This window comes from Nanorana parkeri, unplaced genomic scaffold (assembly GCF_000935625.1).
Source record: "Nanorana parkeri isolate BGI_ZX_2015 unplaced genomic scaffold, ASM93562v1 scaffold290, whole genome shotgun sequence".
In the NCBI taxonomy this organism is placed as follows: Eukaryota; Metazoa; Chordata; class Amphibia; order Anura; family Dicroglossidae; genus Nanorana; species Nanorana parkeri.
In genome coordinates this window covers 896,569-968,657 of record NW_017306558.1, presented here as the reverse complement: position 1 = coordinate 968,657, position 72,089 = coordinate 896,569, and the positions used below count along the sequence as shown (strand labels likewise).

Sequence of the window (72,089 nt, the reverse complement as noted above, 5' to 3'; positions counted from 1 at the left end):
GGTGAATGAGGTCCTACGTAAAGGGGCTACAGGACGCCTAGGGGTGAATGAGGTCCTACGTAAAGGGGCTACAGGACGCCTAGGGGTGAATGAGGTCCTACGTAAAGGGGCTACAGGACGCCTAGGGGTGAATGAGGTCCTACGTAAAGGGGCTACAGGTCACCTAAGTGCGAAAGAGGTCCTAGGGAAAGGGGTTACAGGAGGCCTTAGTGAAAGGGGCTACAGGTCACCAAGGTGTGAAAGAGGTCCCAGGGAAAGGGGTTACAGGTCGCCTAGGGGTGAATGAGGTCCTACGTAAAGGGGCTACAGGACAACTAGGGGTGAATGAGGTCCTACGTAAAGGGGCTACAGGACGCCTAGGGGTGAATGAGGTCCTACGTAAAGGGACTACAGGACGCCTAGGGGTGAATGAGGTCCTAGGTAAAGGGGCTACAGGTCACCTAGGTGCGAAAGAGGTCCTAGGTAAAGGGGCTACAGGACGCCTAGGGGTGAATGAGGTCCTAGGTAAAGGGGCTACAGGATGCCTACGGGTGAATGAGGTCCTAGGGAAAGGGGTTACAGGTTGCCTAGGGGTGAATGAGGTCCTACTTAAAGGGGCTACAGGACGCCTAGGGGTGAATGAGGTCCTAGGGAAAAGGGACTACAGGACGCCTAGGGGGGAATGAGGTCCTAGGGAAAGGGGTTACAGGTCGCCTAGGGGTGAATGAGGTCCTAGGGAAAGGGTTACAGGACGCCTAGGGGTGAATGAGGTCCTAGGGAAGGGGGCTACAGGACGCCTAGGGGTGAATGAGGTCCTACGTAAAGGGGCTACAGGACGCCTAGGTGTGAATACGGCCTTAACTGCTTCTCGGCCGGCCGTTGTACATATACAGCCGGCCGGGAGCTTCCTGGATGTAACAGGCCGTGTATACACGGCCTGTTAGCCCCGCACACTCGGGCACGCTGTGCTGCGCGCACGAGCGGGAAACGCCATCAATTTAAAAACAGGCAGCGATGCCTGTTAACATACAATTCGGTACACGATCTCCCTCCAGTCCCCTCTCCGCTGTCAGAATGCAGACGTGATGTAGGTTACATCACTTCCGCATTCTTGTGTCACTCTCCAGCTTCAGATGCTGGAAAGAAGCTGATGGAGCAGATCTGTGCTTCATCAGCTTCTTTTGGGGGGTCCTAGGTGACATTAGGGGTCTTGGAGACCCCTGATGTCTCCATAAAGAGGACCTGTCACATCTTTTGCTGTCACATAGAGGGGTTTCTCAGCCCCCTCTGTGATAGCAATAAAGTTAAGTGGGAAAAAAAAATAGGAAAAAAAAAATGTAAGTTTACCCCAAAACATTTAAAGTCGCACATAAAAAAGAATTAAAAAAACAAAAATGTTTTTTAAAGTTCCCACCCATACATACACACATGCAAACATGAGTCAGGGGTGCATGCCTGCGAAAGTGACGATTGCGCCCATTACGCCGCACATGTTACATATCGCCATCAACGCCGCAGTGAGAGCAATAAGTCTAGGGCAATCAATCACTGATAACACTAAACTGATGAGCTGTAAAAGCTTTCAAAGCTTTGCCTATGGTCAATTTTGAGTATGGTAGTTTTTTGCGATTTCACGGGTGCGCGCAATTTTTAAGCATGACATGTTTGCTGTCTGTTTACCCGACGTGACCCTGTCTTTTATATTTTACCAAAATAATTGGGTAATAATAAATGTTTCCTAACATAATGTAAAAAAAAACCTTTTTTTTCAAAATTTTCAGGAATTTTCCCGAAATATAGTAAAAAATAATAGTGGTGAATAAATACCACCAAAAGAAAGCTCTATCTGTCCCCCAAAAATGGTATAAAATTCATTTCAGTACAGCGTTGCATGACGGAATAGACGTCAGTCAAAGTACCGCAGTGCTGAACACTGAAAAATGGCGTGGCCGGGAAGGGGGGCCAAACACCTGGTCAGGAAGTGGTTAAGGAAAGGGGATACAAGACTGCTCGGTGTGAATGAGACCTTAATGCCATTCAGTTTGGGTTTTATGTAGTTTTGCATTCGTTCAAAAATAATAATATTGAAGTAGTAGCAATAAAAAATGGATGCCTAGAAGAAATGTGCAGAAGAACCTCTGAAGTGAACAAACACGTCATCCGAGAGTCACAAGATTCCCCAGCCTCCAGGAGGAATGAGTCAAGCCGGTTTCTCAATGTAGACTTGTGTTAAATGTCTATAATTATATGACTGGAGGCTAAAACTGTGCAGCCGTCCTCCTACTGAAATCCTCATCCAGGGAGAGGAACATGTCCGAGCATCATATCCATACTGATGAGCCTCGTCTCTGCAGATCACCAGACCTCTCATCAACTTGACTCTTTCCTGTCTGGGAGTGATGCAATAACATGAAACCAGCAGCATCCCTTCCAGTGACTTCACAAGCCTCCGGACTGTCTACTGCTCCTTGTCTGTACACAAAACACTGTCCTCACCGCTCAAATAGATCTCCTTATACATTAAAATGCTTGTTGACAGAGCTGATGAAATAGTGAACCAATTCTGCACCTTGAAGGTCATGATATGAAGTCACCACACAGGAAGCCAGAGCTGAGCATTAAGAAAACAAGACGCAGGAACCTGTGCTTCCCCAACAGCTCAGGAGGCAACATTAGAGTCTCTAGAGACAAGTTACTGCTGTGCTGGTGCAACCAAACTTCCCCAAGACAATGCTGGCTGATGAAGCAACGCAGACCTAACTAAAGTGAGCTACAGTCCATATCAGGGGTGGGTTACATCACTTCCGCATTCTTGTGTCACTCTCCAGCTTCAGAAGCTGGAAAGAAGCTGATGGAGCAGATCTGTGCTTCATCAGCTTCTTTTGGGGGGTCCTAGGTGACATTAGGGGTCTTGGAGACCCCTGATGTCTCCATAAAGAGGACCTGTCACATCTTTTGCTGTCACATAGAGGGGTTTCTCAGCCCCCTCTGTGATAGCAATAAAGTTAAGTGGGAAAAAAAAATAGGAAAAAAAAAATGTAAGTTTACCCCAAAACATTTAAAGTCGCACATAAAAAAGAATTAAAAAAACAAAAATGTTTTTTAAAGTTCCCACCCATACATACACACATGCAAACATGAGTCAGGGGTGCATGCCTGCGAAAGTGACGATTGCGCCCATTACGCCGCACATGTTACATATCGCCATCAACGCCGCAGTGAGAGCAATAAGTCTAGGGCAATCAATCACTGATAACACTAAACTGATGAGCTGTAAAAGCTTTCAAAGCTTTGCCTATGGTCAATTTTGAGTATGGTAGTTTTTTGCGATTTCACGGGTGCGCGCAATTTTTAAGCATGACATGTTTGCTGTCTGTTTACCCGACGTGACCCTGTCTTTTATATTTTACCAAAATAATTGGGTAATAATAAATGTTTCCTAACATAATGTAAAAAAAAACCTTTTTTTTCAAAATTTTCAGGAATTTTCCCGAAATATAGTAAAAAATAATAGTGGTGAATAAATACCACCAAAAGAAAGCTCTATCTGTCCCCCAAAAATGGTATAAAATTCATTTCAGTACAGCGTTGCATGACGGAATAGACGTCAGTCAAAGTACCGCAGTGCTGAACACTGAAAAATGGCGTGGCCGGGAAGGGGGGCCAAACACCTGGTCAGGAAGTGGTTAAGGAAAGGGGATACAAGACGGCTCGGTGTGAATGAGACCTTAATGCCATTCAGTTTGGGTTTTATCTAGTTTTGCATTCGTTCAAAAATAATAATATTGAAGTAGTAGCAATAAAAAATGGATGCCTAGAAGAAATGTGCAGAAGAACCTCTGAAGTGAACAAACACGTCATCCGAGAGTCACAAGATTCCCCAGCCTCCAGGAGGAATGAGTCAAGCCGGTTTCTCAATGTAGACTTGTGTTAAATGTCTATAATTATATGACTGGAGGCTAAAACTGTGCAGCCGTCCTCCTACTGAAATCCTCATCCAGGGAGAGGAACATGTCCGAGCATCATATCCATACTGATGAGCCTCGTCTCTGCAGATCACCAGACCTCTCATCAACTTGACTCTTTCCTGTCTGGGAGTGATGCAATAACATGAAACCAGCAGCATCCCTTCCAGTGACTTCACAAGCCTCCGGACTGTCTACTGCTCCTTGTCTGTACACAAAACACTGTCCTCACCGCTCAAATAGATCTCCTTATACATTAAAATGCTTGTTGACAGAGCTGATGAAATAGTGAACCAATTCTGCACCTTGAAGGTCATGATATGAAGTCACCACACAGGAAGCCAGAGCTGAGCATTAAGAAAACAAGACGCAGGAACCTGTGCTTCCCCAACAGCTCAGGAGGCAACATTAGAGTCTCTAGAGACAAGTTACTGCTGTGCTGGTGCAACCAAACTTCCCCAAGACAATGCTGGCTGATGAAGCAACGCAGACCTAACTAAAGTGAGCTACAGTCCATATCAGGGGTGGGCAACCTCGACACATCAGCTGTTGTGGAACTACAAGTCCCATGAGGCATTGCAAGACTGACGTTTACAGGCATGACTCCCAGAGGTGTCATGGGACAGCTGAAGTGCCAAGGTTGCCTGCCCCTGCTCTATACCGTTGTATTTTGTAAAGAGACCCTGCGGCCATGCCTATTTAGGGCAAAGTGACAAGAAAAGCTTACCTCAGACCACCTTATACTAACCTGGCTAGTGCTACTCCGCTGCTCATACCTCCGTTGCAGCTGCCATAAAATATCCGGTATTGGCTGGTATCAGAGGTGGGCAACTGAGGACCCCCAGCTATTGTGAAACTACAAGTCCCATGAGGCATTGCAAGACTGACGTTTACAGGCATGACTCTCAGAGGCATGATGGGATTTGCATTTAAAGCACAACTGGAGGGTGGGAGTTGCTCCCCCTGGGTTAGAAGGAGAATGTTGTCACCTCTTCTGTCATCTGACAGTGCATGGGCCTACCTTTGCATGGAAGGAGGAAGTCCAGGTATGTTGTGGAGGCAGCCATAGAAGTAGCAGGGGAGCCCTGTGCAGGTAAATACAAGGTGGTCAGGGGGATATCCATCTCTCCTTACAATGGGCCTAACCCCAAAAACACAAAATATGATGTATTGCAGCTTACTAGTCCTTAGATGTAGCGGCTGGATTTGTTTTCTTTTTTCAAGCTATTGTCCTTTATTTTCAGCCGGTGATCCAGCCGGATAGATGCCATTGGCCCAATATGACCGTACTCAAAACCCAAGCTCACCCCCAGTGGAGGGATTTCTCATCACCTCCAAGGTCTGCAGGAAGTGAAGGGAAATCTCCCCAGCACAGATGGTAAACACAATAAAAAACCTGACAGAGGTTCTATCCCCTCCCCACTGTGTCCAAAACTAAAGAAAGGTTTAGGTGAGAGTCGGAACTTATCGTTTATTATGGATGATCTTAACTCCATCCAACATGCAGAAAAGACTGGCAACCAATTAGCTTCCAGCTTCAGGCTGTTCAATTAAAAAGTGACATTAAAGTCAAATCCCCCCCCCCCCCCATGCTGCTTTAAGGACTTACCTTAAATGATGCCTCTTGATCCGATCATCATCTTCTTTCCAGTAGTTTTCAGGGGTCCTTCCAGCGCTGGTGCCAGTCTCTGATCCAGCGCTGACTGCTGTCTTTTGTGTCCCACGGAGCCTGTGCGGGTGCACGCTGCCTGCATTGACTTACCCTGTGTCTCTCCTCTTCTCCCAGCTGAAGATCTGAACTGGGCACGCGCCCGCCCCATAATCCTTTGAGGCTCCCCAAGAATCTTCAGACGGCAGCACGCGGAGACACAGGTAAGTTTAAACCTATTTGGTTCATTTTGTTGTTGCATGTATCTACTGCTTGCTAGCACGCAAAACACACGAGGCTGTAATGATCCTTTAAGCTTAAACATGAAAGAAGCTGATTTGGTTACTATTGGCAACTGCCCTATATTCTGTCTGCTCTAGTTTCAAGAAATGTAAAGGAAAACTGTCTGGGAGAACTATGTAAGCTTCCATGTCTGATCTCCTTCTAAGGATGCTAGATGCCAGGCTGTCACCTCCTTCATTATTTTCTGCATCACTCAGCATAAACAAGCATGCAGCCAGTGAAGTCACACCACTCAAGAGTTCAACCCACTAAATCAGTCAGTAAAATGCGGTCAGCAATGGCACCCGGCCGATGGCTCAGTACAGGTGTGATAATCTGTGAAAAGCCAGGATGTTGCCACCATTTTCAGGAGTCCCTGTACCCGGAGATTGGGGCTGGGATACAGCTGTTGGTGAACTCTATGTGGTCAGATGACTTGGTGACATGCATTAGATAACAGTGCCCGGGAACCTCCCCCTCGCCACAGAGCCCCCTTACACCCCCGTATACCACCACAGCTATTTACCGCTGTCAGGCAGACAGGCCCTGGGGACCCCCAGGCCTCGTGTTTACATATGCCGGGATCCCGTCCTTCGCTCGGTGTCACCTCCAATCCCCCAGCCAGTGACGTCTGTACAAAAACAACTGCGCTGACACCCGGTCCACAGGCAGCTGACAGGCGAGGTGTTCCTTAGGCCGCGACGGATGCCGGGAATTGTAGTTCAGCCCCGCCTACCGAGCTCGTGCTGTCAACAAAGAGGCGGGACCAACGGTTGCTATGGGGACAGCAGCACACACAGCACGGAGCCAGAGGTACGAGGTGGACCCGGAGCACGGCGTAACAGGTGAGCCGGGGGATACATAGCAATACAGGCGGTGCCACTGCTGAGGTCAGCGCCATTCTTCTAATACAATTCTCACAGCGACTCCATGCATTGGCTGGTGTTATGGGCATAAGTTGTACCTTTTAATATGGTGTACGGCTGCACCCTGTCACTATGTTAAAGTAAATTGTGTGTGTGTGTATATATATACATATATACTGTAATGAGATGGTTGCCTTAGGCAGCATCTCACTGGGTCAAGCGGGAGGTCACGGAAGGGGGGGGGGCAGCTGAGAGCTCTTAGCAACCTGAGACGTCACTGGTTGCCAGGAGCTGAACCGGATTTCTGTGGCTGGTGTCCACCCCATCTCCTGGCAACCAGTGACGTCAGTGAGCTGGGTGGGAAGCCGCACAGAGCCATCGGACCCAGAGGTAACCAGCATCCAATGGTAGAACACCAACCCCCTCCTGGTAACGTGCATCCACCGCCAGAACCCCACGCACCAACCCCCCTCCCCCAAGAATGACCATGCACCCCCAACGGTCACAATGAAAGCTAGGGGCTAACAGCTCTTAACCCTTGATTGTCACCGCCACTGTCCAATTGGGGGCCAGCAGACTGAAGATCACACCCCTGCTATAAGACAAAGGTGAAGATTAAGGCCCCATTCACACTGAGCGATTTTTGCAGCGATATCGCTCATATTTCCACGCGATATCGCTCTATGTAGCTTCTCCAATCCATTTCAATGGAGCTGTTCACATCTCGTCGCTCAATATCGCTTGTAGCTCCTACATGACCCTTTTTTCAAGCGATTTTGCTGCTGATTGCATACAGCCCAATAGGAAAAAGTCGCACGACAAGACGCTCAATATCGCTCATCTAAAATCGCGCGATTTTCATGTCGCTCAGTGTGAATGGGGCCTTATACAAACTTTATTTTTATAATGATTACCAACACAACTGAGAAATGTTCAATGCAAGAAACAGAAACCGCCCGAGATTTACAAATGTCTTTTATTGTAAGTCACAGTTGGATTAGTACTGGATACATTCATTATAAAACCCCCTCCATGGAAGATCATAAAACCTGAACACATGCTATCTGCTCAACCTACCTGGTACCACTCAGTCTTCCTTCCAATTTCTTCCCAGCTGGACACTGAGCTCACAGAGAATGTGTGGCCACACCAAGTCATGACCCATCAACAGGCACAGGATCTGGCTTTCCAATGAAGTCAATGGAGTTTGGGCTTCATTTGTGTTGTGTGCACAGACCAGCTGGGAAGATGGTGTAAGAAAAGCTGAGCGACGTTAGGTAGACCAGGCACAGAAGGTTCCCTGAGAGAAGTACTACAGGTAGGTATTTAAACATGCTAAGTGTGAGTGTGATAACTAACAGGGTTATTCACAAAAGGGTGAAGAGTTTGGAGAAGGGAACAATCTAGGACTGGGGTGCCCACAATTTTTCGTCTGGAGATCTACTTTTCAAATGACGAGCTCAATGAGATCTACCAACGAAAAAACTCCTGCATTCAGGGGCGGGAGGGGGCGTGGTGGTGCATTGAAGTCAATGGCACAGCAGTCAGGCCCCTCAACCACAGTGCGATCGCCTGCACCTGGAACCCAGGCACATTAGTGCCTGCGTTCTGGTCCAGTGCGATCCGCAAAAATGCTGCAAGCACTATTTTTGCAGATTGCACTGGACCGGAATGCAGGCGATCGCACTGTGGGCGGGGGGCATGGCTGCAGCGCCATTGACTTCAATACAACTCCACACCCCCTCCCGCCCCTGAACGCAGGGAGTCGACCGACTTGCATTCCAGTGCGTCCTAGAGGCCCCAGCATTCTGTCCTCCCGCGGTGCTCGTGTGGCCGAATGTGGTCAACGTTGCACATGGGGGAGAGGTGTCCTGCCCCTTTCTGTCTGCAGCGCCTGACACATTCAGCCGCACGAGCACCGCGGGAGCATAGCAGTAGCCAGCTCCTTTTGTGACCGAGGCAAAAAAAACTGTGCTTTAAGCTCAGGACAAATCCCAGTGGTGTGAACTACACTCAGAAAAAACATTGAAATCTACAGGGATGTGTTTGTGGACCAGACAGAAAACATTCTGGTTTGGAGACGATGTGAAGAAGCCCTCAGGAAGATCTTACCTAACCGCCCATCATCCCTCCCCCCCCGTAGTTCGGTGTGTATCTCACCTCCCCAACTCACTCTTAACCCCCCTCCAGGTTGTGTGCTGGATAAAACTTACTTTTACCCTCCAGCAGCTGTGCTCCGCTTCTGGCATGTTACAGAAAGCTACGCCGTCTGAAAAGGAAAAAAAAAACCTTCCTGCACACATGTGGTCAGGAAGGTACCAAGTGCACAGGGGGGCCCGGGACCTCAATAATTACACTGCATATATTAAACTATAATAAGAAAATCTTGCTTGGAGCCCGGGCTCCTCACACAAGTACTGTGCGTGCCCCGCCTGTCGCGACCCACAGTTTAAGATGCCCTGATCTAGGACAACATAGCTGAACTGGAAAGTGAGCCGAATTGGAAGATTTTTCGAGTTCAGCTATGTTGTCCTAGATTGTCCTGCCTTCTCCAAACTCTTCACCCTTTAGTGAATAACCCTGCAAGTATTTATTCACAAGGTGTAGCATGGCCACCCTAATATTGAATGAAATGATTGATCAGCTACTTATTCGTTGTATTTTACAGATAAAAAAAAACATGTCTTCCCTTGAGGGCCAAACCCCAGCTTCACCAAGTGATAAAGAGCAGAGCAAGGCAACTTGTGCAAGTCTTGGTAATCCTGTATTCTCCTGTACATCAAATCCAAAGACGTCTCCCAGCAATTTGTTCCAGGCCAAACCAGTGAGCATCCTATTCAGAACGACCTCTGGTGAATATGGTGCCCTGCGTCCTACCTATGAGATGGCTCCATGTTATCACTACCCTGTGTCTCAGACGTTTTCTGAACACCTAGGTACTTGTGGAATGTACCGGAATCACTCATTAAACACGGCTGTGGATAGGAGCAGAGTAATAGACTGTATAAACCTGCACAACACGCTATAGCCGTGTGTTATAGAACGTTAATAAGATCTGTGATTGTCAACTTAAATACCATAAAATATGGAATGTAAAACCCAAAGTATGACTTCTCTAATAAAACTACTTCATATACCTTACTTTATTTTTAATTTTGGATAGAGTAGGGAATGGTTAAAACTCCTGTCAGATTTTTTTTTTTCTATCTGTGTATAGAGATTTCCCTCGACTTCCTGTTCTGTAGAAACAGCAGGAAGTGAGAAGAAATCCCCCTCTGGTACAGTTGTCACAGGAATAAATGTCCCCATTGTAAAATAAACCTTCTGTTCCGGTGACAACTCTAAATTCTGATGATAATAGACACCAGGAAAAATAGAGAGGGGAAATCTCCATAAACGTGAATGATCTGAGAAATAAGATTGAAATGTGACATTTTTGAATTGGTGTTTATGATGTCAGCAGGATAACTGTTCTGTGCTCTGGAGTCTTCTCTAGGGAAGGGATAGTGTTCTACTGTAGCCTGTTAGGAAGATCACACCAGGGGCGTGGCCAACTGGCGTGCAAGATGGCAGCTTAGACCCGGAGCTCCGTCCATCCACAGACCCGGGCTAAAGTTACAGCGACGAGCAGGCACATCACCGGTCCTCACACCAGCAGCTGGTACTTAGACTCACCCCCGGTCATGTCCCGCAGACGCAGGAACGGCTCCAGATCCTGCAATGTGATGGACTTCTTCCATCAGTCTCAACCTCGGGCCGCGCAAGATGGCGGTGGCAGCGCTGCACCTCCCTCCATGTCTCCCTCTCAGGGCTCGGCGTGGTCCTCGCGCTCTTCACAGGGCGGTGGGAAAGAGAGCATCCAGAGACGCTCCTCTTCGGTGCAACAGCGGACGTCTGCCTCCTCTTCCATGCGGAGCCCTGCAAAAGCGAGGCCCCGGCTTTCGGGCCTAGTGGAGGAGGTGAGCCCTTCTGACCGCACTTTGGATGACACAAGGGAACTATTTGCGCCTATTGAAAATTACCCTACAGCCAACCAGCCCCAATCAGATACCACCCTTAAAGATATGCTGGTGTGCCTGAGGAGTTCGCTTAACACAGATATGCAAGCTCTAGTGCAACAGTTCAAATCTGACCTACATGAGGTGGGAGATAGGGTCACTCATATGGAGGATAAAATGAGGGACTTTGCTGACACTTTCAACGAATTGGTGGATGCCCAAACCGAAAGGGAAAATGACATAACCTGGCTGCAAACAAAGGTGGCGGACCTAGAAGACAGGTCACGCAGCAATAACATCAAAATAAGGAAGATTACACCAGCCTGCAGAAAGCAGCCAAATCAATTATCTCCTAGCTTCTTCCTTCACCAGCCAGGATGCCCAGCGTTTATAAGAGGATAGTCTATGTTGGGACTTTACAATTTCTTTAATATGAACACATGCTAGAGTTGTTTTTGATAATGAAATCAAAGCTTACTTGAAAAAATCCCTTTTATGTGGTGAGTTCTGCCTTCTGTCTGCCCATCACTTTTACCAACTTCCTGGATTCCCAGTGTGCTTCGTACTCTTTCCCTGCTGCTTGATGTGATGTCATCTCAATTTCTCAAGACTACATAGCTCATCAGGCATTGCTTCCAGCAAGCAATGAAAATGTTGCATTGTTCAGACATTAATTTGTAGTTCAGAAGGCAGTGGAATAGAACTTATGGAAATCCATATTTATTATTAGTTTTTTACCCTTTAATAAAGCCTATCGCTGCCCTGCTCTCAGTGGCCTCAGGATTCCTTCACTAAACCTAGAAATCCAGGGACACATGCGGATCATCTGGGAGCTGGTGGCAGTGGACAAGAAGTATAGGTAAGTGTTTGGGGCTGGAGGGCATGGAAAAGGTAGCGGGACATTTTTTTACCCTAATGCAGTAAGGTAAAAAACGAATAGCCGCTAGTACCATTTAGAGGTCCTTTCTTGTATTCATCATCTGCACTTGGCTGCCCTGCTTGTTCATCCCCATAGTAGCCAGTCATCTTTTTGCACTGCAGGCCTCGTAGGGTTGCCACCTTTTCTTCAAGCCAAACCCGAACACTGTTACGGCACACAGCAATTTTTTTGGTGAGGTATATACAGGAGAGAGATCGAGGAGAGATAGCCAGGAGAGGGGGTCAATCTGATTGAATGTCTTTAGCAATGTTGAAGAAGGTCGCTTCTAATTTTCCCGGTGGTGCCCCTTCTAATCATGGGGGAGAGACTTTCATTAAGGGATTTCAAGCCTCACTTCCATGATGGATCAAGAGGGGCACCACCACCCAAAATAAGAAGCCACAGAAGCGGGCCTAAAGGCACTTGAAATCGCTCCATCCAAGCCTATCGTCTGTGGCTCAGCTAGGTCTCTCTGAATGCCGCAGCAATACATTATACAGCAATGCAGAATACCACCAGCTAATGAGGACTACAAATCTCAGCAATACATTATACAGCAATGCAGAATACCACCAGCTATAGAGGAGTACAAATCCCAGCAATACATTATACAGCGCAATGCAGAATACCGCCAGCTATAGAGGACTACAAATCCCAGCAATAATACATTATACAGCAATGCAGAATACCATCAGCTATAGAGTACAAATCCAAGCAATACATTATACAGCGCAATGCAGAATACCACCAGCTATAGAGGACTACAAATCCCAGCAATAGTAAATTATACAGCGCAATGCAGAATACCACCAGCTATAGAAGACTACAAATCTCAGCAATAATACATTATACAGCAATGCAGAATACCACCAGCTATAGAGGACTACAAATCCCAGCAATAATACATTATACAGCAATGCAGAATACCACCAGCTAATGAGGACTACAAATCTCAGCAATATGTAATGCAGAATACCACCAGCTACAGGGACTCCCTGTATGAGTCTTTACCCTCTCCAGACACTTCAGGATCCCCTGTACCAGGCCTCGCCCTCTCCGGGCCTCCTTGTACCAATCTTTAGACTCCAGGCACCCTGGAATCCAAAGGGATCACTGCAAATAAATCGCCCATCTGACTTCAACCTAACAGCTGATGCCAATAACACAGCAGAAGCCAATTTGCCAGCTAACCAGTGCAATGGATCCACGCAGTTGGTCTATTACCATATATTGCTAGCAATTTAATCTGCAGATGAGCCAGAGGCACAGTGAGCCTCATGCCACCTATGTTGACTGCCTTGTATGAGAATTCTATGCAGTGTGTTACTTACCTCTTTATCCCATTCCGTAATCCCACTTGTAGAGCTCATCAACTCTCAATATAAGAGCAATCTCCCATACAGAGCGATGTACTAAGTTCTGCAGACCATTCCAACTACAGATAGTTGTGAAAAGTGCAATCTGGGGTACTGCTCATGTCAATTACGCCAAAGGAGTGGTGAGTGGGATGGGGGGGTGACAGGGTGCAGGAGAGCTCTATATACGTGACAGCTCGCCGTTGCTCGAGGTCCCTGGAGTTCGTGTTCATGGCTGAGAGTCCAGATGGTCCCTTTGCTCACTCCTCAGCCGCTCTCTGCTGGTGACACCGCTGTGCTCCACTGTCTCTCTCTGACCAGTGACCTCCGACAATCTTCTCCCCGGTGCCCTCAGGTGGCTGCCTATGCTAGCACCAGCCCTGGCAGTGCCACAGAGTGGGGGTGGAGGGAGGGAGCAGCAATATTTAAAACATTTCTCATTTAAGTGGTAGTGATGATGTCTCTTTTTTTTTGTATACTTATATTACAATAAAATACTAAAAGTAGCAATTGTCATACTGCTGTTTTATAAATGACATAGGAGTGCTGTTAGGTAGGTATGTATGTATTGATGACATAACTTGTCACAGTGTAAATTGATCAGCGCACACAGCCAGCAGCATTGATGTGTCAGAGGTCTCACCTGCCTGGCACCCCAGCACAGCCCCACTGATAAGGTACCTGGCCAAAGAAGAGTCCAGTCAGTGCTCGGCCCCGTGCATCGCCGGCCAATCAGCAGGTGGGTATAGAGGAGGGGGAAGCAGCTGCAGCTCTCTTTGAGCGATCCGCGGACAGTGGCAGAGACTCAGCTCTGTCCCTGTGTGACAAGACCCGTTATAGCTGTTCCGTGAATAGCAGGGCCCCTGAGCTTTCTTGTCCATTGCCTGTCCGCCTCTGTGCTGAAAGTCCGTCGCAGGTTGCCAGCGGTCGGGATGACATTCTGTGTCCGGGTCTAAGGTAGCCTGGAACCCATACACAGGATGATAGACTATTTAAATATCGGACTGTCCGGGTGAATCCCAGATGGGGGGCAACCCTAAGGCCTCAGTGTTTAATGGTTCAAGCAGTGCCCTTTTTTCAGGGCTAGTTCACACCGAGCAGAGCAGATACAGAATGGATCAAAACTGCGCCCAATGTATTCCAATGGTATTTTGGGCTCTAGTTCACACCATGCCCTATTTTGTTTCTGCTCCGGAATACATCAAAATTGCATGTAAACGCCCCAGAACACACACTGAAATCCCATTTTAGGCTTTTAGAAACGGCACAGATCGCGGCAAAACACACTGCACTGCATGTGCAGAAACTGATGCAGATCTGGTCTACATTTGTTGTGAACAAGCCCTAAGCCTTACTCACACATACTGAAGCATTAGGTGGGATTGTAAGTCATGTAAGAAGATGATAATTCTGAAGCACAAAGCCAAGTAATCTGGATGGATAGTATTGGATCTGTATTTTATGACTTTACAGCTGCAGTGTTTCCTGGATTGAATTAGCAATTCACTAATTTAATTTAAATTTGGAGTTGCTCCTAAAAGTATAATCTGCTTTTTATGGAATACTGTACTATACTTTTATTTTCAGAACTGACTAAAAGAATGGAAGTTACATTCACAATAAAAGCAGAAGGTCATACATGTTCTGTACATTTTGAAAGTGGGGATTTGGGGGAAATCTCAAATGGATTTCAGTTATATACGCAGACCCAAAGTAAAATACCTTCCAATCAGCTTCCTTCTCCATTGGCAGGGGAACGTAGAAAAGTTGTTGTTAACACAATGATATCAAAGGGATGGAAAGAGCGGGGAGAGAAAATAAAATCACCATGTTTGCTAAAGTCATCCATTTAGAAAATAACTTCAGCCCATATTTCTCTACCATGCCTAATGGAAACCTTAAACAAGTTTGCTTCTCTATAAAAACCTAAAAGGTATTTAAAGTTCATCTTTATGGACGAGTGACACTTCATTAAAGGTGAATTATGGGGTGAGTGAAAAACATGTCCCCATAATTGAAGCCGACCTGTGACACTGTAGCTGTCACAGGTTGGCTCTATTGAACAGGAAGTCATCGAACACATACCACTAAATCGCTGACTTCTTGACCCTCTCCCTGCAGAGAGCAGTGACTGTCAGTCATCGTTTCCTGCAGGGATTCCCCCCTCCCCTGTCCATTCCCCCAGTGCTGACTGGAGGAATGGACAGGGGAGGGGGCGGGCACAGCTGACTCTGAAACTTTCCTCATTACAACAAAGAATGTCCACCAGCTGATTATAATGAACCCAGACCCTCCCATTCAGGAATCAGGAATTGGAAACAGCTTTTTCTTCAGAACAGAAACAGGTAGGAATCTGCAACAAAGTTTGTTGAAGTTCTTGCAATGTACATTGATCACCCAAAAGGAGATTGTTTTTTTTCTCAAGAAAAGTAGAGTTTCCCCTTTAAAAATTGCAGGTAAACACAGAAAAATAGGGTACTTTTTTCTTCTATTGCAATGTGCCTACATCAGAAGAATCAATATCCGGGTATAGCCCTCTCCCTCCTTACATGTCGTAGTCCTCTCCTCTTATGGCAGTGTCTAATTTAATTCCAACACTTCTTGGATTGTCAAATTCCTGTATCTTCTGCAGAACTCTGTGGTTCAATCCACCAGCAAACACATCAATCCTGTAGGAGCCAGGGGATGGAAGTACAGCTCGCAGCAGAGGACCAAGCATCCAACACACCTGAAAGTGTGCCAGATGCGAACAATCTTTTATTACAAGTAACGTTTTATTTCACTTTTTTTTTTAAAAGGTGGCAAAGTCTCCTTAAGCTACATGCAGTTCTTTCTTTCTGCTGTGCTGCTTAGCCTATAATCATCATTTGCCACACGTATGATGGGCTGTTGGCAACTTTTAGTTGTAAATTAAGCTGGTCATAGACATTGCGGAACAGTCAGACATAGAAGTGCAATCCAGCTAGTTCATGATGTCTGGGAGGACAATTTCTTCTTTCAAAAGAAATACATTGGTCATAGAAAAGTGTTCAAGGTTAGGGCAATACAGTAGAGTGGAGGGGGAATACACACAAACAGTCTGTGTCTGTTAAAGTACAATTAAATCTTCGAGTTTTTTTGCATATATTTAATCCTAGCAAGCAGTAGATGTATGAAAAAACCTTTTAAAAAAATGAAAACGTTACCATAAACGTTATTACTTACCTCTGTCTCCACCGCTCGCTCCCGTCCGAAGATTCTCAAGCGGCCGAGCAGGATCATGGGGCAGGGGCATGCGCAGTACAGATCTTAGGCGGGCAGGAAAGTGAACAAGTGAATGCCCGCAGCCGGGAGTGTGCATGTCGGACAGACATCTTGGGGCAGGAAGAGACAGGAGTCTGCGGTGGATCAAAGACCGTCGCCAGCGCTGGAGAGACTCCTGAATACAAGTGGAAAGAAGATGATCAGATCAAGAGGCATAATTGAAGGTAAGTGCTTAAAGCAGGATGGGGGGTGGGGATATTTGTGACTTTAATGTCATTTTAAGCATACAATAGCTATTAAGCAATGTTTTTTTTTATCACACCTAATTGCTTTGTCCCTCAAAACCCATTCTGTTGTGTTCTGTCCCATAGACCCTGGGCAAAAAGAGACGGATTGGAAGACAGTCATCTGATGCCTATGGGTAATATAAGCCTACAATTTGTAAAAAATATCATAAAGTGAAATTGAAAGATTTTCAGCTGTTTATATTTTTTTTGTACGAGTTAACAGCGAGAACAAAATGTACAAAACAACTGGAGGTTTTATTACAAATTAGACATAAAAACACAATTATAATGCAACCAACAATTACAAAAAAAAAAAAAGCTTAAGCGATACAAATGTTTCATCATTCTTGATCTGAACTGGAGCCTTGGATAATGTGTCGAATCTTCTGAGCGTCACATTTCAGTGTAGGGTTGGCAGGGTCAATCTTAAGGGCAGCTTCATAGTCTTGTAGACCTGTTAGATACAAAAGGACAGTTAATTCAACTTCTTATATTGTATACATCAATCCACACTAACACAGCAGCAAGAGATGTGCCCAATATGTACCCTGAAGAGACTAGGCAGATTCAGTTAGCTATCAGAGTTCAAGTTCAAACAGCTAAATTCCTCCATGTATAGACACAGATTGTGGGGGCGTGGCTGTGGTGCCATTGACTTCAATGTACCATCACACTCCCTCCCGCACCAGAATGCAGGTACAGTGCGTTCCAGAAGCTAACCGCACTGGAATGCACTGTATATGGTGTGAACAAGTCCTAACTCAGGTTCTCTGGGTAATGATTTTTAATGAATTTATCTTTTACCAAGAAAGTTAACTTTACAGCAGCAAACCCAAGTACTGTATGCTGCGTCTTTAACAGATTATCACGACGCACAGCTGATGGTTGAACAAAAACATATATTTCTAATAAAATGTTTTCCCATCAAATGGTGTCATTCAATAATGTATCAGGACTAACAGAAAAAAACCTAAATCGATTTATAATTATTTCTTATTGTCCTTTAGTAATTAACACATGTCTGATTCGTTTATTTGTCACCGAGCTCTTATGAAAGCTTTTCAGACTGCTGAGCTGTCATTGTTCCAGTGACTTCTTGAAATTCTCTCCACTGTACCTATGGGGTTGTTTAGTAATAACGGCTCCATTGTAAACCCGTCTCAAACAACGCAGAGAAAATTGCTTTAGTTAGGAAAGCCTTGAACCATCTTCTTTTATTCTCCACAATGTCAAATGCTCTTGAGCTTAAGCTATTTCTTGTGTCTAAACTTTCAATGACAAGCAATTTCAAACATTCAAAATAAATAAAAGTGACCTTTCTGGAAGAATGCAGCCGTGTAGGTGAACAATATAGATCTTTTTAGTTGGCTCTAAAGCCTTTGTCATAGTCCTGATCCACAAGGATGTCAAACCACCGACAACTCAATGATGAAAACATTTTCATCAAAAAGGTAATATTTAGTATGAAGAGAAAAATGGTTTGCCAATCAATGTTACTTTTGTGCTAGTGAATCAAAGCATCTAATTTTATAACGGCAATGTTTTTTCAGACAAATGTGAAGAATCTCTACAATGACTTTAGATTACTCTTGATACTGTTTCCATTAAAAGGACATGTAACCTTATGAAAGAAGAAAAACTTTGTCTGCGTTGATCCAAAGAGAAAAGAAAACTCCATTAATTTGACTAAGAGCGAACTACCACCATGTAGGAAGACAGAGGAGACAATCCCATCCATCTATCTTCAGGGGCGTGAAATGAAAAAAATACTACTTGCCTAAGGGCAAAAGCAGGGGCCCAATCTACTTGTCCCTCATGACAATCTACTTCTCCCGATACAAAAAAACGTAATCGAAACCGCATTTAACCATGCCAAATAGCGCTTCATATTGGTTATTCAAAATGCATAGCGCAGGGCTGTGTTGGACAGCAGTACGGGGGTACAGATAATACACCCGTACTGGCGGAAGGAAAGGACTATATAAATAGTGGGGGGAGGTATGGGCAGATTTGAGTAATTCCATTTTCCCAGATTACCTGGGAAAGTGAACTTACCCTTTAATGCACATTTTTTTTTAAAGTGCGTTGTTGCCTGGCTACCACAATTTGCCACATAGTGGAATGGCGGGCGCACTCAAGGCACACACACAATGTCCTATGTGTGCACATGGAGGGGGTGGCGGGGTTGGTTATATATATATATATTTTTCATTGTCTTGTTGGAAGAAGCCATCTCCATTGGGATACGCCATCAACATGATAGGATGAACTTGATCAGCAACGATACTTTGGTATGTTGTGCTATTCAGACGTTGTTCCACACGAATTAAAGGGCCCAAATCATGCCAAGAAAACATGCCCCAAACCATAACACTGCCCCCACCAGCTTGAAGGGTTGTACTCATGCATGTGGGGTGCATGTTTTCATGCTGTTCCCGACAAAATCTCACTCTGCCATCTGCATGATGCAACTGGAAACGTGATTCATCGGACCACATGACTTTTTTCCAATGCTCGACTGTCCAATCCTTGTGTTCCTGTGCGAATTGGAGACGTTTTATCTTGTTAACTGCAGACAGCAAAGGTGTTCGAACAGGTCTTCGGCTTCTATATCCCATAGGATGCAGTGTACGGCGAACAATGCGTTCAGAGATCATTTGAGAGGATCCCTGCTTAAGATCTGCAGTAATTTCATGCACTGTTGCCCTTCTGTTGTCTTGTACCAGTCTTGCCACTCTCCGTTCTGCCCCAATGTTGACTAGTCGCTGACGGCCACAATTCGCACGTTCAGACGCAGATTTTCGACCGACAGTCCAGTCTTTAAACACTTAAACAACAGCTGCTCTTGAACATTTAACGAATTCTGCTGTTTTGCTGATACTCGCTCCATGGCTCCGAGCACCAACTATCATCACACGTTCAAAGGCTGTTAAATCGCGTTGTTTACCCATATCTTCAGAAAAAAATCCCTTCTACTGTCGTGGTAAACAACCTGCTTCCCTATTTATAATGGTCTGGCCCTCTAGCAACTTCAGCGCGAAATTATAGCTAATTTGCCTACAAACATCAGGTGGTCATAATAATATGGCCACTCAGTGTATATATTCATTTATTTTTTACAACTATTTTATTTTTTGTAATTTTTTCTTTTCTTTTATTATTTTTTACTTTTTCACTTTTCTTTCCACTTAATTTTATTCCTATCAGACAGGCATCTGCTTCACGCACCAGGCAACAGGCATCTGCTTCACGTACCACCTCGATTCAATGTCTTGTCCAGTGCCAGGAGCCAAATTGTGAGATTTCTATTCTGCGTTGCACTGATGTATTCACTGGAGATCACATGCTGCTATGAGCAGGCAGCTCCTCCATAAGCTTAAGTAAAGTTCAGGAAGCATGTCTCATACCGAGACTGGAAACAAGACAGACATCAGGAATTCCTCTAGATCTTCAATATTTTTCACAATTAAACTAAACTTAAATAAAACCTGTTTACAGATCATGCACACATAATAAATTGCATGATTTTGGCACTTTAAAACAATCCCTCAGGCATCTCTGTATCTATAAGCATTGTGAGAGAATTAATATTCAAAGTTTACAACATGTATGTAAAATATTCTTCATAGTCTGGGCACGGATGCACTTTAAGCAGTGGCTACCTGCTGTGCATGTGGATAGCTGTATAGAAACCATTTATGGTCATTTGGCAGTGAAGACATTTAACCAAAGTGCTATGTGAAGCAGATACCTTCCTTGTTTTCACTCCTTGTCTGCAGTCACAGTGCAGCTGCAGACAGGCTGAATGTAAGCAATGTTTTCACTGTACTGGACCTGTGATAGCAGCTCTTAAAGCACAGGAAAAGAAGAGGCAGAAGTAAAAAAATTGTATGTGCAAAGCTGTTTTGACTTCTTGGATACACTAAAACTACATTTATCCTCTAAAGGAGAACTATGAGATTTTCACTCATTCCCATAGTTAGAGCCGACGTGTGACAATGAAACTGTCGCAGGTCGGCTCTATTGATCGGGAATTGAGTGAACACATACCGTCGCTCGCTCACTTCCCGATCATCTCCCTGCACAGAGCGGTGACTGTCAAACAAACAGAATTCCCCCTCTCCGATCCCGGAGCGCTGACTGGAGGAACGGATGGGGAGAGGGCGGGCACAGCTGCCTCTGACTCTAGATAGGCAGAGCCTGCTGTCAATCAGCCAGCTAGGTGGATCTCAACAGTATTGTCGGGATCCGTCCTGGCTGATGCGCTCTCACTGTACAGCGAGCTATAGCCCACTATATAGTGTGCTTTGGGCCACGGGAGTACATTAGTACAGGGCTCAAAATTTCCACTCGCCTTCTCGCAATTGGCGAGTGAAAATTGCGTGAGGGCGAGTGGAAATTCATCTAGGGAGGGGGAGCCGCCAACAGGACCAGCGGAGGTGAAACTACCGCCGCTTCTGCAGCGGCGATCGAGCGCTTCAGTTGTCTTCTGTGGCCAGAGTAAAGCTGCACTGATCAGCTGCACTGATCTTTCTTTTCCTCGGGCCCTGCAGCGGCCGAGGAAAAGAATCAGTTTGACGGTCTTCCCTTCACTCCGGCCACCTGCAGCTTCCCCCGCCCACCTCATCTGCCATAGGCTGGAGGAAGACTGCCAAACACATACAGCCTACCCCGGAAATGTGTTCCACCACCACCCAACACCCAAAACGAGCAGCGTGCAGATTACCCTTACTTCCTCTGCGGCCCCATAGACAGAAAGACAGTGAAAATCAAACAGACCAGGATAGCAAAATACTGACAGACATTCTTACCCTTTACTGCTCAACCCAAAAAAAGAAAAAATGTCTGAACTTGACCTTTAATAACCCTAAAGCCATTAGTGAATGTCATAAGCACTCATCACATAAACCCAGTATGAGTTGGCGTACTGGATAAGCCCAATCTGACACGGTAATCTTTCATTAGACAGGTGACTATATTTATTACCTAGATTTGCGTTGCATAATGCAAAGCTATACCAGAAATAGTTTAGTAATGAATGTACAGTATGCCAGGGGCGTCCCGAGGCTGGGTGACACCCGGAGCGGTAACGGAGCGTCACCCAGCCGAGACGTCACTGCGCATGCGCGTAACATCACCATGTATGCGCGCGATGAATACTAACGCGCACGCACGGCAGTATGCTGATAACTGCCGGCGGCCATCTTGGTGATGGACGTCGGCAGAGAGAGGAGGGGACAGTCACCCGGCTCGTCACCCAGCCGAGACGTCATCGCGCACGCATGGCAGTATTCTGATACCTGCCGGCGGCCATCTTGGTGATGGACGCTGGCAGAGAGAGGAGGGGACAGTCACCCGGCGGGATAAGGTATGCCGCCGGGTCCCCTCCTCTCTCCTGATACTGTCGGAAGTTCGGTCCATGACCGAGCGCCCGACTTTTCAGAGAGGGGTGACACCAAAATGACTAAGTCATTTTGGTGTCACCCCTCCAATGGTGTTATGGTGGCTGGTATTGGCCGGCTGAAACTTTTTGCAGCGCCAGACCTGAAGAATACATCTCTATACCCCCCCCAGCACCAGCACCAGCCCCAGTACCACCACCAGGAGAGGAAGAGGGCAGATCAGCTATATGCACTGTAAGTCCTGTTCTTTCTGCCTTACACTGCTGAACTCTGTGCGTTCAATTACTGACCTCTGTACTGTGTGTTTCATTACTGACCTCTGTACTGTGTGTTTCATTACTGACCTCTGTACTGTGCCTTAAATTACTGACCTCTGTACTGCTGACCTCTGTACTTTGCGTCACACCGCTAAGCTGGCGGAGTTATGGGCAGGGTAGGGGTTAGGTGGGGCAACTGGTGGCGAGTAACTCTTAAGGCCTGGCTAGTAGCTCAGGGCCTGAAATTTTGAGCCCTGCGTTAGTATATGTCCTCCCGTGACCCTAAAGAATACTATGGGGAAAAACCCTTACCTCATAGTTCTCTTTTAAGAAGAATCCATGTTATACAACATGTTTTTATGAACACTTTTTGTCAGACAAGACGATTGACTGCATTACATTTTGGTCTTTTATAACCCAGAGGCCTTCCTGAATGCTGCAGACAGATCTAGATACTGCAAAGCATTGTAGGAGGTCAGATCAAGTACTGGAGCAACTAAAAGCAAAAACTGAAAACTAGTACAGGTGCCAAAAGTACTTCTCACATGTAAAACATAAGAATACCAAGAGAATACAATCTGATATGTAAGTGCAATCAATGATTTTTGTCTCAACTGTAGTCCTCATCTAAAAATGAACATGAGTTTTGCCAATGCAGGGCAATGTAACCAGCTCACCCCTGCATGTAGTCTACGTCACTTTGTTCCCCCACCAGGCACCATAGAGTATAAGGTGATTTTCATTGTCATGCATTTAATATGACGACCGATAAATGACAAATCGTGTGTACGGGGGCTCAGTCCAGAGTTTCCTCATTCCTGCAGGCAAACAGAGCCGTAGGGGAGCAATGGAAAGGTAAGTAAGTATGCACAGTGTTCGGGGTGGGAGTTGGAATTTAAATAAACCGGTTTCTTTGACTTGTATAAGTAACCTGCAGGTTTATGTCAGCTGTGGTCAATACTATTGGATAACTTTAAATTATTTTTGCATTTAAGATACAGTGAGGAGTCTGTACCTTGTACATAGAGTTCTAGCTCACAAAAGGCCGTTCCACGCCTCACATGAGCCTTCAGTCTGGCAGCAGCATTGTCTGGAACGGGTGGCGTCAGCAGCTCCAGAGCCTAGAATAAGTCACATGAATAAAGAAGTTCATTACAAAAGGCATATGACAAAATACGGTGGAAATAAAAGGTTTTCTAGAAAATGACGCAATTGGTTGATAACAAAGCTCACATTGCACAAATGTAATAAGATGCAAATGCTGATTGCTGTTAATTAATATTCATAGAATTTTACCCTCTTATGTCATCTACAGAACAACTGTGTACTGGCAGGATCTTCTAACCAACCTGAAAGGTCTAAGGGTGGCCATATGTAACTGATTCACAAGGATTGGGCCATTTAGGGCTACTCTAGGGGTGATAATGAGGAATTGCAGCAATGAGGTACTCATTCTCCATGCCCCCCTGACCCATCCCTCCTTCAGGTGTCCTTATACAGGTGAAACTCGAATAATTAGAATATCGTGCAAAAGTAATTGCAGTAGTTGCTGCAAAAGGGGCCCAAACCAAGTACTGAGTACATATGCATGCCTGTACTTTTCAGAGGTCCGATATTGTTCTATGTGCAATCCTTGTTTTATTGATTGCATGTAATAATCTACTTTTTTGAGGTTGTGGATTTGGGGTTCTTGGGGTTTTCATGAGCTGTAAGCCATAATCATCACAATTATGACAAATCACGGCTTGAATTATCTTGCTTTGCATGTAATGAGTCTATCTCATATATTAGTTTCACCTTTTAAGTTGCATTAGTGAAATAAATGAACTTTGCACAATATTCTAATTATTCGAGTTTCACCTGTATAGTGGCACTTCAGTCTGCAATGTGAGGTACATAAGAGACAGAGACATCGGACAGATACTGGAAGAGGGGACATCTGCCCATCTATGGGTAACATAAGGGCAGCCAATGTTTATCCTAAAGTGTTTAATGAAACTGAATTAGGAACACTGTAGAAGAAGTTCCCAGCATTTCCCACGGTCATTGATACTTTGAGCCGTGTATGAAGAGCATGTCTACCTCACTTGGCCTGACTGATAGTAAGATTGTGAGGCAGAGAAGACGCCTTCAGCAGGTGCTTCCGAGGGATACGTTTTGGGGGCACAGGATAATGTTAATGTTTTCTGTAATTATTCAAATATGGTAAAATCATGATTAACTGACCGTCTGAATTAAACCTTAGAAAAGTATCAACCAAATAGAGTTTTCTATTTTTTTTTAAACAGGTGGAATAGAATCATCATTCCTGTCACACCAAAGGCTCAAAATGATCCTGAGCCAAGGCCATGCACATTAAAGTATTTAAATATTCTTCCCAGCAGTAAAAGCACTTTAAACCAAGCTGCCATTCATCTCTGCATCTACCATTGTGGAGAAAATAGGATTTTTGTACTCACAGTAAAATCCCTTTCTTGGAGTTCATTGACAGACACAAGAAAACTATAACATTCAGGTTATACTGCTGCCTACAGGAGGATCGGGTACTGGAAAAAGAAAAAACAGCCCAGGATAACCGTCCTACTATCAGCATGCTTCAGATTTGTAGAAAAAAAAAAACCAGTACCAAGAGCATGATCATAAATATAGAGGGGTAGAGGGCTGTGTCCCTTAATGAGCTCCAAGAAAAGGATTTTACAGCAAGTACAAAAATCCTATTTTCATTCCATTATAAAAGTCAAAGACTCTTACCCCCTTAGTGACACAGCTTCAGAACATTTTTTAGTTCCTGGGGACTGGGGCAATGTTGCCATTTTTGCTTTGTGTTTGTTTAACCATAATGTCCATCTTCCTCATTCATTGCACCTACACATATTATATACAATATTTTAAAGGTAAAATGGGCTTTCATTTGATGTGGCATATGTATATATAAAAATTCTTATAAAAATAAATTTTTGGTAATAATATTAATGTGTACATAATTAGTGCAGCTAACAGAAAGTAATTCATAATACATTCTTTTATTTGTCCTGATTTATAGCGTATATCATATGTCTGTGGTTTCAGTTTATTTTGGGAGTTATAGGTCAATTTATTTTCTTTTATAGGTCAATTTTTAAAAACTTTAAAAAAAAATAGGGCTGTGTTGTATAGGCCAATGTAGTTGGATCTGTATGTGCGTTATAATTAATCGAAATTAATCGATTTAAAAAAAATTTGATTAATCGAACACGAAAATTTGAATCATTACCAGCCCTAAAAAAAATATTTTTACATTTTATTTGTTTTTTAAACTAGGGGGTTATTTTTTGTATATATTTACAGGGGATTTGATACTTAGTATTCTCCTCACAGATACTTTGTATCAGTTTGTAACACACAGCCTGCTCGCAGCTACACAACAAAGTGAGCTGCTGTCGGCTCTGTGACTTTCACAGCTCTGTGATCATAGTGTTGTGACACCTAATCTGCTGTCGGGGGTCTGCCTAGGACCTAGAAGGACCCGTCAAGAGCAGTAACTCAATGCGTGCTGGTCCCTTTACTGACCAGTGCTCATTGTACTGCATGATGGGATTACCCCGTCACCGGTCGTTAATGAACTTAATGATTGTGATGGTATAATCCCGTCATGGGTCAGGAAGGGGTTAAACAAAAATAAAGAAAACAAAGTATATGCACTATGTTTGGGATCGAATATTCTTTCACACGTACATTGGTATTATTTCTTTCAAAGCCAGAGGTGACATGTAGGGAAACATTTGTATTGAAGCCATTGGTAAATAATCAAGCAGGCAGATACACTCTTTAAAGATGGGGACGCAATCCATAATACAGCAGAATAAAATCAATTTTTGGAAAGGTCATGAAAGGTTTATGCTACCTACACCAATGCTCTGTGCTCTTACACTAGTCTACACATTCTCCCTGCTGTGTGCAATAAATATACACTGAGATTTACACAGCGTGTCTTCTAGGTGTACCTTGGAGGCATCCTCAATGGTTTTATGAAGGTTCCTTAATTTAAGATGACAGGCTGATCGATTAAGGTACAGTCCTGGGATCTTGTCATTTATTCGTATTCCCAGGTTCAAAGCTTCCACAGCTGCAAGATAGTCACCAACAGCAAACAGTTTACTGCAGACAAGGGAAACAAAAAAAATAGTATATTACATATTTGAACATCTGTATGATCTGTAATTAGCCATTTCATAAAATGTACAATTCAGTAGAAGAAGAAAACATTTCAAAAATGTCAATTGCCTTTGCACTTCACAGAAATGGTTACTATAAGTATACAATCTCAATACCAATTAGTAAACTAAATGCGAGATTGTAGTCCATCCCGGGAGCGAGCTTGGAGCAGTGGCTACTTTACAACACACACAGAGAGCATAGAGAACATAACGAGCCACCCTCCAGAAGGAAGTACAGTGTCAGCACCAATTCAGAGATGATTTGAGGATCTACAGCTGAGTGATACACAAATAAGATACATTTTTGGTAATAGTTAAAAGGTACTTGAATGCATTTTTAAGATTTAGCTCCTGAGTTTAGTGTCACTTTAATTGTTATCCAAGACTGAATTTCAGCATTTATAAAAAACACAGATTTACCTTAACATGACACACAAGTTAATTCACAAATTCAGTTGCTAAAACAACCCAAAGCGTCACTAATGATGGGGAAAGGGTATACAACTCAAAATTCTGACTGGATTACCCACAACTACAAGTAGCTCAGTCTATTGTTCTCTATTAGCTAATAGATAAGGTTAAAGTGACATAAAACCCTCAGATTTTTTTAACATAAAACAATACTGTAATGAGCGCCTTACTGTAATCCATGGTTGTTTGCCTTCTCTTTGCTGCTTTTCCTTTTAAATCTGTATCTCTTCTCATGCTGGGGGAGAACTTCCCTTTGCAGCTGAGTGCCTCTTCCCGTAGTGCTGGCTCAGGTTGTGGACCTTCACACAGACACCATGTATCCCTTACAGAGACAAGGCAGTCTGCTGCAAAACAGAAGTTCTCCCCCAGCATGAAAAGAGATACGGATTTAAAAGGAAGAGCAGCAAAGAGAAGGGAAACTACCATGGATTACAGTAAGGCACACATTACAGTATTGGTTTATGTTAAAACATCTGAGGGTTTAAATGTCACTTTAAAAGGAGGGTGTAAAGCAGAGGTGGACAGTAGTTTTTTTTTGTGCGATTACTCAGCAAAAGTCATTTCTACTACCTTCATTGTAAATCCAGTTCTGATAAATTCCTGAACCAGGGCAGGGATTCTGGGCTTGCTTTCTCAACACAAACATCAATTTCTAAGCTGTAACCTTTCACCAAAGGAGTTCAGGTAGAGTTCTGCTCCTTTGTATCACTTAAAGCAGTTCTTGAAAAATAGGTGTACATTTACATTAGAACCCAGCAATAGGAATGAGCGGGTATATATAAAAAAAAAAACAAAAGAAGAAAATTATCCCTACTAGATAGAGAGATAAAAGAAATTAAGAGTTTTTCTTTCATTTCAGAAAAAATTATCATCATCAATTAGTGGCTAATTTTGATTAAATGTCACTAAAGGCAAATTGTTAGTCTCATTATAAATATCCGTACCCAGCACTGGCCATCCCTCTTCCAGAGCATCAATTAATATAATGTAGAAGAGTACCTTGAATAACGTCTTCTGCACAACCTGCCCGGGCCAGTAGAGCAAAAGCTCAGATTTTCTGTGTGGCAGCTCAGAGGATACTATAGGCCATCCTTTCTCAACCAGGATGCGATGGCACACTAGGGTGCCTTCTGGCTTCGGTAGGGGTGCCTTAAAAGCTTTGCATAGCACCGTTTTCATGGTGCAGGAGGGTCAGCCAACAGCACCATGAAAACCAATGGAACTAATCCAGGGAGGGTGATATTCATATAAAAAAAAAAAGAAGACAAAAGTTAATCTCCATCTAGGCCTGCTCTGTTTCCTGCCCTCTGCCATGCTGCCACAGTCTGCGCTCCAATGTGATGGTAGGACTCTGATGTGAAGGGGGGGTACTGAGACTTTTTTTGCAATGGGGTCACTCCTTAAAAGCCATACCATACCCCGCCTAAGATAAGAGTCTGCTATGGATTTTGGGGGTCCATATACATTTTTTTTTCCATTCACGGTTTTAAAATTTTAGACCAGGGTGCCCCCCGAGATTTTGCATACCTTTAAAGGGTGCTGTGACTAAAATAAGAAGGGTGAGAAACTCCTCTAAGCCACGGTCCCCAACTTCATTCTAGTGCATGCACTGGCATAACAAAAATAGCAGCAGACATCTTGCGTTATCTGCACTTAGGACTTTGACTTTTAAAATATTACCATGACTAAAATAATGGACCTGTCAATGCTGACTTGTCAATGTTGTGGGTGTGAGGTCTAAGGATGTCCTTATTGTCCTTCCTTCACTACTTGATAAGTACCTGACCTGGAACAAGTACATGCTTCAGGTGCCTTGACCCTTCACTGGCTGCATGCTTGCTTCGGACCGGTGACTGACTTCATACTCAGACAAAGATGAGACAAATTCCCAAAGACTGTGGAACGGCAGCTGCCATATTTCACAGGTTCTCAGCTATGAGGTATCACACTATTTAAAGTAGTATTAAACGCTCATACTAATGACCCCAGATCAAACATATATACTTTGCCCAAGTGTTTCTTTACATTTTTGCCCAAGCACTTACAATCATCATGTTTTCAAACTGCTGGCTCCAACTTCCTCAGCTAAGCTTCCCTGAACTTCCTGACTAGTACAAGATCACAAGGGACAGAGCAGTTTCCAGCAGCTGTTCATCTACTAGCTTGGAGAAGGTAGCAGGGGTGAAGGGCAAAGAAGGAAGAAGAAGTGGGGAGCAGGGGAGGAACTTGTCTTGCTGGGTCTGTATTTGCAGAGACCCATGCAGCTTACTAACACACACAAAGGTGGCTCCATAGGACCTTGCAAGGGAGAAGAGCCAACCTAAACCAGGATAACAAGGTCCGTGTTTATAGGATGAGCTGATTCTGCAGGAAACTAAAACTTTTAAACATGAAGAAGCAACATCCACTGTAAATGTTTTCATTAGCACTTGAAATAGCTTAAAAACCTTTTGACTTTAAAGTGACATTAAAAAGGCAAAAAAATGTTTTCCCTCCCCCCAATGTTAATGTTAGCACTTACCTTCAATGATGTCTCTTTTTCCGATCTTCCTCTTCTTTCCTGATGTTTTCTGCCTTCTCTCCAGCGGTGCGGCGGCTCTCTGATCCAGCGCTGACTCCTCTGTCCTTCCGATCCAGCGGTGTCTGCATGCGGGTGCACGCGTCCATAGACTTACCTTGCGTCCCTCGTCGCGTCCTTGCCGAAAATGAGAACTGCGCATGTGCGCACCCCAAGATCCTTTGCGGCCGCTCGAGAAATTTCTCATTTTCGCACGGGACCGCGCACGAAACACAGGGCAAGTCTAAACTGCTGTTTGAGCTTTTTTTTAATTAACTTTTTGTATATATCTACTGCTTGCTAGCAGTAGATATATGCAAACAAAAGTGAGGGTTTAAATATCCTTTAATATCACATTAAGGTAAGTAACTTGTCTTGGTGTAGTTTATATTTACAGTACTCATCTTTATGTACACACATTTCTTAGCATTAATTTGGTCTTCCCTTGATAGCAGTGTAGCAGGAGTGTTTGTCACCAGTGTCTAATGCTGCCCTGTCACTTGGATGGCAGTTGGACCTGAGCTGTGTAACGGTTTTTGATGGTCCCAGCCTCCATCTTCACTTCCAGTGTCATTTGGTTCAGTGAATATTTGCTGCTCTTCCTCCCTGTTTGGACACTTCTGTGACAAGAAGCTGTGGACATACTCAAGGTATACAGGACTTCTCAGAAATGAAGAAACAATATATACTTTTTTTAGTTGCTCTAATCCCAGTGCTGTATCTGCTGGTTCAGCTACTATATACCAAATGCAAGTCACAGCCAGCGGCAGAAGAGGTTGTTATCAACATGTACACAGCAGAGGCCGAATGTAGCACTGCAACTTGTGGGGTTTTCAAGTTCACAGCTGAAGCATTACATCGAATAATCCTTACAGCAGCAATCTATTTTTATGGACAACCCTACTGGAATATCCAACGCTGAATTTCCGTGTAATATGGGGGAGACAACTCATGCAAAATGCATAGGCAAAAAGGTATGAATAGTCTCATGTTCAGATAGTGCAACCTGTTACTTTTTATGTACCCACCCAGCAAGGTCATTATTATAGCCTTAAAGAGGAACTCCAGGAATTACAAAACTAATCCTTGCAGTGGGGTTACCACTCCACTGCAAGGGTTTAGCGCTCGTTTTGGTCGAAGAGCTCAAATAAAGAAGATATACTCACCTGATCCTGGATCACACCTGGTAACTAGATCTTCTCCCCTGGGACCGGGAGGTCTAAGGACTGCTGACATCATCATGTCTAATGCAGGTCCATTGACTTGCATTAGACGTGAGGGACATTCTATAGCCAGAGCAGATGGGAAGAGAAATGTGAGACCGAGGATCAGGTGAGTGTATCTTCTTTTTGTGCCCTTAGACCAAAATGAGCACTTGACTCTTGTGCTATGGGGGTAGCCCCACTGGAAGGGTATGCTTTATAAAATCCCAGAGTTATACTTCACTTTTACACTAGTAAAAATGTTCTTCTTTCCCGAATATAAAAAGGGGCCAGTTAGTATTTATATATATATATATATATACACACACACATACATACATACACACAGTTCGATCTTCATGCCATTTTACAGATGAAGCAGACAATGCTGTAAAGGGAGTACACTGTACACTGAGTGGCCAGATTATTATGACCACCCTGGCCACCTTTTGCCATAATCGCGTTGTTTACCCATATCTTCAGAAAAAAATCACTTCTACTGTCGTGGTAAACAACCTGCTTCCCTATTTATAATGGTCTGGCCCTCTAGCAACTTCAGCGCGAAATTATAGCTAATTTGCCTACAAACATCAGGTGGTCATAATAATCTGGCCACTCCGTGTATATATCGTAATGTTGTGGTGGCAGCTACAGTAAGTCTAGTACTGTGTAACTACAGATATGATATGCAAGTGAAAAGTAACATAGTACAGTATAGAAAAGTTTGTAATGTAGTATCGCTCTATGTATACGTTATTAAAGTTCATTGCACTGTAAAGGAAATAGTAATGTTAGCAAAATAGTCCACTATATTCATACATGCTATGCCCCATGTAGGGCATAGCAACAGGTTCACTTAATTGCCCCTCATCCCCAGCAGCATATTCTTACCTTTCCTTCACTCTCCCGCCACTGCAGTTGGCCGATTTCTAGTCCGAGCTTACTCAGGACGGACAATCTCCACATAGGCAAATCACAGATTTGCTTTAAAACTTCAATAAAACTGTATTCCTTCTGGAGGGTGGCTACTTTTGTTCCCCATGGTCCCTATCTGTGTTGTAAAGTAGCCACCGCTCCAAGATCATTCCTGTGATGGACTACAATCTCACGTTTAGTTTACTAATTGATATTGAGATTGTAGTCCATCACAGGAATGATCTTGGAGCAGTGGCTAATTTACAACACATACAGGAACCAAAGTAGCCACCCTCCACAAGGAAGGACAGTGTCAGCACCAATTCAGAGATGATTTGAAGATCTACAGCCCAGTGATGAACAAATAAGATACATTTTTGTTAATAGTTAAAAGGTACCCGAGTGCATTTTTAAGATTTAATTCCCGAGTTTAGTGTTGCTTTAAGAAGTGTTTAGAGAGAAAGCCCCTCAAACATTCCCATTCATTAGTGGTCTACAGTAGTTGTAAGTGAGACCCAGATAATGAGACTAATGCTGATATTCTCTTTTGATGTTTAGAGCTTCCTGTATATTTTCCAACTGAAGATGAAGAACCCTCTAATACAAGCTGAATATTCAAGTCACTTCGATTAACATTCAAACAAGCATTTCATGTTGCTTTTGTTTTCCTCTGTTATGAAAGAAAATACTAGTCAACGATAAAACACACTAAATTGCTTCCAGATTTTGTTATCTTTTTGGTAGATGTTTTAACGAGTTGTCATTAGGAGCACCTTCTTAAATTGACAGGACTCATCTGTGTACCACATAGCCAGTCTGTGGGAGCCAGAAGTACTGTTGGTTGTAAGGCTGGGCACACACCTTACAACCATCGCAAGACTTTTGTCTTGTGATGGTTGTAAGGTACTTAAAAAACGTACGATCTGCCTATCTTGCATAGGCAGATCGTACTTGCGATGATCGTAAGCCACGCCCCCTGAGGGGCGGGCTTCCGATGACCGCAATGCCGAACGGGCAGTGTGCACTTGCGCACACCGGCCCGTCCGGCTTTTACTTTACGAACATGCTACACACCCGCCGAACATCGTACGATGCTCGGCGGGTTTACAAACATGTCCGTAAGTTTAAAGTCGTGCGACCTTACAGTAGTAGAGGTCGCACGGCTTCCACACACCTTACGATAATCGTACGATCGCGGGATTTCCCGCGATTATCGTAAGGTGTGTGGGGACCTTTAGGGGATCAAATACTTATTTTACTCACTGAACTGCAACTCAATTCATAACATTTGTATCGGGTTTTCTTTCTGGATTTTTGGTTGATATTCTGTCTCTATCATTTAAAATACACCTATGATAAAAGTTATAGACCTTTCATTTGTTTGTAAGTGGGCAAACTTACAAAATCTGCAGGGGATCAAATCATTATATTCCTCACTGTACACATCTCTCTACCTCTATTTATCTATCCACACACACATTCATTGCAATCTTATGTGTAAACCCTTAGCAATCACCGCTAATCTAGTGACACTGGACTACTTAATCGGAGACTTGCTGCCATGAGACACATTATGCTATCTGTCTTTGCCCTGTTTTATCAAATATTTCTCAAAGTGCACAATTAGTTGCTCTCCTAACTTTCTATACATCACTTCCAAGGAATAGCCACTTTCATTAATTCCATGGAACGCTGTATAATAAACTTACTTTGCTTTGTCCTTCAACCATTCAGGGTTTTTTTCCTCTTCCTTTAAGTCTTGAATCTCAAGGTTGTCAGTGTTAATGGCTCTGCGGGCTGCTGCCTGCTTCTGCAACCACTGTAATACAAATCAGAAAAAGGACCATGACTTCATTATTCAAAGACAACATTCTTTCTTTTTACAGGAAAAGTTCTCCATTGCAAAGCAACAACTTTTAATGCCATCTTGAGTTTATAAAATTAACCTGATGCATTGTCTGGTGGCATTCTATGAAAGTGCTGCATGAACAATATCCACCAAATGTGTCTGCAGTGGTCAATAGAAAAAGTCCCCTAACTGCCAGCCTGTTTTATTTGGTCACCAAACTTATAATTAAAGTTTGCTACAATGGATGTTTTGTACAAACAAAGAAGCCTTCATATAAAGTCTGCCATTTTGGACACACTCATGTCTTGGATTCAAACAAATCAGGGATGTCCCGGGAAAAAAACAACATATTCTTTTAATGCATCAAAACTAGGAATTAGGAAGCAGTCCCTAACGTGTAATCTAAACAAAGTTTTATCTGCAACACTGAGCTGCAGATAAAACAGCTTCTGGAGGCCAGTACAGTCTATGGACAGTAAAGAATGCTGGATTTGGCCTCCAGAAAATGTGGAGATTACCTTTAGACACCTCTAGGGTTGACTAAGCTTGCAGGAAACAATAGAGACTGGACACAAACTTCTACATAGCTGATTAATATTTTCCCTAAGTTGGCTCAGATGGCAGTGCTTTTCTCACTCCTCCAGCATAACAGCAGAAGGGATCTCACTTAGTAAAAAGTAAAGCAAGGCGCTAGAACAATAAACCTATACCATCACATACCAATGTTTCCAAGAAGATAACAATGAGGCTGCAGTTTAAAAAGGGACAACCTCTGTAATATTTATTGATGCTCAAGCACATCAGACAGGGCAGTTTTGCACTCTTGAAATATAGTCTATGCCAGGGACAGACTGACAGCACATGGGGCCCCCAGGCAATACAAGATTATGGGGCCCCCTTGTGCTCCGCCCATATACAAGCCCCACCCGCATAAATATACTTGCGTTACAGAACTTATTTCTCCACACTATTTTCAAAACAGTGGGCCAATTCACTAAAAGATGAATTGCCGGGGGAATTGGTCAGAGAATTTCAAAATCTAGACCAATATAGGATATTTGGAAAGTGAGCTAAATCGCAGAATACACGGCAGAACTCAGACCAGCACCAATGCACGGCAGACGGCAGAACTCAGACCAGCACCAATGCACGGCAGACGGCAGACCTCAGACCAGCACCAATGCACGGCAGACCAGCACCAGTGCACGGCAGACCTCAGACCAGCACAAATGCACGGCAGACCTCAGACCAGCACACATGCACGGCAGACCAGCACACATGCACGGCAGACCTCAGACCAGCACACATGCATGGCAGACCTCAGACCAGCAAGCACCAATGCACAGCAGACCTCAAACCAGCACCAATGCACGGCAGACCACAGACCAGCACCAATGCACGGCAGACCACAGACCAGTACTAGTGCACACAAAGACCAGAACCAATGAACAGGAAGACTGGGCAGTTAGGATGACACATACACAATAACATCTACGGGATCAGCCATCACACACAGTCTGATCCCCATGGGATATTACACGTGTTAATGGGCAGCACCTTCCATGCCAGCACACGGGTGAGTGCTCACCTTCAGCAGGTCCAGGGGGTGGGTGCAGCAGGCCGCCCCACAGGATGCCAGGCCCCCGATGCCCAGGGCCTCAGCAGGGGCACATGCCGAGGGCCTCAGCAGGGGCACATGCCGAGGGCCTCACCAGGGGGACATGCCGAGGGCCTCACCAGGGGGACATGCCGAGGGCCTCACCAGGGGGACATGCCGAGGGCCTCACCAGGGGGACATGCCGAGGGTCTAAGCAGGGGCAGATGCAGGCACTATTCCTCCAGTGGGGGGCCTAGGACCCCGGAAAACGCATCATAGTGGGGCCCCCCGAGCCGTGGGCCCTCATGTAGCCACACCGGCAGTATGTCAGCACCACTGCACCGGTCTCAGCATCACCTTCAACACCACAGCACATGTTCTCAGTGTTAACTTCAACACCACTGTACTTGTCTCAGTGTCACAGTTCCTGTCTCCAGCCTCAGCTGCATTCCAATCTTAACTCAATCTCCACAGCTCCTTTTTCCAGCTCCAGCTGTGTTTCAGACTCAACTTCTGCACCACAGTTCCAGGCTACCTTTAGATGCATTCTAGTCTCAACTTCAGCTCTGCAGTTCCTTCATTCCAGTCTCATCTTCAGTTCACCTGCCCGCTCTCATTCTCGGTCTCAGATTAACCCAGTTGGCCCTAGTTCATCTTGGATCAAATACCTTTCTCTGGAAAGATCTGGCTTTGACAATCTGCTAATTTTTCAGGCTGTATACCAGCCTCCTGTCTGTGTGCTTTTGAGTCCAGATTAACTCTTTCCTTACCACTGATTGCAGCTTTAGCCATTGTGCCCTGGCCCCTGGTGCTCTGTTGCTGTGAGTTAAGAGTTCAAGTTAATACTAGTTCACCCATTCACCACCCAGGCTCACCTTGAGGAAAAGCAGCTTCCTTAGCCAGAGGGTTCTTTGGCTTCTCCAAGGCAGTTTTTGGTACAATAAGCTTGAAACATGTATGTAGAGAGGAATTTGGACTTTAATCTGACTTTCCTATATAGATTTTTTTACTATCTGTGGTTCTGAAAGTTCAAACCCTTGAGGAAGCCAAGAATGTATCACTGCTCAACAACAGCATCCCAGATATTCTTTTATGACAGGCGACGGTTAAGTATGAAGACGAAATGGGCTTGCATTAATTGCAGAGAAAATGTAAAAAGATCATATTTCACGAAAGTTTTAGAATTATAGACCTTGAAGAATATTGTATAAATTCCCCAAAAATACAAATATAAACTCTGAGGAACATCCACAGTAACAAGACTGTAGGCCATATTATAAATGTAGCAATGACCTCCACAGGAACTGCTGGTAATTTTGGGTTCCCCTACTTGTTTTGCAGTTACATGCCCTTATGCAGTTATTCAGCAACACCAATAACGTCTGTAAAGATCAGGCACGGGTCTCTAGGGTTTTTTTTTTACAATTTATTGCTGAATATCAAAAACTCAGGAAAGAGGGTTTAGGGATGCAGGCTACCCAAAAGCACAAAAATAGAGGACAAAGTATTCATAATAGTAGCAGCAACAACATTAGGTCCTATAAGAGTGATCCCAAAAAATACTGAAGTACAGAGGGCAGCCAGGTAAGTCTATGACCCTGTAAGAGCAGTCACAGTCCTTGTAGTGCACCAACTGGCTTCTGCTCTCTCTGTATGATACCTGGATCTGAAGGTGATGAATCCTTCTTACAATGTGAAGATGGCAGCTTCTACCCAGCTCCCCTGTGACACTCTTCAACAAGAAGATTCTTTCTCCAGCTCAGCTTCCATCAAATATCTATTCAAACAGCAACTTAGGCCTCAGATACCCTAGCACATGAAAAGGCCAGGCACTGGCAGTACATTCTCACACAGACCTCCACCCAGGGAGAAGCCCCAGGGGACAGAGGGTTCTGGAAACAGGCTTCAAAATATTTATCTCCCAAGCCATACCTCTGAGTCAGCTACTCAGTGATTGGTGGAGTCAGATACATATTCATAACCCGTGTTTAACCCTCCCACACTGTATGCTGGGGCCCCATCTCAGCAACAGGTTGAATCAATCAACATACCAGGCCAGGGAAAACCTGCAGAATGCAGTAAATAGATGCCTAGACTGGTTACAGTCCAGCAATGAACACACCAAATTTAGTAACGACCTAAATGCAGAAGACAGGGTCGCTACATAAAGAAGGTGATTGCAATGTCTTCCTTATATTGTAAAGCGCTGCGCAAACTGTTGGTGCTATATAAATACGGTCTACGGCCATATCACCCTGAAAGCGCACAATCTCGGCGCTATATAAATACTATGTAATAATGATAACTCTCCCCGGCACCTCCTAATCTAAAGCTATGGTGCTTTCTTGGGAAAAAAATGGAGTGTACCCTTCTGCTGAACAATGAATCACTGCCTTCGATAATGGAGGATGTCAAGAATATCACACCTACGGCAACTCTCTAACCAGAGCGTGGACCTTGTTTGATGGAGGAGGAGTGAGGAGAGGTCTTACTGTGGGCAGATAAAGCAATGAAGTGAAAGAATTATCACAGACTGAAATACCCTGGTCACCACTGGAGGTTGACTCTCTCAGATTGAGCTGGCGGGACACACAGGCAGATACAAATATTCCATAACAATCTGGTGCACTGTGAGGGCTTCGGAGAAGCCATGTGATTACCACACACTTGTGTGATTCCTCAAGCTATCCTGCAAGCTAGAATTCTTGCAAGATCACTTCTTCCACTGCTCACATACACCCACACTTCAGGCATGTGGCTTCGGGTTGCCACCACCTGCAGTATGTCAGCTGACTGGACTGCTAGGCAACCACACACACACCCTGTCTGGCAGATTAGATATTTTCCACCCATGGACACTAATAGATTAAAAGCAAACTTATAATGGAGTATGAATTGTTATGTTGGTAGATAGAAACCACTTTTTCCTTTTTATACTCTAATAACCCTAGGTGAGCACTGCATAGAAATATGTACACATTTTTCAATAAAAAAAAAAAGAAATATGTACAAAGGTAATCAACTCTGCAGGTGTCACCTCACCTGCTGTGAGAAAGGTTCTTACCTCCTAAAGTGGATGTAGGTTATATGAACCAGCCAGTTCTGATGGCTGGGTCGTGGTTAAAATTTCTGACACCAGTGCATCATCCCGATTACAGAGAAGCCAAACACATGACCAATCACAAGCAGGCACTATATAACCATTTTGTCAGTCCCTAGGTGGTTTTATAGACTGAAACATACAATTTTGCATCTGCATGTAGCTCATAATATGCAATGTTAGAAGGGATCATTTTCATCTCCCTGCAACTAATATTTTGGTTTTTACATTAGCGATAGAACATAATCCATCTGATTGTTGGAAGATGACAAAACAATTGCCGACATCTTTGAGTCTCAGTGTGCACAGAAACTCTTCTTTCCTGCTAAGTTGTAGCCACACGGTCTGTAGAATTCTTCTGAGAGTTTGTGCGGTGATAGTTTGGTTAATGTTATCTGCACCACAAGCCTGTCAAAAGCCCATTGGCAGTTAGGTGTGAGTTCCTTCAATTTGGTGAACATGTGTAACTAAATATGTAGCTGTAGCTCGCGGTATACTGAGCTTAGGGTGACGGGAGGACGCTCGTTTGTGTCCTCCCGTTACCCTAAGGAGAACTATGGGGAAAAGCCCTAACCCCATAGTTCTCCTTTAATGTTACAGAGGATTACACTGGGGTCCTGTTTATGACTAACAAACAGTGAATGCAAGATTGGGAAGTATACTGTGTAACATGGTGTATCTTTCCAGGCAGTGTGCCAACACATGGTATGGAAGTATAAGCGAAAGCGGACCTTTACCCATATCTTTAAACTAACAACAGACACCCCTTTAGAAATGTTTAGTAATGACATCTACAATCACATACTTCTAGATAAATTGCCGGCTTTGTATTCTTTGTACACCTTATTTCTATTTTCTTCCCCAGTCTTTGACAGTGGCCATGTTTACTAAGGGCAGATTCGTAGCTCTCCTGTTACTTCCTACATTACTGGCACATGTGACCATCTACATCATCTCAGGGGAGGAAAAAGCCTTCCCCTGGCATCTCATGAGATTTCCCAGCATTGCACTGCTGATGTAACCTTCCCAGGATGCACATTACATGATTTGCGCCAGAATGGACCAGGAAGTACATGAACTCTATTTGTATGTGAATTAAAAACATGTTTGTTTATCTAATGAAAGTAAGATGATTTGAAATCAGCATGTAGAGCTTCATGCTGATGTGATTTTTAGTGAAAGGGAGTAAAGGTCCACTTTAATCATTAGGAAATCATTTACCAATCAGTACATGACCTTGTTCTCAACATCTTTGCAGGTATAAGACTAAAAGGTGGCCAAACACTAGTAGACTTTCTAAAAAACTTTCGTACGAAAGTTCTTTTGTTCGACTTTCTATCAGTTGACCGGGTCAAATCGATCGCCGATTTTGACCATAGTGACAAAAGTCGAAGGAGCAGGATGGAAATTTTTTTTCTCGAATGAACGAAATTCTAACAGTGAATGTGGTTTTCGTTTGGGAAACTCCATTCATTCCAAAATGGAATGTTAAAATATAAACAAAATGTTGTTCAATATTCGGCAAGTCTCTGATGGCATCATTGTGTGGTAAAGAAAGATCTTTCGTTTTGGAAATCAACTAGTGTATGGCCAGCTTAAGACAGTATCTCCCAGTGAGACCCTGGTTCCATGGTGGAATGAAGGGAATCTTGGCTGCTCAGCCTATTCCCCCCCCCAAACCAAGCATGATAAAGAAGATGATTAGGATGAAGATGCAGCAGCGCTTTCCAAAAGTTTTAATGGCTGGCAAAAGTCCTGGAGTTTGATGACATAAATGTATGTAAACTCAAAAAACAAAAGTGTAATCAATTGCAGCTTACAGGATTTAGTGGCTAATTGTATTTTCCCTTTTCGGACTTTTTTCCCTTTATTTTCACCTGGTGAACCTGTCAGTATCTTGCTTCCTGCACTAGTGTGAGGAGCAGCATTGTCACCTAGGTAGCTCTTCTGATTTAGATAAACACCTCCCCCAATCTATATGTCCGTTACACAGGGAAGAGGGCATTTTGTAGTGTACAAAAGATAGCTGGCAAAGCGGATAACAATGTTTGAGATATTAGGCCAGTGAGTGGATTTCTAGCAGGATCAACTTGTATTTTTCTTTACTTGTGGAAAATGTACTTGGCCTAAAAAAAAGAAAAGCAATGCAACCACCACATCTAAGGACTGGCAAGCTGTAATATATGACATTCTGTTCTCGAGCTTAGATACCAATAAAACACCTTCATGTCTGCTTACCTCTTCCTCTTCTTCCAGACGAGATTCCCTGAGAGCCGTAGGAAAAACACGGGGGGTGAATTGAATTTTTATACTGCCAGTCTTCCTGGTGGGAGGCAAAACTTTTTCACTGACAGTTTTTTCAGCTGCTAAAAAAACAACAACAAAAAAAAACAAAAAGACAAATCATGCGGTTATTTTGTGGCCCAAATTTTAATCTAACAGGTGACTTTGGTGCAATCACCATATTTGCAAGAGAAAGTAAAATGAACCTGCAGATCATTCTGGCCTCTTCTGTTGTTAAATCATTTTGCTAAGTGATAACAATTTCATAGTACACAGCAACTTCCTCGCTAAGTCAGTATTGGCAGCTAGAATCCAAAAAAATTAAATCCTATTGGTGGTTGGTAGGACACAAACAGTTTTTAGTAATAGTCATAAGGCATACCTCAGGAGCAATAGTTTTTAAACACTAAAAAAGGGTTATGGTATTCCATTTAATGTTTTGCACCATCTTAGTATATTGTCATCCCTTTTAGATTGTAGGCCCTCAGGGACAGGGCCCTCCTTACCATCTTGTCTTGAATTGTATTGTGATTGTAATGTCTTCCTTATATTGTAAAGCGCTGTGCAAACTGTTGGCGCTATATAAATACTATGTAATAATAATAATAATAATAATTTGAATAGTTCAATAGGAAAACAGGCAATACAATACACACAGCAAGGGTTGCAGCAAAATGTGTAGGGAGAAACACCACATTACACACAAAAAAATAAATAAATTGCCTTGTGTTCAGTTTCCATGTTGAAGATGAACCCCTCCATGTTTAATGATCTTACTGTAATTGTGTAACATTCCATCAAAGTGTTCTTGCTTTCACCACTAGAGGGCGCACAAAAGCCAAAACGCACACACATGAACATGAACATACCCATGACTGCGACACAAGCGGAATTGTGAAGCAAAACTTTTTTTTTTTTTTTTAACTATATCTAGCTAAATTTTTTACACTTAACTCAGGTTGATAATTCTACAGTGAATACTTCCGTTAAAGGGCACTGAGTAAAAAATGTAATATACAGTTTCACCCACATAAACTTTCCTTATGTGACTGACACTGTAATTGAAAAGTCTCCTGATGCAATACCATGGCAAGAGCAATCACACAAAACTAAATGTGCTGGCAGACAGTAGGGACTCCATGGTGCATACTGGGAAATTGCTGAGCATGTTTTTTTAATCGGTTGGCACAAGTACCGATATCTGCCTAGGCAACGTCACCCAGTCATGTAAAAAAAAAGGGTGATGATGAATGTAAACATACATCTGTAACTACAATACAGGAATAGTTATGCCATGTCTTTCTGCCAAAGGTTTTATACACCATATTATGCAAGGTCACAGATAATAACTGGCTTACCTCGTAGTTGGGGTTTTAGATGATCGGAATGTGTGGGTTTGTTTATAGCATTTTTCCTCTTTTCTTCCGCTTTTCTCTGTTGCTCCTTCTGGATTCTCCTCTGCTCTTCTTCTATTTTTTGTTGTGCCTTAAATGTTTCCAGCTCTTCACTCGCTTTCCGCCTTTCCTCTTCTTTAATAGTTTCTATTTGTTTTCTTTCTTCTTCATCAATCTAAAAACAGGTTCAAATCATTTAACGTTAACTCACTGTTGGAGTTTGGCCCTGATAGTTATCAATAGAAGGCACCAAATTATACATTTTCTGTAAGTGTTCACTACATATATATATAACAACAATTACGTCACATTACACATTTCTATTACACATTTTCCTTTACAGCTCTAAGCCAATCAGCAAGCAGCATTTACAATTTTACCATTTATGGTTTATGTATCCTGTCACAACCTTTTGCCATAAACTCATGATCGATTACTAATAGTCTTGCGAGAAGGGGGAGGGGCATCTAAGTCACAAGATACTGTCATCAGCATTTTTTGTTGCAAAATTACATTCTAGGACAAAAGTCAGACGGCCTTTTACACACTGAGGCTCTCTTTTGCATGTGTGGTTGAAATGCAAGAAGGAGCGAGGGGGTCAGAGGCCTCATTATATGTAGATACAAAAAACATGAATTATTTAAATATATTTAGCCATATTATCTGCTGCCACACCCATAGTTCTCCTTTAATTCTTCTGTATTCCGGCAGAATACAAACTCTCCATAGGATTGAAAAGAGACGGCAGCCTGCATGCACAAGACGATTCTGATAAGAGGCTACGCTGCGCTGGCAGAGGTCTTGGTGGATCGGAGACAGATGTAATACCAGCAAAGCTATTTCTTTATTTAGTTTTGGATATAGTGGACACGATTTAGAAGAACTGTCACGTTTTTATTGCTGGCTATGTCCATGTCGGTGAGAGTTCATTCCATTCCTGTTCTAGTTACCGCTGTGCCCCAGGAGAGCAGTTACGAGCAGCGGATGGCCATACAACACAACAGGAGGCATCCCAGTGAGCCTCTAATTAGACTCCTGCATTGTACTTCATATATATTGTTATCTGTAACAGTGGTTAGAAGTCTGTTGAGACACACACTCACCACCTACCATTCGCGAGTGCCCAGCTTACCTAGAAGAAGTAATCGGCCTAGTTAGTTCCTCCATGCATATTAGAGCAAAATTAAGCACCTCTACAGATACAGATGCACCATTTATTATTTTCCTTACAACAGGTATTTATGTAGTGCTATCAATTTATGGAGCTCTTTACATACTATTCGTTTGCATCAGTCTCTGCCCTCAAGGAGCTTACAATCTAAGGTACCTATCTCACATGCATTCATAAACACACAAGCATACTAGGTCCTAATTAGACAGGAGCCAATTAACCTACCAGCATGTCTTTAGAGTGTGGGAGGAAATCAGAGTACCTGGAGGACAACGACGCTAGCACAGGGAGCACATGCATTGCAAACTACATGCAGATAGTGTCCTTTTGCAAAGCAGAATCACTAAGCCACTGTGCATGCCCTCTGCTAACCACTAAGCCACTGTGCATGCCCTCTGCTAACCACTAAGCCACTGTGCATGCCCTCTGCTAACCACTAAGCCACTGTGCATGCCCATGGCATGATATGGTCTCCTTATTTAATATATCAAACAAGTCAGGTACCTACTTTCATCATGACCTCCAGAGAGTACTTCTCATTTTCTCGCTTCCTCCTAGCTTTGGCCTCTGCATCTTGTTTAGCTTTCTCCTGCACTCTAGCAACAGCTTCCTCTCGGATTTTCTGCATTGCCTCCTTTTCCACTATAAAAGAAGAAAAGTAAACAAAAATGTAACATATTTGTAGCGAAACATGTATTTTAGGAGGTTTGGGCAGATCTAATTTTTTTTTTTTTGGGGGGGTAATTTAATAAAACCAATGCTAACTAGCCCTTCCCCAGCCCTCCTGAACTAATCAACACCAAACTCCCCCAACCAGCTACATACTTACCTCAATAGCTCAGCAGCGGCCTTTTCCAATGTTTACAGAAATCCTTTTCGGCACCGGCCGCCCTCAAAGACTTGCACAGATACTCAGAGTAAAGAAAGTCAATGTTTCATGTAATATTTATATGAAATTTCTGTCCCTTTAATGTTGGTCCTCTCTCCAAATGGAGGAGTCAGTTCCAATCCTAAAATCCCCATATAAACTGTCTCGAGTAACAAACTGTATATCTGACATTCCAACCTCCTAGAGCACATAGCATTTAAATCATATTGGGCTCATTCACATGAGTCGCTGTGACTGGCGTTTTTCCACACTGGATTAATGCAGGTCACCGCAAGGACATACAGAAAACACTTGTTACCTATGAGCCCTGTTCACACCACAACACGGTGCAGTTCATTTTTCCACAGAGCACTGGATGGCTCCAGAGGCCACCGCAGCACACCACACACACACACACACCTTTGAATGTATTGTACACTTTGACAACTGCAAATAAAGTTTAAAAAACTGCTGTGGTTGGTGTCCGCTGGGCGTTTTAGTATGTGGCTGGGGTGAACCCAGCGTTAAACACATACTGGCTTATACTGGTATGAAAATAAAATGTTATTTATATATCTATCTAGATAGATAGATAGATATATAATGGGGTTTGAAGTCATTGGTGCAAAAAACTGAAAAAGGGGCTTGGTCATTAAGGGGTTAATCAAGCTTCAATGTCATAGTAAATCCATTCTTACTGCTCCAGGTTAATAAAAACAGATGAATGACCCCCCCCAGTCATTTTGGAAAGTACTTACTATTATCAGCAGACAGGGCGTCCCAAATAGATGGCTCCTGCTTATGTAGGGTAAAGAGGATAACTCCATTGCCAATCTTTGCACTACTTTTGTCAACATCAATAGGCGACAGGGGAAAGAATTCAAACAGGAATGGAGGGAAATTCACCTGTATATCAGACAGAAACACATTGTTTATACGTATTGTAATATGAGGGAAAGGGGCAGCTGAGCACCCAGCACTCTCTACATTCCTCCCTTCTCATCATACAAGGCCAATCCACAGCCACACAGTCCACGGCCTATAGGTCGGTAGTATTCAGCTTCAGGTTATGTCGTTGTCATTCGGACTTTTCATATTACAAGCAGTGAAGGAACAGGGCAAAGCCTTCCACATCTTGGGGTTGTGTTCTGTCCCTTCACCACTAACACCCCATTCACACTGAGCGACATGCGTATTGCACATTTTGTCCACGCGATATATCGCGCTAATTGGCTTGTGAACTATTGAGCGGCATTACACATTGTATCGCATTTTTTGGGTGGGACTTCGTCGCTGTTACATTGGGCTCTAACCAATCAACAGCGATCTTAATGTGACATCATTCTTTCCTTCCATTTTGCAGTGCAAATGTAGCGCCATGTCGCTGGTAATGCGCGATTTTTGTGCGTCACCATAGAGGCTATTGGAGCCAAATCGCGCGACATCCGCGCAAAAAAGGGTCAGGGACGAGCTACAGGCGACATTGAGCTGTGAACAACTCCATTGAAATGCATTGGACGAGCTACATAGAGCGATAGCGCGCAGAAATAAACCGCTCAGTGTGAATGGGGTGTTATTACCATCTTGTCTTGAATTGTATTGTATTGTAATGTCTTCCTTATATTGTAAAGCGCTGCGCAAACTGTTGGCGCTATATAAATACTATGTAATAATAACAATAATAATAATAATAATAATAGGCTCGTATTTAGTAAAATCAAGATTTCAAAAGCCAAAATCCAGACAAACAGTTCAAAATATGTAGCAGTGCCGTCCGTCCGTTTTTTTACTACGGGCGGACGGCAAGAGGTTAAAGTCAAAGGTAAGTAAACATTTTTTAAAATACCTATAGGCAGGCTTAAAGGGAAACTCCACTTAAAAATAAATAAACAAACAAACAAACAAACAAACACACAAAAAGAAAAATGTGCATCTATTTATTGATTGATTTTTGCTTTGGACCTAGGAAAGCATTGCAACCCCAATCAGATTACAGGCTGCAGACACTTCATCCCGTACATGTTCATACAGACATTCGGTAACATGGATGGGAGGAAGTGTCAATGGACTACACCGCACTGGTATTATTATTATACAGGTTTTATACAGCACCAACAGTTTGCGCAGCGCTTTACAATGTAAGGAAGACATTACAATCACAATACAATTCAAGACAAGATGTTAAGGAGGGCCCTGCTCGTGAGAACTGCAAGTCCCTCTGTCATGCTGGTTGATGGGACTTGTAGTTTCTCCATTTGCAGATCCTGTTAAAAGGATCTGCGAATGGATGACGCAGTTGTGTTGGCGGAACCTGTAAACAAGCCTGCAGAGAGAAGAACCCAGAGATTAAGGCCCCATTCACACTGAGCGATTTATCGAGCGATTTTTGCAGTGATATCGCTCATATTTCCATGCGATATCGCTCTATGTAGCTTCTCCAATCCAATTCAATGGAGCTGTTCACATCTCGTCGCTCAATATCGCTTGTAGCTCGTCGCTGGTAGCTTGTCGCTTCTACATGACCCTTTTTTCGAGCGATTTCGAGCGATATTGCTCCTGATTGCATACAGCCCAATAGGAACAAGTCGCTCAATATCGCTCGTCGCGCAATATAGCTCAAAATCGCGCGCTTTTCATGTCGCTCAGTGTGAATGGGGCCTTAGGTAAGTGGAAGGGCACGAGGGGGAAGGGGAGGTGACCATCTATCATGTTACACCCTGATGGTGAGAAAATATCACTCAGCATGGCAGCCAGGTATGAAGCATTTTCAGAGGATGATGAGCACAGTGTGTGCTGTATACAGAGCTGTCCTCTCACCTTGATGTAATCCTCGGTACACAGCACATTACTCTGGCACGCCTTGGCTCCCTTTAGTGGCACTGATATGAAAAGTTCCTTTTGCGTTTGCTGCCAGGTGAAATCCTTCACTATAATCGGCATGTTACCGGTAAGAGCAGAGCCACTTGTTGCTATGGTAACTGACAACTTCCTGATGTCCTCCGCATGTTGTAGGCGAGACACATCCGAGTTTTCTGATTGGTGGGAGGAATGAAACGTCAGGGACGTCCCCTCTCCCGGTTCGCGAAGAGTCCTGTACAGAGGGCGGGCTCAGCTCTACAAGAAGGGCGGAGCTGTGTAACGAGCCGAGGGCTCGCACTGATAAGCGCTGAATACAGCCGTGTACCGAACCATCCATTACATGAATCCAATTTATTACTACATACACTGACAGGAAGTGTCCTGACTCTCCAGAGACACAACAACAGGTCACCTTTCACTGGCTTTCTGTATTGGAGTCAGTGAGGGGGGGCGGGGGATTACTTGGTCCCTCCCCGGGGTTCAGTATATGTTGGACTTGTTGCCCTTATTAGAGATAATTCAAAGCTTGATCGGGGTTAACCCGCAGTCAGTGTCAGATGCTGACCATTAGGCCCTCGTCACACCAGGGCATAGCAGGAACGTGCTTTGGTGCATGTCCCCATTGATCCCCACTTAGTCCCTGTATGCACGCCAAACTTAGAAACTTATATGTTGCAAATATGGCAACGCGTTCTGCATTTTGTTACCACACGTTTGTGTGTATTCTCACACCAGCAAACATGCAGGGAAAAAACGTGTTTGCTCAGCTGCATTTGGGGTGCTATTACCTAGTAATAGCAATACAAACGTGTTGCACGTGTGAAGCACATTCACAACACTTCCTGGTGTGAACAAAGCCCTAAGGCCTGGTTCACACCTGGGCGTTTTGTAGCACGGTCAAATGCGCTGCAAAACGCTCAAATGCCGAAATCCCATTATTTCCTATGGGTATGGTTCACACCTGGGCGTATGAACGTGCTACAAATGCCCTACGCCCAAAGAAGTACAGGAGCTTCTTTGGGGCGTTTTTGTCACGCGTTTCCATTGGGATACAGCCAAGTAGCCCTCGGAAACGCGGTAGAAACGCGCATATTCGATACTCCTAGGTGTGAACCCAGCCTAAGGCTCATATACGCGAGCGTAACCTAATAAAGTTATCTGCTCCCTATTCAGACCTGCGATCACAGCACATGACCACGGCAAAGCTGTCAGCATTGACTTTCTTTGCGGCTCTGAGATATTATATGAAAGCTGCAAAGGAAATCAATGCTGGAAGGTGTCCCTCTGCAAGGCCTGGAGATCAGAGATCTGCACAGGATGCATTGTGTTAAAGTAGTATTATACTCTGAAACGTTATTTCAATAAGGAATCCAGATAAAACAAATACACATTGTCCAGCAAAGTATTGCTTTACATCTTTGCCCAAACACTTACAATCTTCATGTTTCTGAACAACTCCAACTCTCTCAGCTCGGCTTCTCTGCATTTCCTGTCCAGTACAAGATCACAAGGGACAGTGCAGACTCCAGCAACTGTTCATCTACTAGCTTGGAGAAGGAGTGAGGGGGAGAAAGAGGAGGGAAAAGGGGGGGCAAGGGGGAAGGAAGTTCCTTGCTGTGTTTATGGAGACACACACAACTTACTAGCACACACAGGAGTGGCTCCACCGCACCCTGCGAGGGAAAAGAGTCACTATAAAACAGGATATCAGGACCAGTGCTCAGGGGACCAGCTGATTCTGCAGAAACTAAAACTTTTAAACATCAAGCAAGTGTGAGTAATCTAATCAGCTTCTAGAACAGCTTAAAACCCTTTGGACTTTAATATGACTTTAGGTCATCCCAGCACACCTGCCCCTTGTCATTCATTGCTTCTGGTACAAAGTAGGGTTGCCACCTGTCTGGGATTCACCCGGACAGTCCGGGTTTTAAATGGTGTGTCTGGGTTTCATGGCAGCTGAAACCGGACACAAGATGTGAGGCAGACAGGGGCAACCAAAACAAAGATAGGGGCTACTGGCCCCCCACTGAAAATAGTCTCAACTGTGATATTTACATATTATTAAGCCATGACTAATTTTCCCCCCAAAATGTCCATGCGTCGCTAGAGTGTTCGGGGTTCGATGGAAAAAAAAGGTGGCAACCCTAGTACAAAGTATGGTGATGTTACTTACACCTGAATGGGAGGATGTTTAAAATGTGTATTCTTTTAATGTGGTATTACGAAAACAAACAAAATAGGCAAAAAAGAGAAATGTTTACATACAAATAGAAGTAGGTCCATGAAGAAGGAGGAGAGGTGATCATGTGTCATTAAAGTGACATTAAAGGAGAACTATGAGGTGAGTGATTTTCACTCACCTCATAGTTCTAGCTGACCTGTGACAATGAGACTGTCACAGGTAGGCTCAGTAAATCGGGAGGTGAGCGAACACATACCGGGTTCGCTCACCTCTCGATCCTGTCACAGCTCTCTGCCATGACAGGGGCTGGATTCCCCTCTCCCCGCTCCGATCTGCCAGCGCTGACTGGCGGAACGGACGGGGGAGGGGGCGGGTACTGTCACTCACGCAGCTGGGCGGATCTCGATGTCCATGTCGGGATCCGCTCCGGCTGCGGCGTCTCAGTATACCGCGAGCTGTAGCTCGCGGTATACTGAGCTTAGGGTAACGGGACGACGCTAGTCTGTGTCCTCCCGTTACCCTAAGGAGAACTATGGGGAAAAGCCCTAACCCCACAGTTCTCCTTTAAAGTCAAAAATATTTTTCCCTCCCCCAATGTTAATGTCCGCACTTACCTTAAATGATGTCTCTTAATCCGATCTTCTTCTTTCCTGTCCTTTTCATCTGTCCCTCCGGCGCTGCTGCGGGTCTCCGATCCAGCGCTTACTCCTCTGGGCTTGCTGGTACTTCCTGTCCTAAGGTGTCTGCATGCGGGTGTACGCGTCCATAGCCTTACCTTGTGTCTCTCCTCGCGTCCCAGGCCGAAAATGTGAACTGCGCATGCGCCCACCCAAGATGCTTTGCGGCCGCCCGAGATTATTCACATTTTCAGACGGGAGCGCGCGGGGAAGACACGGGTAAGTATTAAGCCTTTTCAAATCTTTTTTTTTTTACACTTTTTGCATATATCTACTGCTTGCTAGCCGTAGATGTATGCAAAAACACCCGAGGCTTTAATTATCCTTTAAGGTTAATTGAGAATAAATATTATCGGGGCCGTGTCCAAGATGGTAACCGGAGCGCACATGTGAGAACTGTGCTCCGCCACCCTAACTACTATCCTGTGAATTTTAGCCCTGTGGAACGCTCACATGGGCGCTGGAAAACCGGTCTCCTGCTTCCCGGATCCGGGGGTATATGTCTCGAGGTAGCCGAAAGTCCTCTTCCGGTCGTCCTAGTGTCCCATCACCCTTGCCGGCCCGCGGGGCGGAAACAGCCTTGTGGTAGCATGGCGGCCCAGACGGAGGACTCGGCGGAGGCTTTTTCCGGTCCGGCCCAGTTCACGGCCGTGATGGCCACAATTTCTGGATGCCAATCTACGCTCACTACCAAGATCGACCATCTCCAGTTTGATGTGGGTCTACTCAGACGGGACCTGGACCGGTTCCAGGATCGGATGTCCGCAGTGGGAGAATAAATATTATTCAGTCAGATTGGCTCTACGTTTTCACTCATCTACCAGATCAAATCTAAGCAAAAGCTAGCTGTGTGTGCAGCTTACTGGTTTGGTATGTTCCAAAGACTGCAGAATTATGAATGAGGGGGGGGGGGGGGGGGGGGGAGAGCTGAGTTGTAATATACACAGATTGCTTGCAGAACACTACTACCTATAACAGTACAGATTTACATGTTTAACTTATTACAATGCGGTATCGTTTTCGCTTACATCCTTCTATTCTATTAATTCTACAGGGCTGGTGAGCGCTTGAAGATTCTCCTACCTGTTCTTAGTGACAGAACACCCATATATAACAAGACTGCTCGGTATCTCTTTGTATCTCCTTCTATTATACTTGAATAAGGCCTTGCATATGGACTTATTCACGTATCTGCCACATTGGAGGTATACGTAGCAGGCATGGATAGCAGTCTATGAGGACACTGCCTCTCTTCCACTTTTGTCTGTTAGGCATGGCCAACGTTGGGTTCTGTGCAAGCAAGCGGCTCTGCTTGGCTTCTCAGGTGCAGGCAGCCAGAAGGAGCCTTTGCCTCGCACAGATACAGCCCCTTGCAATGGCTAACCGATGGCAGTTGCAGTGAGGTAGTAGCTGCAGGGACTCCAGAGAATTTGAGGGGGTAGAGTGGCCATTTGTATAGAGCACCTATCTGAGTATTTTTTTCATTTAACAGGTTAGGGCTGCGTTAGGGTGCATTCACACCAGCAGCTGTGCTACAGCACTCGGGCTCTGGTGTGCATTAGCTTCCACAGTGTTGATGCACCAATTTCAGCGCATCCCACTGTTTATCTTTTACACCAAATGCAGCCTGGTTATATAAATGATTACAAGGTTGCAGATTTTTATCTTTTTTATTTTTATCCGGAGTTTTGAAAGAATTGTACAATTCCTCATATCATGGACAATAGCAGACCTCCAGTAAAATTCCTATAAACCACTTTGTACAGTGTCAAGTATCAATGCCGGTGCCCCTGCCCTGTTTTTTCATATCTGCATTTAGCCCAGCTTGCTAGTGTGAATCCACCCTTATTGCTTCCTAATACACAGCACAACATAACTACGGCTTTGCTGCTTTCTCCAGACTAGGAATTTTTATAACACATTATAGAAAAACAAGCTCTGTGACACACCTTTATACAACTTTTATTACAAAGATAAAACAGGTACTCACAAACATGCATTACATATTTGCTTTGTTATATCAAATAACATCCAGGGAGGAACCTGTTCAATCCTCATTGCACGGAAAGAATCCCTGTAAAGGATCCTATGAGACAGCATTCATCTACTGTCTCTAGTGTGTGTCACCGCCCGCATATGCAAATTACATATACCAGAGAGAAAGGAACTTTATTGCCCTCCAAATTCCCAAAAGTAAAAGCCATGGATAAATTCCCCATTCAAAACAATAGTCCCACAATCCCCCCTTCAATATAATACACAACAAGTTGTCAGTGAATTATATTAAATATATATATTTTGTTTTTGAATATTAGCTATACACATGGAAGAGGATTTCCTTTTTGTTGCTGTTGTTTGGTATGCTTGTTTTTCTTCATCAATGTTTATATTACTAATAGGAGTCTCCAATACATGGATATATAGTTAAAATAAAAAATGACTATCCCGCTGGATTTTTAATGGAAGGAGTATTATGTAATAATTGTTGTGGGTTTTTTTCCTTCTTCCAAGGCTGGTTCACATCAGCAGCCGCACTAGACACCACAGCTGCTGGTGTGTGTGTGCCCAGCACAGTTGTGATGTGCTGCTCGAGACACATCACACCGTTTCTTTTTCTTTTTTTTACATTTTGGGCACACTGCTGTGCGATGCGGTTTTTCTGTACCTCACTGTGGTGCACTGAAAGCAAAAGTACTGTATGTCGTACTTTTTTTCACCGCACTCCACAGCAACGCTGTGTGTATGTTTATTCACATCCAAAATGCACAGCATAAGATTTGAAGACAACCAAACAGACCCATATCCTATTAAAAGATGTTGTTTTGCCTTTAGAATTGAAAGTCAACTCCTCCATAACACAGATATGGTTGATTAAGAGGAGGGTATTTTGTACTACTGTGATATACATTTAAATGGAGGTGTAGCGGGTGCGAACAAGCTTGCCAATGGGATTAGCTTCCGTATTGATCGTAAGGGTTGCGGTATGGAGGTGTGAAATGTAGAAAGTAAGAGTGCCCAAGTAACAGGAGAAGGGATAAGTTATATGGACACTGAAGTTTCAACAGGGCATTGTCCTATACAACAAGGTTGGATCTGAAGAGTGAAGAGGTATAACTAGAAAGGTTTCTGAAATGTCTAGGGATCCAAATTGTAGTGGCTAAAACAGAGCCACTAAATGAAAATTCCAGTGCGACCCATCTCTTAGTTTGTTGGGAATGAGTACGGGAAGAGCTGTCTAGGTAAAATATTCATTTTTACTACATTAATCTTCCCAAGCCAGGAATGGGAAAGAGAGTGCCGATGTTGCAAATCACTCCTAATATTCTTTAGAAAAGGGATGATAATAAACTCAGAACAATTGTGATAGGCTGGACGTCAGAAAAATGCCAAGGCTGCAGTTCTTGAGTTTCCACAGAAGACAAAGTAAGGTTTAAAATGTTCAACTTTGTAAGACTGGTTTTAAAATTGGAGAATGACCCAAAAGTTCTGAGAGCTGATAACAAGTTAGGTAAAGACACGGGGAGCTGCTATATATAAAACAAAATATCATGGGCGTATGCTGCCAACTTATGCATCTGACCTCCTACATCAATCCCGCAAATATTAAGATTATTTCAAAGGCTCAAGCAAACAGAAGGGGTGAGAGTGGACACTCTGTCTAGTACTGTTGCACAAGGCAAAGGGTTCTCTTAGTATCCCATTAACATTTACTTGTGCCGTTGGGGAATCATAAAGAATAGGATAGATTGGATTTGGTTAGTAAGACTCCTAGGATGTTAGAGACCCCCTGTTCTCATGCTTTAGAAGGCATTGTAAACCCCTCAGAGCAGCAGGCGGAGGTGGGTGGGCTGCGTTGCTGGGAGTCACAAGACAGCAAGTCCAGGACCCATCGACAAGGTGTAGAGGCCTGGTCCAAGGGCCCACCCGGGCCATCTGTCTCAGCGGCCAGAAAACATTTAATGGAGCTGGATACATGTATCCTGCCGGTCTCTGCCTTCTTCCCCATCACATTGATGGGCACGGCAGAGATAAATAGACAGCGGAGGATGTCGAGGTAGCGGAGTGTGTGTCGAAGCTCAGCCTATATGCGACTGTCCGTCACCATGTACAAGCCACACCCCTGCAACATAGTGGCATGAACTGAGCCCATCCGAGACAAGGCAAATTGCCTTGTCTTGCATTGGGGCTGCTCTGGAAAAAAAAAGCCAAGTATCGACTTGAACAGGCCCTTATTCCCATCGAGTGATCACTTATTACATATATATTTATAGTTTTTCACATAAAAGATGTTTTGCGTTATATTGGAGTATGGAACTATTGGTTTTCATTATTCTGGGAATCTTTGTATGTGTGGATTGCATATGTATTTGTATATGGAAAGTGAGATTTTGCATAAATGGTTTGAACGGTCTGTTGTGAGCTGATAAGCAGCTTTTTGATATTATAGTTATTGGCAGACTCCAGACTTAGGGGGAATCTAGCAGCCATCTTTTTGAATAGGTTCTTGTGCTCAATAATCTTACCTATTATAGTGGCCCCATGATTCTGACCATTAGGAAAATGAGGAAGGAAAAAAATGAAAAGACGTGTGACCCCCTCCTTCTCAACATAATATAGTTGAACAAATTTGAATATCAAAAAAGCTAAGCATACATGATGCAATGGAAGTTTCCGCTATGCTGCCCTGTGTGAGCTGTGTTGTATCTCAGAATAATGAAGTCAAAGGGGTGAACACACATATAATGTAACATTTGTGAAGGTGGCATGCCCTAGACTGCACATTTCTTTTTTCTCACTTCAAGGGAAGCAGATGAAAGAACATTAAAAGGAATAATTGTTTATTTTCAATCATTAAAACATTTCTCCATGACATCCATTTTCTATTTGTGATTAATGGGAAAAAAAGCTTCAATTAATAGTCAGACGTGCTCTATAGTGGGCCATCTGAAACAAACATAGGACCAAAAGCAAATTTGAATTGTGGAACTGAAACATTATTAACTATGAACTTCTCGTATTTGCGTCCCTTTGGTCTGCTAAATATACCATTGAAAGTTTTTTGTTATATCGGTTTCAGAAATTTGGATATCTCCCTCAGTAATTATAAGTGCTTCAGGCAGTGAAAAGTGTTTATTTTTGTCCCGTAGGAAAAAACACCTTTTTGGCCTCATTGTCACCCCCTAGGAAACACCTTCATGGCCTCATTGTCACCCCCTAGGAAACACCCTCATGGCCTCATCGTCACCCCTTAGGAAACAGCTTCAGGTCCTCATTAAAATCATCACAAAACTCTCATCATGGCCTCCTAGGAAACCACTTCCACATAACAATTCCAAGGCCTCATTGTCAGGCCCCTTAGAAACCCCTACATGACCTCATCATCACCCTTTCCTGCTAAGCTAGGAAAACACACACTGTTATTGGGCTTGAGGGCTGGTGTTGAGCAAAACTACTTAAGGACAAGGACACACAACAGCTGTATGCCATTTCATTGAAAATCACAGTATGAAAATATTTACTGAAGAGGGGATCGATCTTGCCTTCATCAACTGGATCAATTCACTAAGCTATAATGTATGTGTTATTTTCCATTACAATAGTTATTTTTTTAGATAAGTGACCTTTATATTCAGCTCTCATTGGTTCTCATTGCTGAAAATATTGGTTGTTATGGCAAATTGTTACATCTTAGTGAATTGGGCCTAATGTGTCTTGTCAGGCATGCAGAATTTTCTGGATGATCTTTCTCTCTTGTGGGAAATAACAGGCATGAAATTTGAGGGTTACTGAAGCAGGTACAACCCAACCTTCTGGCTCTAGGCCACCCAGAGCACACATATGGCACAACCACCATCATCTGGGAAACAAAAGCAACACAGAGCGCCTCCATAGTGTAAAATGTTTATTTGATAGGTACAACACGCAAGTAAAATTGTACTTACACGAAAGCCAATGATCGCAAGCATAAAAGAAACGATAAAATATAAAATCTCCAGCAGGGGAAGTCGGAGGGGATCTCCAAATCAGCGTCCTCTGCTCCCGTGTGTTTAAAAAGGTCTACGCGTTTCAGGGGCACGCCCCCTTCATCAGGTTTTTAAACACACGGGAGCAGAGGACGCTGATTTGGAGATCCCCTCCGACTTCCCCTGCTGGAGATTTTATATTTTATCGTTTCTTTTATGCTTGCGATCATTGGCTTTCGTGTAAGTACAATTTTACTTGCGTGTTGTACCTATCAAATAAACATTTTACACTATGGAGGCGCTCTGCGTTGCTTTTGTTTCCCGGATCGATGGTCGTTGTTGACCGGTGGGAGCGGCCTCTATGGTGTAGCAATGAACTTTGCAGCAGGATTTTTCTGCATATCGGGGGCGCAGGTATTGCTTTGTCCAACCACCATCATGTTTATTGGGTGGGGGATACTTATCACAGAGTGCACTGATAGAGATCTTGGCAGGTTTTATAATCTGTCTGATTGAATGCTCCTCCCAACTACGTTTGTTAACTGGTTTCACAGACATAAGGACAGCATCTCTTCTGGCTGAAAATGCCTGGAATGGTTATCCCATACATGAGGCAACCAAGGCTCCAATTAAGGTGATATTGAAGTCAAAACGTTTGTAAGCTATTTCAAATGCCAATATAATCACTTACACTAAATGCTGCTTGTTGATATTTACAAGTTTTAGCTTCATGCAGAACCGACTGTTCCCCTGAGAACTGGTCCTAATATCCTGTTTTTCGGGTGGGTCATTTCCCTTGCAAGGTCCTATGGAGCCACTCTTGTGTGTGCTAGTGTGCTCTTGACAAACACACAGGTACAGCAAGGCACTCTCCTGCTCCCTTTTCCTCCTTCCTACTTCCTTCACCAAGCTTGTAGATGGGCAGCTGCTGGAGCTTGCTCCGTCCCTTGTGATCTTGTATTGGACAGGAAGTTCAGGGAAGCCGAGCTGAGAGATTAGGAGACAGGTCTTCAGAAATATGATGAATGTAAATGCATCAGAAGTCAAAAGAAATACTTTGCTTGCCTCCATTGAAAATAAAAAGTTGAAAATGAAAAATTACTTTAAGGTGATGTCATATGGAAGCTTACAAACAGGCTAGATTGCAAACATTTTAGTTACAGATGTCATACAATATAATACACCAGATTGTCAACACATCGGTATGTAAACATGTTGATGAATTACATTTTCAGAAAGGTTTTGGTGCCTACTGTCAGAGCCTCCAACAAGACCAGTGAGTATCTCTCACCCCAAATCTCATTAAGACGAGCAGTCATAGGGAGTATACCTGGGTATGTAGCAGTGTATATATGGGTACAAGGAGAGCAATGAAGACCTGAGAGTTGTCCTAACCCTTCACCCCTTTACCCAAATCTAAGAATTGTTTTTGTCTTTAGTCATAGTTTACCAATTCTAAATGTTTCTTATAACATATAATGTTCCTACCCCAGCTATATATACTCAGCTTTCCTTCCTTGTTTTTTTTAGTACTGCCCAAAACAAAGGGACAATACAGGAAAAGTATTAAGGTCACTTAACTTACCCTTCTCTCTTTCCCTTTGCTGCCCTATCACTTCCAGGTATGGGGGAGTATGTAACGTACTCCCTTTCTACTATGTGACCGCACTGATGCCTCTTGGTCGGCCAGGCACTGCCACATGGGTGCTCAGTCCTGAAAGGTTACGTTAGCTTTATGAACTTTGCACATTATCACTGAACGTTCCATTAGTTTACAATGCATAAACTGCTGCAGTCTAAGGCCCCATGCACATTAAACACAGGAGAAGTTATCTGGGAAGTACGTACAGGTTTTGTACTTCCCTAATCACTTTTTTCCTGTGTTTAGATGTTCCTGGGTTTAGAAACAGGTACATGCATTTACCTACGTAAAACCTGGCTAAACAAACCCAGGACGCAGAAAATTCTTGCTTGTGTAAACCCAGCTAGACTGAATGCATCTAGACTCTGCTAAAAGTCTAGGTGTTCATTTGGGGCTTGTACACACCAAATGAAGACCAGATCTGCATGAGTTTCTGCACACGCAGTGCAGTGGGTTGTGCCGCGCTTTTGATGCGTTCCAGGCCGTTTTTGTAGGCCTAGAATGGACTTTCAGTGCGTTCCAGGGCATTTGCATGCATTTTGTTATGCATTTGCATGCGTTCCAGAACAGGAAAAATAGGGCTTGCAGCAGTTTTTTTACATGCTCTGAAACTGAACGCTCTGGTGCGAACTTGAGCCCAAAATACCATAGGAATACACTGGATGCAGTTTTGATCCGGTCTGTAACTGCTCTGCTCCTGGAACGCGCTTGGTGTGAACTAGCCCTCAGCCACAGAAAAGCATTGCATGCTTCCAGGTGTGTTTAGAAATGCGCCTTGAAGCATGCATTTTATTTCCCGTGCATATGAAGCCTTATAACATAATTTGAAGCAGCAACCATAAAAGAGGTCACACAGTAAAGAATGCAGATATGTATGCTGAAGACAGGGGGCAGCACTGACTTTAGGGAATACGTGCATGTGTCTTTATTGATAGGACTGGCAAATGGATACAGTACTGCGCTGTGAAAAGATTATAATTTTTTAGTTAATAAATGATCTTGCATGCAACTAAGTATCATTATTACACAACCAATGAGCTATTCCACAGTTTTATAGGTTTACATTGCACAACCAGTAAAACTATTTTTTAAACCAACATAAAAGATAACAGGTTACTACCGGACCAATGACGTATAAAATGACCTGCAGATGAATTCAGGGATGTGTAATAAGTGTTTATGACAGCGATCACTGGAATACATTATTCAGCCATGTCTGTTTACTCAAGTGAAAAGTAATACCAGTTATCTTGTCACCAGGATATCAGGCTCTAGACTTCTACGCTGGTGAGAGCTTATGTGACTGACAATATAATGTGTTTCCCTTGCCAAGAGCAAAGAGTGAAAAGATAGATGAAGGACCCTGACTGACATCAGCAGATGGACTGACAAGACAGGAGAACACATCTATATTCAGATATATTTAGAGAGCGATGGAACAAAACTAGTAAACTGGGTTTTACCTTCTGAAAACTGCCAAGTGTTTGTTTCTAGTAGTTAGGATTTAGGTCATCGTGGCTGATGGAACGGGGAGTCCAAGTGTTTGTTTCTAGCAGTTAGGATTTAGGTCATCGTGGCTGATGGAACGGGGAGTCCAAGTGTTTGTTTCTAGCAGTTAGGATTTAGGTCATCGTGGCTGATGGAACGGGGAGTCCAAGTGTTTGTTTCTAGCAGTTAGGATTTAGGTCATCGTGGCTGATGGAACGGGGAGTCCAAGTGTTTGTTTCTAGCAGTTAGGATTTAGGTCATCGTGGCTGATGGAACGGGGAGTCCAAGTGTTTGTTTCTAGCAGTTAGGATTTAGGTAATTGTGGCTGATGGAATGGGGGAGTCCAAGTGTTTGTTTCTAGCAGTTAGGATTTAGGTAATCGTGGCTGATGGAATGGGGGAGTCCAAGTGTTTGTTTCTAGTAGTTAGGATTTAGGTCATCGTGGCTGATGGAATGGGGGAGTCCAAGTGTTTGTTTCTAGCAGTTAGGATTTAGGTCATCGTGGCTGATGGAATGGGGGAGTCCAAGTGTTTGTTTCTAGAGTTAGGATTTAGGTCATCATGGCTGATGGAATGGGGGAGTCCAAGTGTTTGTTTCTAGCAGTTAGGATTTAGGTCATCGTGGCTGATGGAATGGGGGAGTCCAAGTGTTTGTTTCTAGCAGTTAGGATTTAGGTCATTGTGGATGATGGAATGGGGTGTCTATACATGGGAAGGCTATGACAGAAACTTTAGATATACCCACTCAAATTGTTACAACAAGCTTCCCATTGAAAAGACCAAAAAAGAAAAAACTGTCCAAGTCCATTAAATGACCTATAACACTGGTGTTGTCCAGGGTTCCACCTTCCATACTTATAAGTGCTCAGAAAAATTGCAGTCCAGTTACATATTAAAGTGGTGCTATACTCCTCTCCCCTCACCGGTGCCGACACCCTTACCCAGTTTTCTTCGGGGTTCGAGATCTTCAGTCCTCTTGATCGGCTGGGCCAGAATGGCATAATTCCTGGGTATGCAAACAGGAGTTGATTAATTCCACCACGGAATTATGCTAAGAGTGTATAATTATTTCCATGCTGCACAAACCCAAATATAACCCAACTATGCGTTACCCAACCTAAAATAGATTTCAATACCAAGATAAAATAAATAAGGCACCATTCACACTTAAGCTGAGCAACTTTGGCCTAAATCTATCTAAAACAGTGTCAATCTTCTGCTATTACCCTAATGTATGTAAACACCAGGCATCAAAAAATATCTGTAAAATAGTGCAAATCCCATCAATATGACAATCATTCACAGCTACAGTATATATTAAACACACTGGAAGCCCTCATTCACACTGGAATCTGCCCGCACGTACAGCTCCGCGCGTCATGCAGAGATGTACCGAGCAGCTCCCGGGAAGGACAGGTGCTGTGTGTGATTAGTACGCAGTCCCCATCCTTCTCTATGGGACTATGCGGCCGTATGCCCCCCTACACTCACCCGCCCTGCACGTCCGTGCGGGGGCGGGTGAGCGTAATCGTACGCTGACAGGATGGATCCCGTCTGCGTCCGAGCCAGGAAACACGCACCCCTACGGACCTGCAATTGAGGTGAGCATAGGGGGGCGTACGGCCGCATAGTCCCATAGAGAAGGACGGGGGCTGCGTACTAATCACACGCAGCACCTGTCCTTCCCAGGTGCTGTTCGGTACGGCCCTGCACGCAGTACAGAGCTGTACGTGCGGGAAATTCCAGTGTGAATGAGGGCTAAGTGTTTAACACCGACGTTATTAATGTAAACAGCCCATTACAATGAAAATATGTCCCAAAACAATCAGTGTGACATGCTTTTTTACCTGGAGAAGATCAAATAGCATTTACTATTAGAGAATTTTCTGTGGTCCAGTGGCTACAAACATGCGTTATCTGACTTACCTACAGTATACCTTGGAATCTGTCCTTTTGGTGAGTGTAGCACACCAAAGGTGAGATGGAGGGTCTCACAGGTGAAGAGTAGATGCACGGAGGAGATGATAGGAGAATATTTTCTTTTTGGTTTTCTTTATATTGTTATCATTTGAACTGTTTGTATTAAAGTGGACCTTTACCCCCTTTAACTAAAAATCACATCAGCATACAGCTCCGCATGCTGATATGAAATCATCTGACATTCATTAGCTAAACAAAGTTTTTTATTTTACTTACAATTTCTTTTTTTCCACTTCCTGGTCCAGTTTGGCACAATTTATGTAAAAGTGCCCAAGTGTTACATCCTGGGAGGGTTTGATCAGCAGTGCATTGCTGGGAAATACTCAGGGAAAGGTGTTTTCCTTTCCTGAGATGATGTGCATGGTCACATGTCCTAGTCACATGTGCCAGAGTTTCAGGAAGTAAAGGGAGATATAGCAATTTGCCCTTAGTTGAAATGGCCACTGTCAGAAGACTGGGGAAGAAAAGAGAAATAAGGTATGCAAAGAATTCAAAGCCGGCAATTATCTAGAAGTATGTGTTTGTAGGTTGTCATTACTAAACATTTCTAAAGATGCCTTTGTTGTCATTTTGAAGATATGGGGAAAGTTCCTCTTTAATACTGTTGGTGTTATACAAGTATGTTTGATAAATAACTGTTAATGATTGTCAGATTGATGGGATTTGCACTATTTTTCAGTTATTGAGATTTTTTTGATGCCTGGAGTTTTTATATATTGGGGAAATAGCAGAAGGTTGACACTATTTTAGATAGATTGAGCGCTGCCTTATTAATCTTATTTTTGTTATGCTGAGAAGGTGCACTGAGCTGCGCATGCACAGCTCGCTGTAGATTTTAAGGAAGATTTGGAACAGGTAGGCAAGTTTATTTTATTGCATACATAGCATGTCTCTTCTGTAATAAAGGGACTGCCTTCTCACATTTTTTTTACTTTTTCAGTCTAGTTCTGCTGGAACTCTTTGACCACCTCTTATAGAAAACCAGTACATATTAGAATGGTGCCAGCCAGTCCTATAATTGAATAGAAATTTGTAACTGTCAAACATTTCCAGAGATGAGCCCTGGTAGTATCGCTAAAGGTAAACGCAAATTACCATTACCTACCAGTTTATTGGCTGTGTAATAATGAGATACTTGTACAACGCCTGCACTATACTTGGAATGTGTGCAGGTAACGTGACCCTGTCACCACAGGGTCACTTTAACCAACAGGCCACCTGTAAAAGTGTGAAAATACTTACCTTTCTGGCCGTAATTACTTTTCCAGCGTTAATGAAAAGCTGCCACTTCTCTACTCCCCAACCACGGCACGTTTTCAACACTTCTGGGGACACTTTAACATGAAAAAATAAACCTGATAATAGAGTGCAATCCAAATAATCACAATGTTATGTACCATATAAATAAATGTGCTATGTGCCAGTAGGATACTCGTTCAGATCCGTGCATACAACCACCCATAAATCACGTTATTTAAATCCTCATTCACATGAAACGGATTAAACTGATAAAAAAAATTAATTCAAAATCTTTTCCACCTGATAAACCTTGTACCTTCCAGATACAGCCAGGTGTCTGAACACCTTTTATCACCTCCGTACTTCCCCCTCACACAACTTGCCTTATGTAGCAGCTCCTCCAATTTGACTTTAAATGGTCCCACTGATATTACTTGTACTTTATCTCATGCTACTTGAGCTGGAGTACTAATATCAGTGGAACCATTTCTAGCTCATGCTACATGAGCTGAGTACTAATATTGGTGGAACTATTTGTAGCCCATGCTATACGAGCTGGAGCACTAATATCAGTTGAACCATTTCTATCTCATGCTACATGTCAGTAACCCTCAACTTCTGCGCATGGGCCAAATCCAGTTCTCCGTGATGTTTATAGAACACTTGGGCGCATGACGCATAGGAAAACGCGCCAAATGACGCACCGGAAGTGACACACCCGAAGTGCTGCACAGGAAGTGATGTGCTTAATCAGGTTACTTCCCTATTTAAACCCCGGCCTGCACTCCTACAGATTGCTGGATTGTCTTCAGCCCCTCCCCATGTTTCTGTGTCCTGAGAGTACCTGTCCCTGTGAATTGCCTGTCTCCTGGATTTTGACCCAATACCTTGCCTCGACTACTCTTGATTGCTGCCTGCCACTGACCTTGGACTGAATACTGGACTTCTCTCTGCTTGATCCCTTTGTACCGTCTACGCTCTCCTGGTTTGACCTTGACTTGTTTTGACCCTGATTTCCGGATTACCCCTGCTCAGCCACAGAAACAACCTTTTGCTTGCACGGTTTCAACACCACTGGCACCCGTGCCACTCGCTGTACGCCAGGTCCCTGTCTCCACTCCCAGAGGCCTCAGGACACGAGGTGCAAGGGAAGCCTCCTCACACGGTCAGACTGCCATCAGGTATGTGATACTACATGAGCTAGAGTACCAATATCGGTGGAACCATTTCTAGCTCATACTACTTGAGCTGGAATAATAAAAATGGTGGAACCATTTCTATCTCATGCTACATGAGCTGGAGTACTAATATTGGTGGAACCATTTCTAGCTCATACTACTTGAGCTTGAATACTAACATCGGTGGAACCATTTCTAGCCCATGCTACATGAGCTGGAGTACTTTTATCGGTGGAACCATTTAAAGTCAGATTGGAGGAGCTTCTACACAAGGCTGGAGCTGGAGTTCCATCAAAGTGGAGGAAGGAGATATTTTTGATAGAAAAGCATTTACAGGCCTTTCTACAAAGGAGCATAGAGGTGATAAAAGGTGTGCGGACAAATGGCTGCATCTGGAAATTAGAGGATTTAACACATAAAATCAACACAGAAAGGCTTCTGAATGTATTTATCAGCTTAACCAGTTATGTGTGAATGAGGGTTTATATAAAGTGATTAATGAGTGGTTCTATGCATGGGTATGGAAATGTATTCTACTGTCACATAGCATATTTATTTATAAGGTATATAGTCCAGTGATTATATGGATTTAACTCTGGTTTACCAATTAGTTTGGTTTTCTCACAGCAGCTGAAATGTTGTGAAGGATAATTGGATTTATTTGATATATCGTAGACTTTATTTTATATTTAAACCTGATAACTAGGTCCACTTCAAATCATACCCTAGGAAAGCTGTAAACTATGAGCATTATTGGGACCTACTTGTGAATAAAAATTAGAAACACTTTAATAACATTTTCATCAAGATTGTTTAAATCTGTGCCTATGACATTTTCAATGTGCCTATGACAAAGGGTTATTAGTCTCCATTTTGTGAGAAAGGTGTCTCCTATGGGACTTGAACCAGGGTCTCCTATTAATTCCTGATGTACATTCTGCCACTGATTGATGCACAATGTAACTGGGTGTTACTTATTTGCCAATTAACTGGATTTCTTTGCATCAGATAAACAATGTATTCCTTAGAGTGCAGCCAGCTCTAAAGATAATCCCATTAATATCTTGTCCCATTACGTTGCATAGCAACAAGCTGCCGTTGGCAAGGAGTTCAATGTCAAGGGTGATTATGCAAATGTCTGGTAAGCCAGATCAGTAATGCACTGTTTACAGAAATGGATACATTCAAATTGTAATGCTGGAATATGAATACTGGCCATTGAAATGCCCATTAAATTAGCAACTCGGGTAAAGAAAATCACCAAACTTAGAATATGGAAAAAAATAACCCATAAAATATTTATGCAGCTTGACATTCCATGTCAATTTACGAATCATTAAAATAAAATAAAAAATAAAAATAAAAAACAGCCCAAGTGTTAAGCCACTTGGCCTTCTTCTGCCATCACAATTATATGTTTCTATTTATTTTAGTACAGTTGATAGTCTTCTATCTGTAACAGTCACTATTGTAGTTCAGTAAGACAAAACTTACTGGTTTATCACGGATCTATTAGTATGCAAAAGAGAAGGATAAGATGTAAATGCCTGTCAACCCTACTCAGAATCAAAGTCCACATCATGGAGATAGGCCAATACCACCCAACTCCAATGTATTTTACTATTAGATCTGTCAAGGCTGACTTTTTATATCTCTGAGACTTTAGCAATAATCTAGCCCCAGCAGAATTTCTAATTTCTCCTAGCTGTCACAGCCATTACGAAAGTTAACTAATGGTGTCACATTTCTTCAAATGACTTTCCATAACACACAATTAGCAACTAATTGGGTGACAAGGAGTAGCACAAATGTTAAAGCTTTGCAGAAAGGTGCAGGGACACAAAAAGCTAGGAAATGTCACTTCTGGAGTTATAAGTAAACTGCAGGTGATTTCAACCCATCAGTGCCACCCTAAATTGATATCAGGAAGGGCCCATTCACACCAGCAGTTGCACTACAACACACGATTGCTGGTGTGCGTTGCCTGGCACAGTGCTAATGCCCCAATGTGGTGGTGTGAACTGTTCCCACCCATGACAGGGCAAATTTCCTTGTCTTGCGTTGGGGCTACACTGGCCTTTTTTTGTACACATCTGATGTGATCCAGCCTAAGTTTTATTTTTAATGCATGCATCCCCTATATCTACTCCTACGGCCAAATTCACAGTTCTAGCTACAGTCCAAATTATTTCCATGATCATATACGGTATTCACCAACCATTACATAGAATACATGCATACATTTTCCTGCTTTGTTTTCAATAATGTTATCTTGATGAAAGTGAATTTGTGCGTGTATGTATTTCTGCACGCTATTTTCTACAATCTTTCATATCATATGTATATTCAATCTGCTTTTTCTCTTATATTTATTACTTTATATACTTATTTACGGAAGACATTTTGATGTGTGTTCCTTTCAAAGTGTTTTTTCCCTCTATGAGTTATTTATCCTTTAGTCTACCGCACAAAAATCACAGAAACACTATTGTTGTACTATTGTATAGTAGAAAGGCTCCAGTGCTTTGAGTAGCTAATGTGGTAGCAATCTACTTTGTACTATACAGGTTTTCCCAAAGGTTCAGCATTGTTTAGATATGGTAAAGGCGAAGCAGGCCATTGAATGTGTTTGATGTTATTCTTGACCTCTACCAAGGTTTTTAAAGGCTATCTAAACCCAACCAGAAAAATGTAATATACAGCAACATAACAGGGTCCAACTAATCGATTATGAAAATAATCGTTAGCTGCAGCCCTACAGGGCTGCATTATTTTTTTCAGGCTACGAACATTTTCAGCAAAAGACATGTTGATCTTGCCAGCAATGCTGTCAATGTGAGCTAATCTGAAAGCACAATGTCATTTTCATGCTATACACTAGTAATCCCCCCACTGTCCATGAAAAATTATGAAGAACAGAAGACATGTTTGAAATCCAACTTGGGTGACAACCATAACTCCCTCCTTAAATACAATGTAGGAGTGAGGGTAGCTACCCAGAAACAGGAAGGGTTTTTCGCAGGATTACTTGGTAAGCTACAATCATTTTTTTTCGTGGGGGCGGGAGACATTTTAAAAGGTGTGTATGTGGGCATTAGAATCCTAGAGAATAAGAACAGAATTTGCACCCCCGGTAAGTAATGCTATGTGCATCTTAACCAGCACATTTTGTCCAACATAGAGGTGTGAATGGGCCTTAAGGTCAGGCATTTGGCCTCCACTGATGCTAATATGATGTAGTCCCTGAGAACTTGATGGAGATGCTTGGGCAAAAGAGTATGACCAATCTTTCCACTGTAAGATGAAGCTAAAATTAAAGTTTCTGTTTAATAACCAAATAAAGAATGAGACCCATACTCCTGTTATTATTGTAAGATGACAAGAGGATTTAAAGATTATACACATATTCTGGCAAGTATTAAACCAAGACAAGACATTAAGTTTATTTATTCAGGTATTTTTCTGGGTTTGAATATGAGAGGAAATAAGTTAGTATGCATCAAGTTTTTAATAACTCTTGGCTTCAATGTCAGCAAAAACTGGCTACATTCCTATTTTTATCTTACAAGGCTTTGAGATTTGAGAAAGCCCATTGCCTCCTCCCCACACTGCCTACTATAGAGCCAATTAGGGATTATTACACATGGTAGTCTAGGCCTCTAAGAGCCTGGATTACATTTTTATTACAAGCCTGGCTTGTACTGGCCACGTGGGTGTAACGACAAGTTTGCTTTAAAGGGACCCTGTTGCTTTCCCCAAAAAATACAAAGCTTGGCCCCCGCACTAGAAGACACTGAATACTTACCGCTCCAGCAGAACCTTGTGTTCAAGCACTACAACCTCTGACAAAGTCTGTAGCAGTCAACCATTCCTGGAGTGTCAGATGCTTGTGTCTCCCATTGTGTGCCGTGGATTCTCCAGCCAGGTCCCTACAGGTTAGTGTTCTGCTATTGCACGAGCCAAAGTTTGGACCTTTTTTGGAAAACAGCTGTCATGTGAAGGGTTAAGTGTGGAGTAATAGGTTAACCAACACATGTCAACATGGTATTATTTATACGTCACCAAAAACATTTCCGTTTCAAAAATATATATGCAAGCTTCTCACTGTAGATCACTTCCGTTTCAAAAATATATATGTAAGCTTCTCACTGTAGATCACTACAGCCTGTACATACTGAACATCAGTTCACTTTGCCCAAGGAGCCTGCGTTTACATTAAACCAGACACTCTCTGTGTTTGGACCCCATGATGATGGTGATGTCACCATCATCAGTAGTGCCAAACAAAAAAATATGGCTTATTTGTTATATACACTATGGTTGCTTTTCATTCCCATCCTGTCTCTCACCAATCGGTGTGCGGAATGAACAGAACGGGAGAAGGCAGGAGTGAGTTTCCTCAGGTACATTGAATGTTGCTCTAAAAAATAGAAAACTACTAGAAAATATGGCTTTTGGCAGAAGAGATTTTGCATGTATTTTCTGCCAAAACAGCTTATTCTCACCTCTAGCAGTTTTCTATTTCTCGTGTCCCGTGTACTGCGCATATCGGGGTCTCTTCCAGCATCTGTAATATTCCAGAAATGAAGCCGGGTGCCAAGGACGATGCAACTCCTGTATGCATGCACAGGAGTTATATAATCAGAGGCAGCCCAATGATCGAAGAGAACAGGGGACGAAGCAGCATCTGCCGGCAGTGGTGGGTGAAGCAGCGGCTGGAGGAGAGCACACTTGTAAGTGTGCCATACTTGTATAGTCAGTGTAGTTACTATACCCTTGTATACCGAGTATGCCATAAGGTGCTAGTATGCTGCACATAGTTGCACATTATGCCAAAAGTTCACCTTAGGTTTTACAACTTTACTTCAGCTATAAGTTAGGCAGACCACGGCATAATTTTAGTTTATGTAGGAAAAAAGTATGATTATATTGCTGATGTAATAGGTGTGCTAGGCTCATTACAATATTTATTGTTAAAACAAAAGGTGGAGTTGTCCTTCAAAGTACTGAAATGAGTAAACGGGTCATGGTTCCATCCTTGACCATCTACAAAACACTGCGTAGCATATAAGGACTCCCTGTCTGGTTTGACTATGAAGATGGCCAGGTCTCGCTTCAGGAACAGCAGGGAGTGAATTATCTCCATGTCTTCAAAACCAGCAGCCCTGTATTCTACAACTCCGCCAACCAGCGGCAGTAGGTACATTACCGCCATACCTTTTTCAAGGAGGTGAAGGAGAGATCAGCTGAGTCACAAAGATTTTGCAAGAAAAGGGAAAATTTTATAGTTTTTTATACACTTACTTTAATAATTACATGGAGATTTGATGCAGTTTGGAAAGGTTTTATTTTTGATTAAACTATTGGAAAGTAAATAAGCCAACTCAATTTTCAATTGTACATCTCCTTACCACCATACATATGAAACCATTCCTGGTGTCCATTAGGGAGTACAGTATGAATGATGATGGCTTCAGAATTTTGTAGGTTAATTAAAACTTGCTAATCTCATAAACCACTGTGCATGTTATGTCTAGGCGTACATTCAGAACAGTGGTTCTAAAGCTGTATTCTTGCAGCGCTTTTACAGTATTAGTAAAATCCCTGCAACGCCCAAGGAAAAGGCTCGTAAAGGGTTATCCAATGACGCCTGACAACCATTTATATACAGTAGCAGTGACAAACATACAGGCATCCCGCTCTCCATGCAGACCCTCTGGTGTGGACATTTTTAAAATAGGGATAATGTTGTTCATGCAAATACCTTTTTACTGGGAAGATGGAAACAAATAATCATGATTTTTATATGAAAACAATATGGCCTAAAGAAAAACAAAAAGAAGATTCTGCGCAACCAATAAACATATTTTTCATTTAAACACCCAGCAAGATGTAACTGGAGTACCATGAATAAAAAAAAACCTGAGCCGTCAAAATAATTTCTCCTTATTGGTCCGTCCACACTATTTTTTATTCGAGTACTTAAGCTACAATCAGGCTGAATGTGCCAATATAATCAGCTTTTCCAAGAGTTACAAACTGATCAAAGGATTTTATTCCACAAATATCTATTCAGCACTATGACTACTTATGTCAGCAACTCCCCTAATAACCGCTCTTGTCTTACTCAGAGCCAGGCTTGGATCTCACAAAGCTCTCTAAAGGTGCCCATACACTGCACGATTCTCGTACGAGAATCGCGGGAAATCCCGAGAATCGTGCAGTGTATGGAAGGCGGGAGACCGTTTCTAATGTACGGTCGCACGACTTATGTATATCGAGCATGTTGGAAAACCAGCCGAGAATCGTACGATTTTCGGCTGGTTTTTAACATGATCGAGAGATCACTGCCGAATGGGCCGTTCAGCATTGCAGTCATCGGAAGCCCGCCCCTCAGGGGGGCGGGCTTGCGATGATCGCAAGTACGATCTGCCTGTCCAAGATGGGCAGATGGTACGTTTTTTTAAGTACTTTACAACCCTCGCAAGACAAAAGTCTTGCGAGGGTCGTAGAGTATATTGGCACCTTAATGGAGGTGAATCACTACAAGGCTGTACATCACTGACAAAGCACACATTGTAAGTGGTACGAGTTAAATTAGAGAACCGTTTCAAATATATACAAAATGCAGAAGACTTACTACCTAAAAGACCTGAGGACTCTCATGAACATCTAAATTGTGTTATACTATATTACTGTGGACATCTACTCAGGAAATTACACTGAACACAGTTCATTTCTAATCACTCTAAATTTGGTCATAAAGGTGGGTATTCCACTCCAAGTTGGAACGATAAGATAAAAGTCAATCTTTTCTGAAGGTGGTGTTTATCAAGATAAAACCAACCAGATGCTCATTAAACATTAGAAACCAACATCACATTGAAGAACAAACACCACATGCTCAGACTTTCAAAAAGTCTGGATTTGCATAGAAATGACAGCTACATACTGGCACCTCATGATCTCGGTTTCCCATTAAAGTATAACTAAAGGCAATTTTTTCTTGGAAAGAGTGGTGGGGGGATAAAACTACTGTCATATCTTTTTTATTGCTGTCGGTGTTCACATTATAGAGAGAGTGTCACTCTCCAAAATGTACTGATCACCAATGTCACAGAAACTGGAGGTGGAAGTAAATCCCAAATTTTTAGTTGCCACCAGAACAGGAATAAAGGGGTAGTTTTCCCAATGAGGACACTTGTTTCCATGACAACTGTCTAAAGCTGGCCATACACCTAAAGATTATCTGCAGATTCTCTATGGTCAGATGGAAAAAGTTCAACAGATTCCTTCATCTACGCTAAACTGTGTGGCTGGAGGAATCTCCTACAGGGGCCAAGCTTCAGTATGTTGCTAGTCGGCTACGTTGGCTCTCAAAGTACCTGAACAATGCATGCATCCAATCAGACTGTTCAGGTATTTTGGACAGCCAGCAGGTCCGACTAGCGAGATACTGAAGCTTGGCCCAGCGGGAGATTCCTCCATCCACACAGTTTAGCGTAGATGAAGGAATCTGTTGAACTTTTTCCATCTGACTATAGAAGATCTGCAGGCAATCTATAAGTGTATGGCCAGCTTAAGAAGGGTTTTCCTTCACATTGGAAATATATCCTCTCTCTTTCTCCCTGTTGAGTCAACAGGGCAGGAAGTTAAGGAGAACTTCCCTGATGACACACAAGTGGTAAAACAAACCTCCCGAAACAAACTGACAGCAGTTTTAACCCTCCTCTAATCTATCTATAAATAAAAATAAAAGTTTTGGCTTCAGATATCCTTTAACATATGTTGCTTTATAGAGCTTTTCTAACCAATGCTTTGCTTTATGCAAAAAACATTATGGTCATCTTTGCTCTGTATACACTAATAAGCAATAACCACCTTTCTAGATATTTGGCTTTTATTGCATATAGTCTGTTCACAATTACACCTTTGTAATTTATCAGACGGCTTGATGTTTGTGAAATTGGTTACAGCACATCTTGAAAAAGGCACTTGTTTTAAAAATATAGGCGATGCTAACATGTAAACCAGTTTCACAAATTCAATCCAAAACCAAGAAGTTATATTCAAAGTGCCATTTTTAAAAATAAATATTCAAGACTTTTCCTTGTTCTATCCAGAACTCACATTCAAAAGGGATTGTGTACCAAGTGCCATGCTTAAAAATATACAATCTCTAGTATTAACCTTCTGCATAACCACATCATTTCCATCAATATAAGGTAGTTTTTCAGTAGATTATAACCAAGTTCCTTTGAGGTCTACGTGCTTGAACTGTCTTTGTAAGCAGCCCTCTAATGAAAAGGAAAATCCATTTAGTGCAAGAGATTTCGGAGAATGACTCAAAAATGTTTGCATCAGTGGGTAGAGCCCAACAAAGTCAATTGGAAATGATCCCAATCCACATACAATCATTTCTAATCTTCTGTTCTTCGGCATTAATTAAACCAAAACAATCACCATAGCAATGATTAAGCTTGATCTACTATGGATAGGACAGTTTGTGCAATATTGGGTACAATCATAGCCTGCAGCTTTGGATCCATTGCACCGGGTTACAGCACACTACACAAAGAGTAGCTTATCTTATACCATTCTTCCTATAGTGGCGCTGTAAAAAAAAGAAAAAGGGAATAATAATGAAAAATGGTTGACGACTTACTACATGATCTACTTTTTTATGCGAACCAGCTGAATATCTTTTTTTGCCACACAGGTATCACAGATCCAAATAGCTGAGGTTTCAGCACGGAGTAGAGCGTAGGCCACCTCAGTCATTCCTGTACACGTTCGGTGAAACCACTTCTGACAGGAGGCTTCGCACATTATAGCATCCGCAACATTATTTACTTCAGCAGAACATATGCCACATGGGTTCAAATTATCTGCGGAAAAATTACCACAAAAGTCAGAATGGAGAAGCCACCTATTGCATTTCTCACTAGGTGTTACATCTGTCTTTGCCAGTCTGGAAAGTGCGGGTCTGTTACGGATTCCTTTAGGCTGACCACAATCAGACAGGTCTATTGCATCAGCCTGGGAATTCTCTAGATCTCCCATATGTTTGCTATTATG

General features: G+C 43.1%; 3 protein-coding genes across 4 annotated transcripts in view; all 3 read right to left on the bottom strand.

Annotated features, from left to right (window-relative positions):
• The window catches only part of CCPG1 (cell cycle progression 1), a 40,811-nt gene extending 34,197 nt beyond the window's left edge, over positions 1–6,614 (bottom strand). Inside the window, exon 1 of the mRNA XM_018557572.1 lies at positions 6,401–6,614. The gene's annotated coding sequence lies outside the window, so the exon portion shown is untranslated. The remainder of the gene's footprint in view (positions 1–6,400) is intronic.
• A 10,251-nt stretch (positions 6,615–16,865) lies between these two features.
• On the bottom strand, positions 16,866–46,764 carry DYX1C1 (dyslexia susceptibility 1 candidate 1). 2 transcript variants are annotated; one of them, XM_018557570.1, is made up of 9 exons: positions 46,622–46,764; positions 44,563–44,710; positions 43,445–43,578; positions 41,712–41,940; positions 40,327–40,451; positions 33,252–33,361; positions 26,185–26,338; positions 23,217–23,322; positions 16,866–16,996 (listed from the first exon to the last, which is right to left on the bottom strand). In XM_018557570.1, the coding sequence occupies exons 1-9, from the start codon at positions 46,742–46,744 to the stop codon at positions 16,884–16,886; spliced, it is 1,242 nt and encodes a 413-aa protein (XP_018413072.1). In that variant the 5' UTR covers positions 46,745–46,764; the 3' UTR covers positions 16,866–16,883. The 2 variants fall into 2 exon arrangements, with proteins under 2 accessions (XP_018413072.1, XP_018413071.1); XM_018557569.1 differs by having other exon boundaries at positions 40,327–40,454; positions 41,730–41,940.
• Positions 46,765–71,100: 24,336 nt separating this feature from the next.
• Positions 71,101–72,089, bottom strand: part of PYGO1 (pygopus family PHD finger 1) — a 14,028-nt gene continuing 13,039 nt past the window's right edge. Inside the window, exons 3-4 of the mRNA XM_018557566.1 lie at positions 71,703–72,089; positions 71,101–71,625 (exon numbers count right to left, since the gene is read on the bottom strand). The exon at positions 71,703–72,089 is cut by the window's right edge and continues 666 nt beyond it. Coding sequence (XP_018413068.1) covers positions 71,596–71,625; positions 71,703–72,089 — 417 coding nt within the window. The 3' untranslated portion in view covers positions 71,101–71,595. The remainder of the gene's footprint in view (positions 71,626–71,702) is intronic.

Bases quoted from the DNA above. Each gene is read 5' to 3' on its own strand.
- DYX1C1 (XM_018557570.1), bottom strand. From the start codon at position 46,744: ATGCCGATTATAGTGAAGGATTTCACCTGGCAGCAAACGCAAAAGGAA. The intron at 23,323-26,184 runs GTACACCTAGAA...GACTTATTCTAG, and splicing joins CCATTGAGGATGCCTCCAAG to GCTCTGGAGCTGCTGACGCC. The intron at 16,997-23,216 runs GTACAGACTCCT...TGTATCTAACAG, and splicing joins GCTAGAACTCTATGTACAAG to GTCTACAAGACTATGAAGCT.